At 34.9% G+C, this 72089-nt stretch overlaps 1 protein-coding gene across 1 annotated transcript; it reads left to right on the top strand.

Moving 5' to 3' along the window:
* Positions 1-21983: 21983 nt before the first annotated feature.
* ZPLD1 (zona pellucida like domain containing 1) lies at positions 21984-65466 on the top strand. Its single transcript, XM_004606738.2, has 10 exons — positions 21984-22089; positions 43187-43407; positions 46812-46993; positions 49149-49221; positions 54257-54354; positions 56181-56261; positions 58952-59123; positions 60396-60501; positions 64449-64478; positions 65291-65466. Exons 1-10 carry the CDS (start codon positions 21984-21986, stop codon positions 65464-65466), a joined length of 1245 nt encoding a protein of 414 aa, XP_004606795.1.
* The last annotated feature ends 6623 nt before the right edge of the window (positions 65467-72089 follow it).

Below are 72089 nucleotides of genomic sequence, written 5' to 3'. Positions count from 1 at the left end.
GTTGTTGCAGTATAGCCATAAACAGTCGATGGAGTAATATAAATCTAAACTATATGCTTTAGCCTTCTTTACAGTGATGTGTAAAGACAGCAACATCTAAAGTTTTACTATGGTCAAGGCATCTCAAAAAGCCTTTCCTGTGGGCCTAAATCCCAGATTTCTACTTTTCCTTCCATGGATGAATGATAATATCTATTGGGGTGAAATGTTTAGATGATGTTCAAGCTGGTCGAAGGCTCCAAAGGCTGGTGAGATGAGAGTTGTTTCTAGGCCCCTAAACAAAAGCAAAGATTCTAAAGCAGATTCAGTATCTAGCTCATTCTTCACAATTGGGTCCTGTGGGATTTTTTTTTTTAATTAATGGCCTCAGTCATTATTGTCCCAATCAAACCAGCTTTCACGATGATATCCATATCCCATTTTCATCACTATGTGAAACGCAGTATTGAAAAGCCCAGGTATCTTTCATAAAGTACAACAGGACATTGATAACGGTGCAGATTAACTCCTGATCCAATCTCAGTCCTTGTTTCTTACTTTATGGATTTTTTTGTAGAGCAGCAGGCTTTCGATCATCAGGCTGACGATGGTTTGCTTCACACATACCACTCACAACTTCTGTGCAGTATAAAATAGAAGATCAAAAGCAAGTAGGAAAAAAGGAGCAAGGGAATAAAATGAAGATTGAAAGACGTAGTTGGAAGAAAACAAGGGTCTATAAAAGATGAGTTCAAGTTTCATGTTGGTGATGATTAGCCTTGCAAAGCCTTCTGAAACCAGTGGAAGTGTTCGTCTTAAATCCAATTTTTTTAAGCCTTCTCATAATGAGCACTCCAATTCCCATTTGAAGGACAGAATCTTTTCTGGAAAAGTCTGGTAAGACCAGGCATTTGCTCACTCAGTCACATGCAGCTGCACCAGGCACATGGAGGACAGCTGACTCCACACAGCCAGGGGCTTGGGTAAGTGCCCGGCACAGAAGCCACCTAAAGCCGTGGCAAATACTGACTTTTGAATTAACACAGGAAACTCATTTTAATTTAACAATGTTTTTATGACACAGGGTGGCTCCCAGTAAAACTCTTCTAGTGGTATGGTTCCATCAGTGACTAAAGGTCAGGCTGGGAAGTGAACAACTTCTCATACTTGGTTGTAGAAAGGTAGGGGACAACATTTTATTTCATGAAATGTAACCTACACGGAGTACTTTTGTTGGATTTGGAGAAAGTGCTGACGCTTTGGGACGTTTCTACAATTATAGCTAGAGTTGAAAGTTATCTAGGATTTGCCACACTTTTCTACTATAGATTGAAGTCTCATTCATTCACTGTCTACTGCCATATGTTCAATTAACGAAAGCAGTGAAAGTTTACATTTGAAATTTTTTATCATGGTGTAATCATACCAGAAAAGTTGGCTGAAAAGGTAGCCTCATTTCTAATTATAAACATGAGATGATAATTGAAAGTAATTATAGTCTGATTTTCTCTATAAATGAAAATGTTTTAAATGGCCTAGTATTATTATAATTGATATGCAATCCACTTAATCTAAGAAATATCATATAACAGAAAACATAAAACATTGTGATTTATATTCTTGGGGAGATCTCTAAAGCTCCTTCTCTTCCAACATTGCCTTTGGGGAAACCAGTTAATTTTTGTGTTAAGAAAGTGATCTCATTTTTTAGCTTCCTATTTTTGAGATACTAACCTTTTTTTCCTTAGAAGTATTACATTATTTGTTTTGCTACTCTGAATTGACTTCTTATAATTTATTTTATGGGTCAAAGTTATACAGCTCTGAACTTTCAGCTGAAATAAATTTGTGGCTAAACTTAGTTTAAAAGTGAGTGTTTCTTTATAAATATAGAAAAATATCTCTATTAATTCATTTTTCTGTCACTAGCTTTTGGTTATGAGACACATATCAAAATTGTTATTTGAAGTATTATTTCTGAATGTATAGATATGTATGTTTTTTATCACACACAACAGTGCTCAGGGCTTACTCCTGGCTCTGTGCTTGGAAATCACTTCTGGCAGAGTTCAGTGGACTGAACAGAGTTCAGGGTTCATGCAGTGATGGAGTTGAACCTGAGTTGGCCATGCTAGAACAAGTGTCCTAATCACTGTATTAACACTCTGGCCTAAAATATGTTAAAGTTCCTAAATAACTCTTAGTTTTACTTCTATAGCTGTTATAATAACACTATGCTGTACTGAATCTACTTACATTTTAACTATTTTTTGGAACAGCTTAAAAATAATATAGAATCATTGTCGCTGCTAATAACTACAATGAAATTGTAACAGAATCATGTCAAACATTACAGCAAATTCAACTTTCCTTCAAGACATTTATAACTCCTCCTCTACCCCCACTTTAAAGAAAGTCTATATTAATGATTAAGATAACAAAAATTAAATATTTTGCTTTAAGGGCATCGATTAAACCATGAGCAGATGATCAGACTATAATCTATTTTGTTATGGCAACAGTGAATCATTGAAATTTATATCTTTATAGCATTTCTAATAGTTCAGGTAGAATTAAGTGAATTAGCAGAGAATGATATTTCGTATCACTTATACCACGTCAGTGATGTTTGCTTACAAAGAATTTAATTTTTCAATTAATTTACTAAACCTTAATTTTTCTGTATATAAATTGGAATGTAAACTGAATCAAGACTATAGATTAAGTTTAATCTGGTTTTCTGTGTTTTATATTCATTACAGAATAGTGTAGTGGGAAGCCAGACATAACAACTTTAACAAGATATAAACATTAGGCTGAATTTTACAGATTAGAGTCATTGCAGATTCTTTGTTATCAGACTCATAAATGATCTAAAGTAGGGAATTATTAAAATCCCAAACTCAAAGCTTCAATAATAAGGTAAAGAAAGTTACATACCAAAAAAATAAAATGAATTCTACAAGTTCATTAATTCCTCTATGAAAATTAAATGAGCATCACAGTATTTGATGATAATGACCAATGATTTTTTGTCTTTGACTTATAGAAAATATTTTAGTGAGAAAATGATACAATTTTTGCTGAAAGAATCCCCTTAGAAATGCACTTCCCTGAGATTTATGTGTTTACATGTGTGTTTGGTCATGTATTAATTATTTAAAACAATATCACAAACTTTTCTCTAAAGGTTCAAAGAGCAAATATTTTAACCTTCGTGGATTTCTATTTTTGACTATTCAAAATTTACACTGTAGCTCAAAAGAACTCATAGAAACTATAATCACACATAAGCATAGCTGTGTTCCAATGAAATTTCATTTACAATGATGTGAATTTTGCAAAAGTTTTATTTTTCATGAAAGGCCATATGTTTTGCTTTTCCTGACCATTGGAAAAATGTGAAAATTGCTTTTGCGCATGGTTCATATTATAATAGATGTTATGTAGAAATTAGAATGTGGGCTCTAGTTTATTGACCTCTGATTTAGAATCTCAATGTTTTAGAACTCACAGTGAGATATACTAACACTCCAAGAAATATTTTCAAAATATACATTGCTATTTATAGAGTTATTAAGTGACAAAATGGATTTTTTAAATAGTCCAGGCAAACCTTGAGATAAAAGTGAGTCACAAGACCAGAAAAGTTAGACAATATGACAGTTGTATTATTCCTGTGGCTATATGTGAAGTGCTGGAGCGATAGCACACCGGGTAGGGCATTTGCCTTACACGTGGCTGACCCGGGTTTGATTACCTTATCCCTCTCAGAGAGCTCAGCAAGCTACCATGAGTATCCCGCTCGCACGGAAGAGCCTGACAAGGTACCCGTGGTGTATTCGATATGCCAAAAACAGTAACAGCAAGTCTCACAATGGAGAAGTTACTGGTGCCCAATTGAGCAAGTTGATGAGCAATGGGATGACAGTGATACAGTGATGACAGTGATATGTATGAAAAATCTACATGCTAAATATACAAGGTAGTAAGGTAGTAGCAAATGGGATGTCAATCACTTGGTTAGTAAACTTAAAATTCTAAAAAAAATGTAGTTAACAGAACTTTTATTAACATTCTAGCTATTTAAATATGAAATTGCACCACCGAAAGAGTAAAAAAAGAATAGCACTCATTTTGTGTTTAGATTAAATGGCATATTTACATAACTATATTTATTTTATAAATGTCCAGATTTTAGATAACTAAACTATTACTCAATTGAACATACACCATTAAACTGCTGGAAACAAATTTAATGCATTACCTGAGCTGTACTTTCAAGTGAACCATTTTTTATTAGATGAGTTAGACACAAGAATTAAAAAAAAATCTCATGGATAACTCATATCTATTTCAATTATCATTTGTCATAATTCTAATATATGATTAGAAACAATGATCCAATTTATATAAAAATGAGGCTGCATGAGATTGTATTATTTAAATTTGATGCATTTTAGGCCATAGTGCACAACTGGTAGAGTGCTTGACTTGCTTGTGCCTAACCCGCGTTCAATCCCTGATACCCCAAATGGTCAATCAAGCCCACCATGAGTGATTCCTGAGAGCAGAGCCTGGAGTAACCCCTGAGCATCATTGGGTGTGGCTCAAAAGAAAAACAGAAAAGGTAGAACATCTTGAAAAAAGATTAATGCATTTTAGTTAATAAGCACCTTTAAGATTTAAACAGTTATCTACAGGGTGTATAAGAAGTAATTGAACATAATCTTTTTTGGAAGATAGGGCACATCCAACTGTGCTCAGGGATTACTCTTGGCTCTATGTTTAGGTATTACTCCTGGCATTGCTAACAGGAACCATACACAGGGCCAAGGATAGAACTGGGGTCAGCTGCATGCAAGGCAATGCCAGTATTTGAACACTTTAAAAGGTAAAACTATTTATTGGAGTTATTTAGTAGACAAAAAAATGAATATTTTTAAAAGAACAACAATTTACTGACTAAATTTAAGAAATTTTAATTCGAAACTTGCATATGTTGAAATAATTTCAAATCAAGATTTAAGACTCCAATTTCATTTTATTTTATATTAAAAGTATATGAAATCAATATAAATTATTTATAGTGATGGTGGGTTTATTTGAAGATTTTGATCACATTTATATTTAGATACAACCAAACATATTAATTTGATTAAGATAAAATTTTTTTTAAGTAAGTCATTTTACCTTGTAAGTGACCTTTGTTTAACTATCAATACCTTTGACCCACGTTTTGATAGCATAATAGCCCTTTTGTGACAAGATTATCATCTCTGTTGAATGAAGTGAATCTATAGTGCGCTTGGAATACTAATTCATCTTAAATTTAAAGTTGAATGTAATATTATACTCTTAGAAAGTTTGTGAATTTATTAGGAAAGAACAAAGATGAAGGCATTCATTTAAATCAGCTAGGGGTGATTTTGACCCTAGAGGATATTTGGCAGTGTTTGCAAGGGCAGGGGTGCTTTTGATATGCAATGATTGGAAAATACGTGTTCTGTTAATTATCCGGTGTGAAATATATTAATAGTTACTTGAGGACCAGGCCACAGAGAGTAGGGCACTTGTCCTGCACAAGATTGACCTGAGAACCATCCCCTGAGCCAACCAGGAGTGATTCTTGAGCACAGAGCTAGGAGAACTCCTGAACTCCGTTGAATGAGGCCTCAAAACCCAAAAAGGTGGGGGAGTATTGATTTGGATAAGTTTTGATACTGACTGGAGCGATAGCATAGCGGGTAGGGCGTTTGCCTTGCACACAGCCAACCCGGGTTTGATTCCTCTATGCCTCTCGGAGAGCTCGGCAAGCTACTGAGAGTATCCCGTCCTCATTACAGAGCCTGACAAGCTCCCTGTCGAGTATTCAATATGTCAATAAAGTAACAACAAGTCTCACAATGGAGACCTTACTGGTGCCCACTCGATGAACAACGGGATGGCAGTGCTACAGTGCTAACCTTGATATAATAAAAGTTTAGACCTACTTTAATAGAATGATGCACAGATTCTGTTGGTAACACCTTAATTTTTATTTGGTTTTGTCATGATTTATTTTCAATATAGCAAACATATCTTTATATTTACACTGAAAGTTAAAATGAATTTTATTTTTCTGATCATATGTTGTTTCAAAGGGTTGCTTCCTGTTAGTGTTATAAAGAGGAAACTTATCTATGATTTCTTACATAAAATCAGTTGATTAGATGAATCTTAGGTAAAGAGAAAGGACAAGAGATTTGAACATGCAGTTTTGAATACTGACTTCATACCTCATCAGGTTTTATTTTGTGCTACTCTGTTCTGTGACTTGTTAAAATGACTAGAAGGAATAACTGTGAAATTGTAGGGGTTTGATCTTTATTTTCTGGCAGATCATTCTTATCCTAGGTGGTTGCATAAAACACCTAGGTGGAGTATTTTTGCTAAAGAGCTATAGGAAACTGTAACACGCCAATGTGCTTGCAATATTAATTCATATCTGTAGAAAATAGCTAAAAACACCAGCCTTAGTCCTTTGTTTACACAACAAATGGTTATAAATTATCTTTTCTATGTAAGATGTTGACTTTATTTTCATCTACCAGGAAACAGAAAAGAAAATATGATTCAGTTTTCATTACCGTGGATTATTTATAACACTGTGTCAGTGGGCAAAAAAGAAAACACTAATTGTTATAAATTGTCTTCTTCCCTGCCTCTTTTCTTTCCATTTCTCTTTGTCAGGAAAGTGTTTCTTTGTGAAAAAAATTTTTTCGAGATATTAATTTCCTTCCTGACACTTTTCTTATTTTCTCCTTCAATTTTTAAGCTTCTTTAAACTATTCTTTATTATCACTGTGTCCTAAATATATATTCATAACAAATATCTTCCTAAGACATAAATATGTAAAATAAATTAGATTCTAAATACAAATTTGGTTGTTACAACACAATAATCATATTATCTTTTAATATTGTTCTTCCCAAGTATATGACTTTAGTGCTCTCTTCCTTTTGGTTATTTCTATGAGGCCAAATTAAAGATGTTTTTGTGTGTGGGGACTTTAGCACCGTGGAACTATTTTGTTCCAAACTGTGAGTTTTAAACTTTTGGAATATGACCCAGTAGATTTTTCACATTGAGATTAAACACAAACTCACTTAAGCATAAACAGCATACACATTTTACAAAGACAGTCCATTTCGTTGTATCTCATTCCATTCTGTTCTTTTCAGTTGCTAGTCTGATGTGATTCTATCTTGCTCTTGTTCTTTTTAACAAACTAATGATGACTTACTACACTAAAATCTTAGCAGAATGATTATTTCAAAGAATTCTTCAAAACTAATATTTTTAGTGGGGTCTATGGGTCCTAGTATTCTCCTAAGAAAATAAATAAAACTCTTCAAGGTGTGAGAAGATATTTTTGAAAAAAATTGTTCATGTTTTTGTTGTTTTGAGTTCTGTTCAGTGACAGAATTGATTTATTTAGAATTTCAAGTTGCACGTAGGATAAAATGGGATTATTTTGTTTTTCAAAAACTTAACTCCTATTCTTTAAGTGCTTTTTAACATTTTACCTTTTTCATGGAGTCATTCTATGAATAAACCAAACTAAACGTTCTTTGACATTCTTTTAGGTATGAATAATGTATCACTAGATAACATCTCTTAGCAATTAATTACATATTGCTGGATGAATTCTCCTGTGTAAATCTTTGCAGATCAAAACTTTTAAAAATATTTTATGGTACTATCCTTGATAGGCTACCAAAGTAGTTTGAAATGGAGGTAATGTCGAATGTCTCCATGTCTGTAAAGATTTACATAAAAAATTGTTAAAGTTCCTGTTTATTAGTTATAATGCTAAATTATTTACAAACTCACCCACAATATTATGTTCTTCTCACTCCTTCCCCTCTGCTTCCTTCCTTTCTCCTTGCCTTATATTTAAATACAATGCAAGGAGAATTTACCTTGTTCATTACGACCTGAAACGCTTTGAATTTTTCCATACTTCAGATCCCACAAGCCCTTTCATTTAAAAGATATAATCTAAAATGTAATGCAAATATATGATTTTGTCTTGTATCAAAAACTCTGGCTATTCCAGGTTTATAATTTTGTCATATTTATGTTTACCTCTCCTAAGACAACAAAGCTCAGATGCTGTTTTCTAGAGGAGTCACAAGAAGAAGATGGAAAATAGTAAGGAACAAGACTCAAGGGTCTCCTCTTGTACATTGGTGTCATAGAGGGGTGGTATATCCATATGTCCAAATATCAGACTCTACAGCACTGAAAGCCCGAGATCCAAACCACAGTAACTAAACTTAATATTGGGCTGGGGGGAGGGGGAACAAGTGGTGTGTGGAGGAGGAAAACTGGGGACACGTGTAGAGGAAGTTAACACTGGTGGTGAGACTGGGGCTGCAACATAGTATCCCTAAACTTCAACTATAAATAGCTTCGAAAATCACAGTGTCTTAATAAAAAATTAATAAAAATTTATTTCACAAAGAAATGTCAAGTTTATTTATTTTTATTTTTATTTTTATTTTTTTTTTGCTTTTTGGGTCACACCCGGTGATGCACAGGGGTTACTCCTGGTTCTGCACTCAGGAATTACTCCTGGAGGTACTCAGGAGACCATATGGGATGCTGGGAATCGAACCTGGGTTGGCCGCATGCAACACAAACGCCCTACCTGCTGTGCTATCACTCCAGCCCAAGAAATGTCAAGTTTAATATGTGAGAGAAAAAGCATATTCAAAAGCAGTAGAACCTGAGAATTGATCTACAGAATTGAACTTACCTTGGTGTGGAGGGGGGCATGGGTAAATTGAGGTGGAACTCTGTGACAATGATGGAGGGGAGCAGATATTATAGGGAAGGGTGTGATGTTGGAATGTTGTATGCCTGAGAAACCCCGTCTTTGATAGTACTGTAGCTTACTTAAGGTGACAAAATCAAAAACAAAAACAAAAAGTGTTAAGTTTCTTCCCTCAGTATTCCCCTTCTCATTGATACCACTGATTTAATCCCATAAATGAGTTTGGCTGATTTTACCCATTTCCCTTTATTAGGTAAAGAAAGAAATACCATTCTTCAAAGTTTCTGACACCTAGCTACAGTTACAGTCATTCAGAGCAGTTTTTCTCAACCTTTTCCCAAACCTGGTACCCTTTGAATTTTGTTTCCTTTCTGTGGCCACCCTTCACCCTGGTCTCCTGCCATGAACCCACCACCCTTACTGTGATTTTTTTTTCACCCATCACTTCCATGAAATATCATGGGGTCATGTATCTCAAGTTTAGAAATAGATTTAGGTTACATGAGCTCCTATTTTGTAGGTAACAGAGTCTAAGAGAAGAGTTATTCAAGGTACATAATAAGAAGTTATAGGTCATTTGAGTCTGATTTTTAAAATTTGATAGTTTGAATATAAAATAAATTCAAATAACAATGCAAGCATTAATGCTTTACTATGTTTCCTACATTTCCTACACACAAACATACATACATACATACATTTTGATGGAGTCATTTTAAAATGGGAATACTGCTACTTAACAGAAAAATTAGTGCTAAATTTTTTCTCTTTAATTATTGATTTTTAGCAGAATAAGTTAATATAATCACCTCTAGATAGCTATGGTCTTCTAATTCACATAGAAACAATGTGGCTTTAGCTAAAACATTTAAATATAAATATTTAAACTTTAATATTGATTCTTAAGTAAAGGAGTTTATATATATATACATATATAATATGCTAGTTGATACAACTGGCTAAAGCATTTGTAGATCTCATTTAATTATACCTCAAAGAATCATATTCTATTGATTTATCTTTATTTTTAGCAAATAGCTAAGCTAGAGATATTAGAAATTATTATTTCAGAGGCTATTTTTAGTTGTTTTCCATTATGTTATTAAGTATACATTTCCTAGGAAAAACATTTGTGCATTTGGCTTGAATTCCACATATATAGTACAAAAGTTATTGTGTTTATTTTAATACATTCTCTGAGTGATATCACATAGATTATTATTAAATCCCCTCAAACAGCTCAACAAATAATTTTAAAAATTATGAACATTAATGAGAACAGGAGTGAAAATATATTTGAGACCAGACAAAGTGCTTTTACAAATGATTAACAGTTTTGTTTTGTGATTATTGCTTATTTTTGAACTTTAAGAAACAAAAATGCAGGCCTAAGCAAAGTCAAGATATTTTAAATATATCTAATATAACAAAATTTTGCATTTTGTCATATTCTGTAGAATATATACTTATTATAGAAATGTAATAATATTAAGCACCTTGATTCTTCTCTATTATAAGAGATTAAAGGGATAGACTGGCCCACATCCCCAAAAACAAAAGCAACCGGTGTTGGCATGGATGTGGGGAGAAAGGGACTCTCCTTCACTGCTGGTGGGAATGCTGACTGGTTCAGCCCTTTTGGAAAACAATATGGACGATTCTCAAAAAGTTAGAAATTGAGCTCCCATTTGACCCAGCAATACCACTCCTGGGAATATATCCCGGAGAGGCAAAAAGGTATAGTAGAGATGACATCTGCATTTCTATGTTCATTGCCGCTCTGTTCACAATAGCCACAATATGGAAAAAACCAGAGTGCCCGAAAACAGATGATTGGCTAAAGAAACTCTGGTATATTTACACAATGGAATACTATGTAGCTGTCAGAAAACATGAAGTCATGAAATTTGCATATAAATTGATCAACATGGAAAGTATCATGCTGAGTGAAATGAGTCAGAAAGAAAGAGACAGACATAGAAAGATCGCACTCATATGTGGAATATAAAGTAGCTGAAAGGTACAGGCTTACAATGTTGTGATTCCTGGCAGACATTTCACTAGACTTAGTTACTAAAATACAGAAATCCAAAACTATGCTGCTGCTAGTGCGGCCTCCGGACCTCATATCTCTTTATTCTCAGCAATGGAAAACAAATTACCAAATGCTTTCTTTTCAGCAGATCGACTTTACGGGGGAGAAACTCCAAATCAATAATAGTGAAATTTTTTTTATTGAAATATTGAATGTAATCAAAGTAAAGTGAAAGTAAAGTGAAATTTACCAGTTACACATGCGGGGTGGGGGGCTGGGGAGGTGGGGGGAAGGGGGGAGGTATATTATGATTCTTGGTGGTGGAATATGTGCACTGGTGAAGGGACGGGTGTTTGAGCATTGTATGACTGAGACTTAAACCTGAAAGCTTTGTAACTTTCCACATGGTGAACTAATAAAATAAAAAAAATAAAAAATTTTAAAAAATAACCTAAATGCAATACATACTTCTCTTAATTTAAATGGATTAGTTCCTTGACACTATTTTGGGTTATAGACTGTGGCAAAAATATCAAGTACAAAATAAATTTTTCTTGAATTGATAAAAATTAAAATTTACATTATACTATTATAAATCAATTATAGTTTTCTTGATTTAGTTAAGATGTTGTGGTTACATCTGAAAGTTCCTTTTGTTCTACCCATGAGATGTATGATGAAATATTAAACTTGAAAATGCCTAAAACTTAATACCAATGATTAAACAATTAATGTTATCACTACCATAGCTAAATGGATCTATGGTAAAGTAAAAGAAAAATATGAGAAATAGTTGCTCAACTAGAAATTTCACATTCAAATCTTTGTTAGATTCTGTTGTAGCTTTATCTTCTGAGAAGGTATCTTTGATAATACAATCTCATTTCCAAAGATAGTAACCTATTTTATTATGAGAAGAAATACCAGCTATGAAGAGTTCTTGGATAAATATGTGACTCTGCACAGGGTTTTGAAAATTAGTGTATATCCTCAATACAACCAATCACAGATTTTGTTATTTCTCATTGAATGAGCTAACATTATACAAATTACCACCTTTTGACCTAGGCAGGAATCCTCTATTCTTGTCGTTTCAAGATAATTCTGATGTTAAATTTAGTCACTCCTGGTTTAAAAGTTAATTTCTTTGCCTTACCTCTATAGTCATGGTCAATGTTCTCTCCATTCTCCTTTTCCTAGTCTTATGTTTTATGTGATAAAAGTGTGGGTAGAATAATAGTAAAGTATGCATTTAATAGCATGGACCCTGGGGATTTGAGTTCAAATGTCATCTCTAGGACTTCTTAGGTGAGTGAATTTAAGCAAGCTCCTTCACTTCTCTGAGCTTTAGCTGTCTCACCTGAGAAATAGGGACAATTACAGTATGTATCTCATAAGATTCCAGTGTGAACTAAAAGGCCCATTTGTCAATTGGCTTTAATGGAGAAATGTCATCTCTTTGGTCATTAGGTGTCACCACTTCTTTGCTATATCTACCATGGGAATTTAGACTCATCCCATGTCTCCTAGCTTGGGGTCATCCTTGTCCCACCTATACAGCAGCTACTACACTAAACAAGGTACAATACATCTCAATTTTCAATTACCTTCTTTGTCTCTCTTAGGGGGTTGTGGAAGTTTTTAAAATGATAACTCCAGGTGAGAGGAAAGAGTTTATGGAAAGCAATCTCAGGACTTCCATCTATCTTCGTTTGTCCTACTGCCATTATCACTCAACTCTGACTTCTCTATATTGGTGGAGAATTCTGACAGTTATTTTCTCTCGGGTTAAAAATGAAAAGCCAGACATATGTCCCTATGCTTCTAGAAACCATGTAACTGCCTGAATAATTTTATCTGAAGCGGGAGCAAAAAAGAAAATGCTATCACAGAATCCAGGCATTCTTGTTGTTTCTACTCCTCTTGCTTCCTCTTGAGAGGCAAAGCGTTGCATTTATAACATATTGAAGCTCACCTTCTTCCTGTGAGTTTTAATTCAGAGTCTTAGCTCACTCCTTCAAATCTGTCTGTTAAAGTTAAAATTCTCATAGTGGATATCCCAAATCTCCTATGTGTCAAGCTATAGAAAAATGATAGAACTTAATAACTACTTTTTTTCTACTTTGAGTTTGAAGTGAGGATATTTTGGAAGTCTAAATTAGACAATAGTTTCCTTTTCGTATGATTCTGTCCTTGTCTTTCTCAAAGGTTGAAAAGTTGTGGGCAACAGAAATTATCAGGAGGAATTCATACAAATTGTTATTCTATGACTTATGATTTGTATTAAAATGGTCATACTCAATAAACTACAGGGAATGATTCTAAATATGAGTTATTAAGATAACAAGTTGTTTTGTTATTTATCACTTTTAAAGCTTAGAAACATTCTCACATTGAGGCTGAAGAGATACTGTAGCAGTTAGGATGTTTGCCTTGCACATAGCCAACCCATGTTTGATTCCAGCATTCCGTATGGTCCCCTGAACACCACCAGAAATTACCAGGAGTAATTTCTGAGTGCTAGTCAGGAGTTAACACTAAGCATTTCTGGGTGTAGCCCAAATCCTCAATGATAACCAACAAACTTGCTCTTGAATCAAATGAAATTACCATTCTGCCTTTTACTACTCTTTATTTCATTCTTAATTATACTTCATATTTTGAACAGAATGGTTACCAATGAATCTGATCCTTATATACCAATAAGTTTATACCTTTTGCATTCCTACTCCCATTCAATTAAAAAAATCTTTTATGTTTTATTTCTCATTTCAGTGTATACTATTATTGTTTATGTGGCTGACCAAGACAAATCTGAAAGATATAACTAATAAACTTTTCTCATCTTAAATCTCAGATTCAATAAAAAAGGCCTGATAGTTGATTTGATTTGATTTGATATTGGGGCCATGCCTGGTGAAGCTCAGGGTTTACTCCTGGTTTTGTGCTTAGAAATCAATCCTGGTGGTGCTTGGGGAACTAAATGTGGTGTTTGAGTATTGAACAGCCATCAGCTACATGCAAAGAGTGTTTTAGTGCCTATGCTGTACATATAGTTAAATACTATTTTGTTTTGTTCAAAATAATATTCAAATATTTTATTAGTCCTCTCCTGATATTACAATCCTAGCTAGTCCTTAATTTAGAGGTATTCAATGACATCCCATTCCAGTTAGGAAAATTGGTGCATCCCCAACTCTGCCTGAATCTTTAGACTTCAAACTGTGCATCATGGATCTTCTTTAAAATTTTACAAAATATTAACTAATATTTACTAAATTTGACTTGTTTTTATTTGGTGAGTTCCCCCTGTATTGTTATTTTCCAACCTTGTTTGACTAACTCAATAGATCCTTCGATGCTTATAAATTATGGAACTAATCAAAATTTTATTTTCTTTCTAATTCCTACCACATTAGGTTTTCCTGTAATACTTCTTGAAGCATCAATTCTTTTCTTTTCATATGTTTTTTCAAATATACTTTGTAAATATATATGCATGTTTACAACCGTTAGTTTAATGACTATTTTTTTCTAGTCTATAAATTCCTTGAGAGAAAAGGCAATGTTTATTTTTCCATAACAGGATTTTCAGTATCTTGAGATTGACACTTAGAAATCAAGAAATGAAAATATGTTAAATAATTAAAATATGAAAGGAGTAAGAGGGTGTTCCAGCAATGGAGTAGTAATAAAGGTGTTTCTTTACTCTCAGGCAAGAGTTGACAAAGGCATGAACTATTTTTCTATTATTATTGAAAACCATATAAATTCCTTTAATTTTTTGGTAATGTATTTGTTGGAAACCAAAATATATCAACATGATATTTCTTCTGACTCCAGTGTTGTACTTCTCATACGTACACTGTGTATCAGCTCTATTGAGAAAGAAATACATTCATTCTGAAGAAATTGTGCTTATAATCAATTGTTTAATTAGAGGAAAATAGGCATTTAAGATAGTTAAATTATCACTTGGTACTTTTTATCATTATATTTCATAAAAGTAAGATGAACCTGTCATTAAACTTACTTCACTACATATATTAAGAACCTGTCTTTAAAGTCCCATCAGCAGAACAATATGTACAAGATTCTTGAAAAAGAACTGGCAAATTACTCAGAGAAAGCATCTGTAATGGGTTAGCTCAGTTTCTCAGTATCCTAAAAACAAAAGTGCTAAAATAAATGTTCTAAACTAAATACTGTGAGACATTTACATGCTATATATTACTTGAGAAAACCTTCAACAGAAAGACAAATATGAAAGTTGAGGAAAGGGAAATAAATGAACACTCATGTTGTGTCAGAGAAAATTGGAGTATGTTTTTCTGTTAGGAACAGCCTTTGGCATTCATATTTTCTTAAGGTATACCTCAGAGTCTTATGGTATACATCAGAAATTTTAGAGCCATAAAATTTCTGAATGTCTTTTCAATGCTTAAGTGTATTTTCTCCATTGTTTGAGGCATTATTTTGAAAGTACACAGTGTGGTGTATTTTATTCTTTGTTTATCAAGGCAAGGACACTGCATTAAATAATACACATGAAGGCAATAACAACCATTTTTGATGAAAGCTTTATATTTTCATTTTCCTCTCCTCCAAAGATCCAAGTGTGACGTAGGAATAAAATATATAGAGCTCAAATCTAGACACCATCTGAAAACATGTTTCTTCATTAAATATTCCTGGCCTTTAAAAGTTTAAAACTGGTGATTCTGTGAGGCAAACTATTATGTCCCTTTTTTAAGAGGCAACGCCATGCAACGCCATGATTTAACTGAGCAGGATGGATGAAACCTTCCTGCCCAATGTCAGTGTCTCTTTGCTCCTGATCTTAGCTGGATTTGGTTGGTTACTTCAGAGGTTGGAATAGGGTTTATTCCTTTTATTTAAATTTTAATCTCTTTTAAAATGTGTATCTCCCTTTTTCTTACAATTTATTTCTAACCATTTAAACTTTAATGAACTATTTCTGGTCTTTTCCGAAAACCAGACTGGGTAGCTGATACAGAAACCTAGGGCTGTAATTCTGCTCCCTGTTGTAGACTTGAAGCTTGTACAGATAGTCTGGTGTCTAAAAGCAGAAATATCTTAAAAATGGTAAGAATGTGGTGATTGCTAATGTCAAAGGACCTATCTCATTGTTTTGAGAATCTAATCAAATGATCGTCTTTCATTTAGTAAAAAAATGTAAAAATACTAGATGAATAAACATGGAAACAGATGATGTTTAGCTTGAATTTTATATTTTTTCCATACAAAACAGTATTACCTAGATTGACCTATATGAAGGAAATAAAATTAAGTCAGTATGAAACTTTGATAAGTTGTTGAGTCCATTTGTTTCTGTAAAAGGTATTTCTCAAGAGTAGACAAAGGCCATTTTGGACATGCTTATTTTTTTTTCAGGTCACAGAGGTGCTATTTAATAATGTAGTCTTCTTGGGAACTAAAATTCAACTTTATTCATTGAAAAAATTTGACAAGTTGTTAACAATGTCCAAGTTATTCCCAAGGAACAAGTTAAATAGTAATATAGTCTGTATTAGGGAAATGATGAAATAAAAAAGAAAAATGAAGGACAGTACAAAGTAAAACAAATTACATAGATAGGTGGATATTATGATTTATAGACAATTTATAAAATATCCATGACAATTTGACTATATTAATCAGATATCTTAGATCTATACTTCCTTTACTCATCCATGAAAGTTTCGATTTTTTTTCTATAGTATTTAAAAATATATTTTTGGCATCTTATATTTGCAAAGGACTGGAGCAATAGCACAGCTAGTAGGGCACTTGCCTAGCACACGGCTGACCCGGGTTCGAATCCTCCACCCCTCTTGGAGAGCCCAGCAAGCTACCGAGAGTATCCTGCCCGAGTGGCAGAGCCTGGCAAGCTACCCATGGTGTATTCAATATGCCAAAAACAGTAACAGCAAGTCTCATAATGGAGACATTACTGGTGCCCGCTCTAGCAAATGGATGAACAACAGGATCACAGTGCTACAGTGCTATTTGATTTAATATTATAATACTTTGTTTCTGAAGGGTATTGCTCCACCAAAGTTGAAGATGACTTCTGGAGTCACTGTGCTCTGGCATTGAATCTTGACTTTTACACTGCTCGTCTGCTTAACCTTGGCATGCTACTTACTGTTGCTGTGCTTTAGTTTTCTCATTAGAATAGAAGCAAATTACCTATTTCACGGTTAGAAATATGCACTTAAAAATTTCTGGTACATAGCCCTTTAAACTCACTAGTATTATTACTGTATTCATTTATGAAAAAATAATATTCCTTATGCACTCATTGCCTCAGTGAAATAATCATGACAATTGTGTAGCTATTAAAAATATCATACTTCAATTATCTGAAACATTAAGTTCAAAGCATATTTTAAGCATATATTATCAATATAATTTACTTTTTGAAAATTAGCAAGTCAATAATTTTATTTATTTGACAAACCCCAATTAAGTCAAACAGTGTAGCATAATAGCATAATTCCAAAGGTCAAGCTTGATTTTGAATTCTGCTCTGGCATTTACTGGGTCTGTGACCCTGGGAAAGTCAATTAAAAGCTTTAGGTTTCAGTTTCCACATTTGTAACATGGATGAAAATTAAATCTGCATTAGGATATGAATATTAAACATAGCACAGTGCCTGACACATAACAGACCTAAATAAAAGGAAGGTGCAAAAAGCATTGTCAAATTTGTCAAATCTAGAGAATGATGTTTTTGAAAAAAAAAGATATTAATTTATGCAAAGCGGAGCTAGTTTTGAATATAAAATTGTTCTTTTTGGTTCTAAGTTCTATTCTAAATAAACAAATTAGAAATTAAAAGTTGAAGACATTATTGCTTATAAAGAAACATTAATGTGTGAAGATTAATGTACTCTATAGCAAATCTCTCAGTATAGCACTTTCTTGTATTGTGATAAAACGCAGAATCCCTTGCACAAGCTGAAGAGATTGAAGGATCTCCTATTTAAATCAGTACTTCTGAATTCCTTAAACTTTAGTGTAGGACAAATACTTCTATTCTCTCCATAAATTTGTTTGTGTAGTTACTAAGTTAAGATCCAGTTCATAAACCTTGTGTACAAATAAATGTATTCAAGGTTATTATCACTTAGGGCTGCTACTAATAGCCTATGATACTGTTGGCTAGGCAATCTTGTATGACACTGTTAGCACCAATGGATAGAAACTGTTTGTTTGTTTGTTTTTGCATTCAGTTAAAGTGGATAATGGGAAATTTTTAAGCCTGTATTTTTGAATCTGAATTCCCTGAAGTAACAGTAAAGCAGTAAGGACCTTAGATCATCCCTCCCTGCAAAAATCATAGAACTCTCAGGCTCAACCTTCGACACAAAGCTCAGATAAGAGGGTTTTTTTTTTTGCCTTTTGGGTCACACCCAGCAATGCTCAGGGGTTACTCCTGGCTCTGCACTCAGGAATTACTCCTGACGGTTCTCAGGGGACTGTATGTGCTGCTGGAAATTGAACCAGTGTCGGCTTCATGCAAGGCAAACTCCCTACCCCACTGTGTTATGCTCCAGCCCTCAGATAAGAATTTTTGACCTGTAATCCAACATACCTAGGATTACTCTGGAGTTGAGGGGCCTTAATAGGGACTCAATAGACTTTATAAATTGCAAGCAATGCCACTTCAGAAAATAACTTGAAGAACTGGGACAGGCATCTTCTCTAAGATTGTTTCTTTAAGGTGGTCTGATTTTTCTATGTGCAAGGAAAGGACAGGAACAGGATTAGGGAGGAGAGTTTGAAAATGAAGTTTATCACTCTGTTTTAACTTGCAAGTGAAATATAAAATTAGCCTCCCAAGGTCTTGCAAATGCCATAAGCACTGCCAATACCATAGGGATCAAAAGGTGAAAACTTTCTATTAAGTAATGTGAACACTTTTTAAATTAAAAGCTTCAACTTAGAACCGGAGTGATATTACAGTACATAGGTTGCTAGTCTTGCATGTGGTTGACCTGGGTTCAGTCAACAGCACACCACATGGTTGGTCGCCTGATCAATATGAGGAATGCAACAGAATTAGGCGTTAGCCCTGAGCACTGCAAGACGTGACCCCCTCAAAAATAAAAGACCTACATAGAAATCAATCCCTTCACAATAGTTTTAAAATGTAAAGCACATACTAATATAAGTATTACAAATACATTAAAAGTATTAAATCAATTTTTTTAGGGTCACTATAAACCCATGGCATACACACCTGTCTGTGGAGCAATCTAGCCCAGGAACATAAAACTTAGTCAAAGTACCACAGGTCTGATGACTGTTCTTAGGATCAGGGCACAACTTCCCATTTTTGGACTCGGGTGTCTTCTGGACATTAAGCCTATGCTATGTTATTTATGCATTTTTAGTTTATAAGATCTTAAAATCATCTTCATTTTCAAATGGCAAATCTAGAGAATGACTCAGGGGAACTTAATTCATATCTGCTCTTTCAAAATCAATGTATTTTTGGTAAAGTAGGCTGTCTTCTTTTTCATTGCTTCTTTTCATCCAAAGTTGGTTTTTAAGTTTTTTTTATTCCCCTACACCTCTCCAGGAATCTCTGGTGGTAGAGGTGCCAGGATTGCTTTGGTACCTGTAGCAGAACTGGCTTTTAACCTTTCGACCTCACGCTAGCCAGGCAGCCACTTTAAGTCCCTGAGACTTCATCCAGTTTCCTGAAGGGTTTTATCTCCACAATACTGCTTAAAGTCCTGTCACAGTGCAGAGGAGAAAGATAGGCCTCTTTTGGACAATGTCATATCTGATTGAAAGTTTTAGAGTTAAGTCTTTACTGCTTCTCTCATCAGACTCTTTCAAGTAACTTGATTTTTCTCATGCTTTTCTGGGAAATACATGTCAGATCTGGGTTCTAGTAAAACTTCTCACTGTTTTGACAGTGAGAATCTTTTCCTTTATAAAAATAATTTTCTTCTTCAAGCAAATTTATTTGTCAATGTTAAAATGAAAAAATATGTCAGAGTGCATAATTTAATGAACAATAAGAATGATGATAAAGGGCAAACAAACCAAAAAAGCCTGGATTTATGTAATAACAATTATTTAGGTACCTTGTGAGCAAACTTTGTTATCAGAAAGATTTATTCTAGTTCATTCACTTGTCTTCCACATCACTTAAACTTTTTGAGATGTACTATTCTTTTTCCGTGAATGGGGAAAATAGTAATTCCAGTCCCATATGATTATTCTAAGAATTATGAATGAATAAGCAGAAATAAATGGTAACTTTATCAAGTGAAGTGGATTTAATTCTTTTATCCTTTGAGATAAAAGCCAGAAAACATTTCAGAGTAGTAAAAAAATAGTTTAACAATTCTAGTCCTGACGATAGATGTTTTCCACTCACAATGGTGAAGCCTTTGATGTCTGGAACTTTCTGGAAATTAATGGGGCACATCATGAGGAGAGAATGTCTGATGCATGTGAAGGAGAGCAGAGGGTGAAGTGGGGATCTGCTTATTAGAAGTAAGATTATCTCTTTCCTAAGAGTTTTCCTAAGACCACAAAAGAGCAGGACTGTCTCTTTCTTTAAAGTGTCTTAAGGACCTTGACAATGAAGTTGTGGTAGGTTTGGCCAAGAAAGCCTAAAGTCTGCTTATGTCATTTGTGTGAGCCTATTATTAATTTAAGGACTATCCTAGGAGACTGGAGGTAATGAGACATAAGGCTGTTCTATCAGTCATTATATTTGTTTGAGCAGTATACCATAAAAAGAAGAAAGCTTCTGTTGTATTTCTATTTGTCAATTTCTGAGAGTTAACTCATGCCTTCCTTTCCCACATCCTCACTGAAGTGACTTTGCCATAGACTTGTTATACTACCATGATGATTAAAAAAAATGTATTTCCTTCCATTTGCAAAGACTTAATCATCAAAGGGCAGGTCTTTAAGAACTGGTAAAATACCATTTCCCTCCCATACCCACGATTTTAAAATGCACTCAATTATTTGAGAACACTGTTAACAATTCTATTGTCTTTCTGCTTTTCATGTGAAAACCAAAACCGCCAACCAAAAAGATTCTTTTCAGCACACAAACTACATCCTGAAACTTCAGAGAACAAATTTAGCACTTCTGCAGCATGTTTCAAATTTATCTAGCTAATTACTGGGCCTCTAGGAACTAACATGAAACACCAGACTGGTATTTAAGAATCAAAGTCAATTTTTATTTATTTGTTCAGTTTGCATTGGTACCTTAAAAAAATCACCATTTATTACTCTCTCCTAAGAATTCAACAATATTCGTATAACTTTATCAATTCATGTTCCCCAACAATGAGCAGTTATTGGAGGAATCATGATATTTCACACTTAACATTTCCTGTGCTCCCTCCTACTTTATTTTGGTGCTTCAAGAAAATTATGCACAAATCATTGATTTGACCATGTGCTGTATCATGGAAGTTCTTTGTTGAGGAAATGTTTCATGACATTATCATATTGACTGTGATATTGAGAATTCTCTCAGAATCATGTGCTGAGTAAATACATCGGTCACTATTTTATATATTGAGTTTTGGTGTAGAGCTCACTGCTAGGGATGCCTGGTGGTGCTCAGAAGTCATCATGGCTATACCTGGGTGTGCTCTGGTGGCCATGTAGTGCCAGGAATTCAACTCAGGGCCCTGTGATTTGAACTATCTCTCTAGACTATGTATAATTTTTTAAGTGTTAGAGTTGGTTTGAAATTGTTTAATCTAACTGCTAAACAATTCTAATCTGACACATACTGCATTTGATTTCTTCCTCTGATAAATAAATATTTTTCTTTTTCAAATGTTATGACTTATTTCTTAAACTTACCAGTTACAAAAGTCTGACTTTGTCACCCTTAGCACATTGAGGTCAAAATAAACACAGTATTGAAATAGTCTTACAAAACTCTCTACCTTTGATGTTGATGATTATTTTAAATAATCTTTAGCCTATTAATAATGGGGGTAAATTACCCTTTAGTTTTGTGGATGTTGACTATCTACCTAACATTGAGTGGAGAGCAGACTTAGTTTGTATAGCAAGCAAGAGTAAAGGCCTTGATGTTTACATTCCAACTCTTTTTTAGGTTTGCAATGGAACAAATATGGTTGCTGCTGATTCTAACTATTAAAGTGCTTCCGGGGTCTGCTCAGTTCAATAGCTACAATTGTGATGCAAACCTTCACAGTAGATTTCCTGGTAAGTCTGAACCTAATATTTTTTTCTAATTGTATCTAGAAAGAGTAATTATGTTTGGCTAGTAAATCATTGAAATATATATGCAACATGGAAGAATATCCTTCCACATTAAATGGATATTAACAAATGGCAAATGACAAAGGCATTTTATTCCAGAACAATTTATATTCACATTAACATACACAGTGTTCATAGTTAACATTATTATAATGGCTACACACAGATGTAAAAAATATTGGCTGGTGGATGATAAAATTGTGAGTGACACTAATGTCATTCAAAATTAATTGAATGATGCCTAATTGATACCCCTTTCCCCCCCCCAAGATAATTTGGACTTTCAAAACTACTTATAAGCTAATAGGTTTATTTAGGAATAATGCTTAATAAAATGATTTTTAAAATATTATGAATTGCCCTAAAATATTATTTTTATGAAACATTGGTCATGACCAAAGTACAAAGAGACTATTTTTAGACTGCATTTTAGAACACATTTCATAGTAATAAGCCAATATTGTGACAGACATGATGTTTGATATATTGATGGACATGTCCAACTGGCTCCTGAAATCTGTACTCTGAGAAGTCAGTCAATGTTTCACTTAAGTGTTCATAATTCTAGATCAATGAAATAGAACCACAATGAAACATTCATGAAATAAAAATTAAACAATCTAAAACCACTTTCCCCAGTATGCCATGTCAACTGAAATACCTTCTGCTATGTTCTATATACCTCAAAACAAATAATACTCATACAGTTGGAGTATTGCAGGGCAAGTATCTGCCTGCAGAGAGCAATCATAGAGCAGCATATAGCAAAAGTTATGCAGTCAAATGTGATATTTTTAATTTATCTGAAGAGAGGTGATCTAACTTTTCCCAGAATAAAGGTCTGAGTGTGAAGCAATGTCTTAATGACCTGAGATTGTGTATCTAAGCAATTGGCAAATTTTGTAAAATATGATGTCAGAAATGTCTAAAAATCAGTCTAGAAAATATTCAGAGGCAGTATTATTAATGATCTTAAATAGAACAATGCAGGTTTTGAAAAATAGTTTATTAAAAAGTTTTCAAATATAAACAAGCAGAAAGATTCAAAAGAACACTCATGGTGATCATTTTTTCAATTTATAAAGTAGATGCAACTGTGAAATGTGTTTTCAAGATAAACAAAAGCTAGTCCACAAATAGAAGAACTTGACAAAAACATTTGTCAACTATAGTTTATTCTAAATTTACTTGGAAATTAGGGTTAGCATCAGTGTTAGTGTATTGACTTCATCTAGTGGAAAAATTAATGCATTTTATGAAAGGAGATACTATTGAAATTTATAGCAAGATTTTCTCTGATGTTAGGCCACCACTATCCACAGCCACTGAGAGACGGGATGCTATTTTCCTTCTGTTTATATTTAAACCAGATGGATTCCAGGTCTTTGAGAAAGACCCAAATCAGGAAGGTGAAGAAGAATCTCTCTAGTTTTCAAAGGAATTTACACATATTCTAAGGACAGGAAGATGTAATTGCATTTGCAAGGTTTATAATTTAAAAATGCACTGAGAAAACAGGAAAACAAGTTGTCTCTTATTTTCAAAGGGGAGAATTAAGTTTCTTATTTTTAATTAGTATTTCTTTGTTTACATGTTAGCATTCATAATATTGTCCAGTATAGGCAACAAATATCCAGATTTTATAATTTTGCATATGTGTGTGCACATACACAGAAACATTGATGGAATTAAGATGTACATTAAAATGTACATTAAATCTGCAATTCAGATACATTAGAAGTCTCAAGATACCCTTCAAGTTGATACGGGTTTTCAGCACATATTTGCAGGTTGTTAGCAGAAGGCACCAAGGGAGAAAATAAAGCCTAAAGGTTAATTGTTTACTACCCTCTTGACTTGAAGCTTCTCTTTGACATCAGAATCACCTTCATGTCATGAGGAATCCCAGGAACTGCTCAGAAACCAAGCAATGGGTTAGAATGAGAATGAGTCTGGCAAAAAGAGAGGGTCTATCTAAATGCAAAGCAATGTTAATAATGAGAAGAGTAATCATCTCACCCTATCTGACCTTCACTGCTTCCTGACATTACAACTATCTTTAAAAATTTTTATGACATTTATTCTTGAGCCAAGGGAATTACCATGGTCTAATTCATTTTAAATTTAAAGAGGTATTGCTTTATTTTAAAAATAGTTAACTCTTTTGTACTAAAGAAAATTGCTCAAAAAAGAGTTGTTCGTAAAAAGCTTATGCACCACAAAAGACACAGTGACCAGAATTCAAAAGCAATTTACAGAATGGGAAAGGATATTCACCCAATACCCATCAGATAAGGGGTTGATATCAAGGGTATATAAAGCACTGGTTGAACTCTACAAGAAGAAAACATCCAACCCCATCAGAAAATGGGCCAAAGAAATGAACAGAAAATTTTCTAAGGAAGAAATATGAATGGCCAAAAGGCACATGAAAAAATGCTCTGCATCACTAATCATCAGGGAGATGCAAATCAGAACAACCATGAGATACCGCCTCATACCACAGAGTATGGCACACATCCAAAAGAACAAAAGCAACCACTGTTGGAGAGGATGGGGGGAGAAGGGGACCCTTCTACACTGCTGGTGGGAATGCTGACTGGTCCAGCCCCTTTGGAAAACAATATGGACGATTCTCAAAAAATTAGAAATTGAGCTTCCATTTGATTTAGCAATACCACTTCTGGGAATATATCCTGGAGAAACAAAAAACTATAGTCAAAATGACATCTGCATTTATATGTTCATCACAGCACTGTTTACAATAGCCAGAATCTGGAAAAAACCTGAGTGCCTGAGAACAGATGACTGGTTAAAGAAACTTTGGTACATCTATACAATGGGATACTATGCAGCTGTTAGAAAGGATGAAGTCATGGAATTTGCATATATGTGGATCAACATGGAAAATATCATGCTAAGTGAAATGAGCCAGAAAGAGAGGGACAGACATAGAAAGATAACACTCATCTGTGAAATATAGAACAAGAGAGTAGGAGACTAATACCCAAGAATAGTAGTATATAATACCAGGAGGTTGGCTCAATAGCTTGGAAGCTGGCCTCACATGCTGGGGGAAAGTCATCCCAGATAGAGAGGAGAACACCAAGTAATATGCGATTGGAGATCCTGCGTGGGAGGGGAGATGTATGCTGAAAGTAGACTAGAGACTGAACAGGATGGCCACTCAATACCCTATTTGGAACCCCAACACCCAAAAGGAAAGAGAGATATCAAATTGGAATGCCCCGCTACTGAGGCGGGGTGGGGTGGGGGGGATGGGACTGGGGAGGGTGGGAGGGATACTGGGTTCATTGGTGGTGGACAATGGACACTGGTGGAGGGATGGGCTCTTAAACGTTGCATGAGGGAAAAACAAGCAAGAAAATGTGTGAATCTGTAACTGTACCCTCACTGTGACTCACTAATCAAAAATAAATAAATTTTAAAAAAGAGTTGTTTGAAAAAAAAAGAGTTGTTCAAATGGAAGGCACATTAATTTAGAGTGCCAAGGAATTGGTTAACCAGAGTGAAATATAGATAAATATTTTTGTTCCTGTAATTAAAGAATATCTTTTGAACTTAGCCCCTTTTGGAAGAGAAGATTAGAGCAAATAAGGGAGTAAATAAGCCTAAACATTTAGGCCCTTGAAAAGGTCCTTAATAAGAAATGCACGACTAAGGATAAATTTAATTTATGGCATTAAACATGTTGAGACTGACTCTTCCTTATGGTGAATTATGGTGTATGTGAGTCAGTGACTTAACTTGTCATCTTATATTTTCTGTAAAATAATACTAATAAAGAAGAGTAAAATAGGTTCTGTTAAGTGAAGTCTAGATACATTGCATAATTTTTTTGTTATTCCTACACAAAAAAAACCCTTACATCCATTTAATTCTCATTTAATGATGGAAAACTGTAGGATTGAAATGTTCCAATATTTCAAAGCTAGCAATTGTTAGATTACAAAACTAAGACTCTAACTATCGAACCATGGTTCCTTAAAATAAACTATGAATCCTAAGTTTAAAATGAAGTATAAATGTCAAATCACAGTGGAAAGTACTACATTAAAAGTCATGTAGTAAGGAAATATCATATGAAAATGACATTTATTTAGCCTTTTCAGGACTCGCTTGACTAAGGAAATACTTTCCTATACTGCCTATAAATATTTACGTGAACACAAGTGTTAATCAGGAAATTAGAAGATCCCTGATTTAATTACTAGAATTGGGTGAGTTAACCGAAATGAACTGTCTGTTCTTGTGTTAGGCTTTGGTCATCCTCTGTACTGACCTGTGTCCCATAACAATGAAGAGAACATGAAATAACTACCCCGGAGAATATATTATAGTCCAGTAAGTAATAGGAAAGGCCAGTTCTCCTAGCTTTCTGTATCATGCTACTGTTTTAGTCTCCAAGTTGTCAGAAGGATGCCTGCTTTCCGATTTGCACCTGTGACTGCAATTACTAAAACAGATGAGGCATAAGAACTGATCCAGGCAGTTGTGCTGATCACAGCCTGATTAATCTGCAGTGATAAAATGGAACAGCAAGAGGAGCAATTAGTCAGCAAATTTCAGTGACTGAGAAATTCAGGGTCCATGTCCTTGTATTTTGATATTTAAGTTCCTTGTTTCAGGACTTTATTTTTTTGTTTTAAATTTCCTCTGTTCTTGTAAACTCGGTTTGTCTGGTTTTTGTTGTGGTTGTTGTTTGTATTTGTTTGCTTGTGTTGCTTTTTTTTTTCTTTTTGGTTTTGGAAGTCACATCTGGCAGCACTCGGGGTTGTCATTCCTAGATATACTTAGAGGACTATGACATGATGGGACTCTAACCCAGGCTTCCACATGCTTCCTTGACTTTTACTTCCACTACTTGACCCCTAAAACTTTTTGTTTTCCTTTACTTGCTTCATAAAGATGACCAAACTTTTCTTGTTCTAAACAATGTGGTAACAAGAAGTATTACTATATAAGCGCAATGTTTGCCTCAGACTGCATATGGATTTGCTACAACATGAGAAACAACAGCTTGCCTTTGCTAACGAGAAACAGATGTGGAAAACTGAGGCCCCCCTCAGAACCTGTTCAGTACTGGAAAGAAGACCGCTCTCCTAATTCACTTTAAATTGCTCATCAGCTGCTGGAATTCTGTGAAGATGAAATATCAATACCCCTCTAGGACTTCTTGTTCTCATAGCACCCAAGCTCAGTATTGTATAAAAACTTGTTAAGAGGAAAAGTAACTTTTAAGAAAATGACTTAAAACAATAATGTAGCATCTGTTCTCTAAGCAAATTTCAGTTTATGGAGTATACTGAATACTACTGCATTCATTTTACAGAGATAGACATGGGAATGACATAAAATTACTCTTCTAATCTGCTAAAATTGCATAAATTAGTTTTAAAATATCTATAAGTGTCCAGGAAATAAGTTATTTTTAGCTGAGATTTCTTTGCCACTACAAAGTTATGTGCTCTTTAGTGTACAGAAATGGTCCCTCCTTTTGTGTTATTATTTTAAAACCAAAACCATTATTAAAATACAAGTGAACTCTTATTCTCAGGAATAACGCATCTGAACTGTAAGGATATCTCTCTGCTTAAAACACTCAAGTGTTCCCATCCCACAACACCAATGTTTTAGAGTGCCTCGGGCATAATATCACCTCTTGAGCCAAATGTCCACATCCTGCAGAGACTAAATGACCATCACCTCAGGCTGTGTTTCTCGAAGAGAATAGCACATTGAAATCCCATGAATTAAAAATACTGAAATCTGGATCCCACCTTCAGAGATTATTTTGGTATAATTGTCACAGCTGTGGCCTGGTTTTCAACTGTGTCATTGGGCATATTAGAAAGACACCAACCATTTAAAAGCCTATCTGGGTGGTTCAAATAAGAAAGAAAGTTGGAGGACAGGTGAGATTGTGCAATGATTATGGAACTTGCCTTGCACACTGCCAGCCCCTGTTGAATCTCTGGCACTGCATGATTCCCTCACCACTGTCAGGAGTGACTCCTGAGCACAGAGGCAATCATAATCTCTGAACACTGCATGGTGTGGCTACCAAACTGTTTAAATAAATAAATAAATAAATAAATAAATAAATAAATAAATAAATAAATAAATAAATAAAAAAGAAATGTTTGAGAACTTCTGATTTCAATCAGTGGTCGTCAATAGCTGGTTCATGAACCTGTGCTGGTCCACAGTGTAGAAAGGTTGAAAATCTCTGCTGTACCTCAGTGGTTATAACTACCTGGTCTGTGGACAGATATGCAGGGCATGAGTCAGTCTGATGGTGTAAAAACATGTGAGAATACTGGTTTAAATAATGAGTTCATCACTGAACTTAGTATAAGATCCAAAATATGAAATAACCAAACACCCAGCTATGGATATGGATGAATGGATTAAGAAGCTATGATGTATATATGTATGCAATGGAATACTATGCAGCACCACAAAAGAACAAAATCATGCAATTTTTGTAGCATGAATATAGCTAGAGAATATCATGCTGAGTGTCGTCAGAATAAAAGGGAAAGATACAAAGAATCTCTCTTATATGTGGCACTTAAAGATACACAGTGAGACAGCAACAAAGCTCTCAAGAAAACTTAATAGTGGGACTCATACACACAGTCGTTTTGAGGAGAAGGTGAGAGGGAGTGGAGAGGTAGACAAGGAAATTGGCGATGGCTGTGGGGTCAGAAATATGTTCATCAGAAACCAGTAAGAATACCTATTGTAAGCCAAAAGTAAAACAAGTGAACAAAATTTAAACAAAGAAAGGGGTGGGTATGTGGAGATAATTTTATTCCCAATTCTTGACAACTGAGCATAAAAGTACACTTCCTGGAGCCTGGTCTCCCAAAGCCATTCAGATAAGGAAGGGCATCAGACATTCCTCCCTTTTACAATTCTTTTGTATGTCTCTCTCTATCTCTGTCTCTCTGTCTCTTTCTTATATCTCTTATTTATTTATTTATTTGCTTTCTTTGGGGGGTCATACCCAGTGATGAACAGAGATTACTCCTGGCTCATGCACTCAAGAATTACTCCTAGTGGTGCTCAGGGGACCATATGGGATGCTGTGAATCGAACCTGGGTCAGCCACGTGCAAGGCAAACGTCCTACTTGCTGTGCTATTACTCCAGCCCCTATATCTCTTTTTTAAATCTAAAATTCTCACTCCTTCATAGTATGTCATATACATAAATATTTGGTGGAACTGCTTAATCCCACCAGAGGCAATTCATTTGGGGGCTCCCTTCCATCCTATGTCAGCATACATAGTTGATCTGATTATGCAGGTCAGTTTCATAAGAGACTTGAAACACAGGTATCACTTGGATACTTGTAAGAAATGCAAACCTCAGGCACTGTTTTAGAGCTATGGAATCTTAGTCTACTTTTTAATGGTAATATATTAGCATAGTATGTGTAAGAAGCACGAGATAGAGTCTGGAGTCATATTATCATGATTTCATAATAGAGGGTTTATGCCAACGCAGCAGAATGGCATTTGTTTGCAGCTCATGAGAACAATGTTTAGGAAATCTATCACTGTTAAAAGAAAATGATTAAAATTTTATTATTAATAATGAGGAAAGATATTTTTTGACAAGAATAATGCATTAAAGGTTAACTATGAAAACAAATAGCAAAAAAATCATTAATTTTATATTATTTAATGGGTTGTATTTTCTCAATTAGAATTTGGAAAATAACTGACATTAAGGACTTTAATGTTTGCCTGAAACTCTGAAAATAGTAATTATTATTTCCAGCAGTTAGCAGTAGCACTATAGCACTGTCGTCCTGTTAATCATTGATTTGCTTGAGTGGGCACCAGTAACATCTCCGTTGTGAGACTTGTTGTTACTGTTTTTGGCATATCGAATATGGCATGGATAGCTTGCCAGGCTCTGTCGTGCAGGCAGGATCCTCTCAGTAGCTTGCCAAGCTCTGCAAGAGGGATGGAGGACCCAGGTTGACCGAGTGCAAGGCAAACGCCTTACCCACTGTGTTATTGCTCCATCTTAGTATGAAACCTTACCAATTGTGTCCATATTGTTGATATAAAGAACTTGATATTTAAAGATTAGAAACAATTTTTGTGAAATGATTTAATTAAGTGTACGTTAACCAACATTTCCTGAGTGGAATTTTTGGCCCTATGGGAAAAATTAGAGTTTTTAAAGACTTTGTAATGTAATAGGAAGCAAATATCAACTTCCGCATACTAACTAAGCATTACAGTATTACAGTAGAATCCTTGAAGTTAAGGTGATGTGGGTTATAGTAGGAAAAAAAAGCCTGATTAAGCAACAACTTAGATATTCTTTTTTTTGTTCTCAGTGTATATCACTTTGTATTGCATTGCTCTCATGGGCTTCACATATATCAATATTTTTATAATTTGTTGCATATTTGCTTTTCAGAAAGCATGTTTTCCTCACTTCCAATTCTCTAAAGGTTAAAGCCATATTTCCAATTATGTGCTCTACATTTCTGCTTGAATACCCTTGTACTTGTACTTACGTCCTTTAAATATGGAGTAAATAATTTCCCTTTTTTTCTTTCTTCCAAACACCTCTACTCTGCCAAGACTGGTTGTATATACACTGTTGCATACAAAGTTTTATCATATAGGTACAAGCTGTATTGTTGTTTGCTGGTTTTCCTCTGTCTCTGCTGATCAGTCAGGAGCTTCTTGGACTAAAGGACTCTTGCAAATGTTTTGACCTTTAGAATCTAGCACAGAGACACATATACAATGATTAAATATCTTTTTTGAATATTTTGTTAATAAGAAGTTCTACAACGAGATGGCATATGTATTTCTATGTTCATTGCAGCACTGTTTACAATAGCCAGAATCTGGAAAAAACCAGAGTGCCCCAAAACAGATGACTGGCTAAAGAAACTCTGGTATATTTATACAGTGGAATACTATGTAGCTGTCAGAAAACATGAAGTCATGAAATTTGCATATAAGTGGATCAACATGGAAAGTATCATGTTGAGTGAAATGAATCAGAAAGAAAGAGACAGACATAGAAAGATTGCACTCATATGTGGAATATAATGTAACTGAGAAGTACAAGTTGGCAACGATACAACTTCTGGCAGATATCTCTCTGGACTTAGTTACTAAAATACTAAATTACAGAAACCCAAAACTGAGAGGCCGCTAAGTGTGGTCACTCAACCTCATACCTCTTCATCCTCAGCAATGGAAAACAAATTATCTAATGCTTCCTTTTCAGCAGGTCTGACTTTAGGGGAGAGACTCTCCAAACAATAATAGTGAGTTTTGTTGAAATATTGTATGCAATCAAAGTGAAAGTAAAGTGAAATTTATTAGTTACACAGGCGGGGGGGGAGCTTAGGGTGGGGGGGCTAGGAGCGTGGGGGGGTTAGGGGTGTGAGGGGGTGGGGTGGAGCTATACTGGGATTCTTGGTGGTGGAATATGAGCACTGGTGAAGGGATGGGTATTCGAGCATTGTATAACTGAGATTTAAACCTGAAAACTTTGTATCTTTCCACATGGTGACTCAATAAAAAATTAAAAAAAAAAAGAGGTTCTACAACGATCTTCAACTTGGAATGCTCTTATTGATTTTATTTGTTCAAATACTATGCCTCTCAATCTTCATTCACATTAAAACTGACCTCAAGAATTGCTCTTGTAATACAGATTTTCACTTTTTCCATCAATGGTAAAGGAATATTTTGAACTGCTATGTATGTAGGTCTGGAGCAATAGCACAGTGGGTAGGCATTTGACTTGCATGCGGCCAACCTGGATTCGATTCCTCCATCCCTCTCGGAGAGCCTGGCAAGCTACCGAGAGTATTCTGTCCGCATGGCAGAGCCTAGCAAGCTACCTGTGGCATATTCGATATGCCAAAAACAGTAACAACCAATCTTACAACGGAAACATTACTGGTGCCGGCTTGAGCATAACGATGAACAACCGGATGACAGTGCTACAGTGCTATGCTGAAATGCAGATACAAGTCCTTAGTACAGATTTTGGGAAATGCTATATTTGTTAATATTATGGAATGCGTGTGCAAATATTTTGAAGAATTACAATTTTACCATGATTATGAGAAATATTTTTATTTTTATTGATTTAGTGAATTAGGTAGTTTTTACTGAACAAACCATTGCTTAGAAAGATGTGAAGAGGAAATAAAAGAGAAAAATATATGCTCAAGAGAGAACATGGGCTTCACCAGAATTACAATAAAAGCAAGCAAAGACGCATGGAAACAAGCAAGTGAGTTGCATGTTCAGGGAACATGGACTTGAAGAGCAATCCAGGAAATAGTTTTCAAAATTCTTAGGCATAAGGGTCTTATGACAAGAAAAACATTCAAATTATCAAAATTGAGATATTTTCTACCTCAACTGGATTCTTTTCAATTTCATCAAGCTAAATGCAAACTCATTGAGAAAAAAAGAATATTAAGATATATACATGATAGATATGCGAATGACATAGTGCAGATATGCCAACAGAAGGTTAAGAGAGTTTTTAGTAACTTTAGTTTTGGTAAAAAGTAAAGTTTTTTGTTCATAAAAATGAATACACCTCCTTATTACTCCATTTACATAGTAACCATATTTTATCGAACCCCAAATCGGACATATTTTTGTACATGATGAGAAAGATGATTGACAGAGTCACAGATTATTTATTATTTGCATAATTTTAGAAAATACTAAACAGGAAATTCTAGAGCCTGGTAGAGGAGTGCAGAACATTTCTTCCTTGTTTCCTAAACCCTGAGCGGTTGGGCGTTTGCCTTTCAAGCGGCAGACCTGTGTTCGATTCCTCCGCCCCTCTCGGAGAGCCCGGCAAGCTACCGAGAGTATCGAGCCTACTCGGCAAAACTTGGCAAGCTAACTGTGCGTATTGGATTTGCCAAAAACCGTAACAATAAGTCTCTCAATGAGAGATGTTACTGCTGCCTGCTCAAACAAATCGATGAGCAAGGGGATGACAATGACCTGCTTGACAGGGACTATATTTTATTTTATTCCTTTGAAAAAGAAATTGAGAAAAATATTAATAGAAATTCGTATTTTGGTAATATTATTGCAAATAAACTTTGTAAGAAGATTCATTTAAAAATACTGTCTTTAAACATTAAACAAAACAATCAAGCATTTGGAGAAATTTGCTTCTTTTTTTTTTCTTGTCTTTAGCTGGTACATTTTTTGGGTTGTTTAATGCTACAGAGTATTGTTTAAAGTGATGCTGCAATTTGAGCCACAGATTAAACAATAATATACAAAAACTTAGTTGTTGAGAGCAAATATTTCATAACTCTGAAAATAAATCTCTATTTTTGGCAGAAACTGACCTTTGGCAACTCGCAGCATCATTTTCCCTCTCACAGTCTCACAAATGAAAATGTGCTAAATGGATGACTTTAGTATCTACAACCGGGAAAAATATATTCCTTGGAAGGGACAGTGAAGCATCTTTAGAAAACTAGGTTAAGATGTATTTGAACAGATCTCTTTTCTTATACTGCAAAAAGTCTTTAATTCGCTATTTCTTCAAGTGGGATGTTTGTAGCAAAATTCACCTCCACTGCAGAGGTTACAAGTCTTTATCTATAAAGCAAAAAGTAGAAAGAACAGAACTGCCATTGCCTTTGTTATGCTACTTGGAGCATGAATTAATTCCTTTCAAAAGATGAAGTTAAAGTCCTGCGTTGTTTTAAACCAAATAGAATAATCTTTCTCCATTGTGGCATGTTTATCAGTAAGTATTCTCTCCAATATATTTATGATATGTCAAGTAGTTCAATATGCAGGTGCTCTCTATTACACTGGGCATTATGCAAGTTTTTGCTGAACTCTCTAATACTAAGAACTTTATTTGGGATTAAAGTAGGTACTTTGTTATTCCCTGGGAGATTGTTTTGTGCTTAAATGTTTCCTGATCATGCCTGTGTCCTTGCCACTGTGCTTCACTCCCTGCCATATACTCTGAGTGAAAATTCTAATAGAAACAAACTATCCAACTGACCACCTGTCCACCACTTTGCACATTATGTCTTTATTCATGTTATCTTCTTTGTATTTTCACTTTGCCACTCTCTCGCTTGTTTGCTTTTGCTTTGTGTTCCATCTGATAGTGCTTAAGAGATGACTCCTGAGTGACATTTTTGGGGAGCATGAAGTTCCAGGGATAGGATTCAGGAGGCTCTCATATGCAAAGCATGTACTCCAACCCTTGAACAATCTCCCTTGCCAAATTTTTTGCACCCTTACGTTCCTACTGTTATATCAAAATCAGCTCAATACTTATCTACCCTAGAGAGCCCAGAATGCTGTTCCTTAGAGATAATTTGGGTGAGACTAGTTTTCTATTCCACTTCAATTCTCTCTTCCCAATATTCTGTCAATGTAGGTAACATCTGTCTTCTTTTTTTGACTACTGTGTACTTGAGAATAAGTAGCATTGTTTTGTGAATCTTTGATGTAATCACTGTATCACTGTCATCCTGTTGTTCATTGATTTACTCAAGCGGGCCCCAGTAACGTCTCCATTCGTCCGAGCCCTGAGATTTTAGCAGCCTCTCCTTACTCATCTTTCCCAATGATTGGAGGCTCTATCAGGGTCAGGGAAATGAGACCTGTTATTGTTACTGCTTTTGACATATAGAATACACCACAGGGAGCTTGCCAGGCTCTGCCATGCAGTTGGGGGAGATAAAAAAAATGATGTTTACAGTCAGTAAGTTAGCAGGATGGGCTTGAGAGAGAGAGCACAGGGGTTAAGGCACTTGCCTTGCCTATTGTCAACCCAGGTTCCATTCCAGCATCGCATAAGGCACCCTGGGTCCTGCCAGGGGCGATTGCTCAGGGCAGAGCCAGAAGAAAGCCCTCAGCAAACTGAGTGTTATGCCAAAATCAAATAAAAAAACAAACAATTTTTTCCCTAAACACAGTAGTACTGTCATCCCATTATTCATCAATTTGCTCGAGCGGGCACCAGTAACGTCTCCATTTTGAAACTTGTTACTGTTTTTGGTATTTTGATATTAGGTATTCAATTATTTGCTATAATATACTTAAATATTTTCTGTGATTAATTATGGATTAATTATCCCTTGGAATGTATTATTTAATATAAAAAGTCCCCTACTTTTCACTTTCAATTTATTATTTTATTTTATTTTTAAAATTTTTATTGAATCACCATGAAAAAGTTACAAAGCTTTCAGGTTTAAGTCTCAGTCATACACTGATTAAACACCCATCCCTTCACCAGGGCACATGTTCCATCACCAAGAACCCCAGTAGACCTCCCATCCTACCCGTTGCCACCCTCCGCCTGTGTGGCTGATGATTTTCACTTTAATTTGATTACATTCAATATTTCAACAAAAAACTCACTATTATTATTTGAAATTTCCCCCCAATAATCAGACCTGCCTAAAAGGCATCATTTGATCATTTGTTTTCCATTGATGAAGAAGAAGAGCATATGAGGTTTTGGATTTCTGTTATTTTAGTAATTAAGTCCAGGGAAAATTCTGCAAACTCATACCTCTGTTTAGTGGGCCTTATAATATGGTGGTTGCCTTGCCACCAGGGAAAGGAAGGGCCAAGAGAGAGAAACCTTTCCCCTCCTGGGATGGCATGGGGCCATAGCTTAGTTCATCCACTTTCAATTTATTTAGAGGACAGCTATGCAAATAAATATTTGATTCTAGGTAATAAAGCAGCATTTGATTGGGAATTGTTGGGAAAGGACAACAAAATGTGACCTGAAGGGAAGAGGAGTTAATTTGACAAGAACTGAAGGTAGAAGAAGCATTCCAAGTGAGAGAGAGGGCACTGATTAAAATCCTTGTATACACTGTATTGGACTTTCAAAGAAGTGAAGCAGATAGAGGCTGGCATAGCATGTTGGGGTAGCATGCTGGCCTTGCATTCAGTCAGTTAAGTTTGATTCTATCACCACTTATAGTCCCTGCAGTCTTGCTAGGCGTGATTTATGAGTCCAGAGGCAGGAGTAAGCCCTGAGTTCTGCTCAGTGTTGCCCAAAATAAAAAAAACTTTTTTATTTGAAGCAGATGTAGATTATACGAGTGGAAGGGAAAGAGAAATGAGGGTGCATAGACAAAGGAAGTGGCAGATCTCAGAGTTGTCAAGAACCTGGCTCAATAGCCAACTTGGATTTTATATTCCACAGATGAGTGCAATTCTTCTATGTCTGTATCTCTTTCTGACTCATTTCACTTAGCATGATACTTTCCATGTTGATCCATTTATATGCAAAGTTCATGAGTTCCTCTTTTCTGACAGCTGCATAGTATTCCATTGTGTAGATGTACCAAAGTTTCTTTAACCAGTCATCTGCTCTCAGGCTCTCGGGTTTTTTTCCAGATTTTGGCTATTGTAAACTGTGCTGCAATTAACATATAAGTGTAGATGTCATTTCAACTGTACCTTTTTGCCTCTCCGGGATATATTCCCAGCAGTGGTATTGCTGGGTCAGGAATATAAAACAACAGAATGGGAGACTAACACCCAAGAATAGTAGAAATAAGTACCATATTTGCTCCATGGCTTGGAAACCGGCCTCCTATGCTGGGGGGAAAAGGCAGTTCAGATAGAGAAGGGAACACCAAATAAAATGTGGTGGGAGGACCCGCTCAGGATGGGAGAGGCATGCTCAAAGCAGACTATAGATCGAACACGATGACCACCCAATGCCTCCATTGCTAAACACAACACGCAAAAAGAAAGAGAGAACAAAAGGGAATGCCCTGCTACAGATGTGGGGTGGGGTGGGGGCAGCGTGGGGGGGTGGGAGGGATGATGGGGTCATCAGTGGAGAACGGGAACTGGTGGAGGGATGGGTATTCAAGCTGTGTATGACTGATACACAAGCACAAGAATATGTAAATCTATATCTATACCGTCATGGTAATTCATCAATAAAAAGAAGAAAAAGCACCAAAAAATATATTTGGACTTTGGATCCATTTACAATAGGACTTGTATAGTAATGGAAGAAAGACAATGCCAAGAAAGTGTATCAGTTCTTTAACCCCCTTACTCTCAGTGTAGCGTTTAAGAGATTTGCATGAGACACAGAGCTACAACATGGGGTAAGGTCCATGGTCCCTGAGCACAGTCAGGTGTAATCTCTGAGAATTATCAAATGTGGCCTAAACTCCCTCAACCACCGCCCCCCACAAAAAAAAAAATTAAGAGATTTTCAACCTTAGTTTGCAAATGAACATTTCAGATGAAAAATCCACCTGGTGTCTGAACACGTGTGTGTTTTCAATGTGACTTTAGCTTCCGCCTTTGTAATTTAACATTGCCAGCCATGACTGGGTTGGGAAACCCTGAGGATTTTGTGAGCTGGACCGGTCAACGTGGTCTAACTTCGACCAGCTAAAGGCTCTCAGGTATCTCACAACTTGTATTTTCAGCTCCTCCATCTCCGGGCGAGGCAGAGCTAAGCACAGCTCCTCGAGGCTTCGCAGAGCACTTGTCCTCCAGAGTGTTTAATAGCATCTAGGAAGGCTACTACAGCCGTCCCTGCTCAGCTAAAAATACCAACCCTAGAAACAAAGAACTCCAGTTCAAACAGTTCTGGCTGTACATTATCCCCCTACCAACCAGGCAAGCCTCAAGCACAGTCAAATGTGCTTTATTCAGCATTTTTATGCAAAAGTTCACTGGATGGTTTAAGAATAGGATATAAAATTGCCTATTAATGATAAGAATGGTTCCAAACTACTTCTGATGTGTGTGTGTGTGTGTGTGTGTGTGTGTGTGTGTGTAAAATATTCTTTGGAGTACTGGATGGCTCAACCTATCTTCATGGTTGTATGTTGCCAAACTTTAGACAATATGTTGTTTGGATTCAGACTGAAAAATAATTTTCCTTTATGTAGCAATACATTATATGTGCAATGTATATAATGTTACTATTTCTGCGTTGAACTCAATATTGCACTAGAATTCAAACTTTATTATATATAATTTTATGTGCTAGATAATGTGAATTATTTAAAGTTTTACTATTTTCTCTCTTTTCTGGTTGTGTGCTTCTTCTTACAATTAGCCTGTAGTGACAATTTCTGAGAATGACAGGAATATGTTTGTAACACAGATGTAGACAGGAAGAATAATGATTTAAGGAAAGGAGCATATTTAAAATATAATACTAACATCATTCTTTTGCATGTTGTTGCCCAGTTTTGCCAGCACCATTTGTTAAAGAGGCTTTTCTTGCTCCACTTCACATTTCTTGCTCCCTTATCAAAGATTAGATGGTCATACATTTGGGATTGTGTGTAGGGATATTCCACCCTGTTCCATTGGTCTGCAGTTCTGCGTTTGTTCCAGTACCATGCTGTTTTAATTGTTACTGCTTTGTAGTAGGATTAAAGACCTCAACATCAGACCACAATCCTTAAGGTACATCAAACACAATGTTGGCAAAACCCTCCACAATATTGAAGCTAAAGGTATCTTCAAAGATGACACGCACAGTCAGGTGTAATCCCTGAGAATTATCAAATGTGGTTGATCAAAGATCAACCAAATGGAAACAGAGATAAACAAGGGACTATATTAAACTAAGAAACTTCTGCACCACAAAAGATAGTGACCAGAATACAAAGACAATCTACAGAATGGGAAAGGATATTTACCCAATACCCATCTGATAAAGGGTTGGTATCAAGGGTATATAAAGCACTGGTTGAACTCTACAAGAAGAAAACATTTAACCCCACCAGAAAATGGGGCGAAGAAATGAACAGAAACTTTCCCAAGGAAGAGATATGAATGGACAAAAGGCACATGAAAAAATGCTCTGCATCACTAATCATCAGGGAGACACAGATCAAAACAATCATGAGATACCACCACACACCACAGAGTATGGCACACATTCAAAAGAACAAAAGCGACCGCTGTTGGCTAGGATGTGGGGAGAAAGGGACCCTTCTACTCTGTTGGTGGGAATGTCGACTGGTTTAGCCTTTTGGAAAACAATATAGATGCTTCTCAAAAAATTAGAAATTGAGCTCCCATCTGACCCAGCAATACCACTGCTGGGAATATATCCTGGAGAAACAAAAAAGTATAGTTGAAATGACATCTACACTTATATGTTCATCGCAGCACTGTTTACAATAGCCAGAATCTGGAAAAAACCTGAATCCCCGAGAACAGATGACTGGTTAAAGAAACTTTGGTACATCTATACAATGGAATACTATGCAGCTCTTAGAAAAAATAAAGTCATGAACTTTGCATATAAGTGGATCAACATGGAAAGTATCATGCTAAGTGAAATGAGCCAGAAAGAGAGGGACAGACATAGAAAGATTGCACTCATCTGTGGAATATAAAATAACAGAGTAGGAGACTAACACCCAAGAATAGTAGAAATAAGTACCAGGAGGTTGGCTCTATGGCTTGGAAGCTGGTCTCACATGCTGGGGGAAAGGCAGCCTGGATAGTGAAGGAAACACCAAGTAAAATGTGGATGGAGATCCCGCTTGGGAAGAGAGATGTGTGCTGAAAGTAGACTACAGACTGAACAGGATGACCACTCAATACCCCTACTTGGAACCACAACACCCAAAAAAAGAGAGAGAACAAAATGGAATACCCTGCCACAGAGGCAGGGTGGGGGGGATGGAATTGGGGGGTGGGAAGGATACTGGGTTCATTGATGGTGGAGAATGGGCACTGATTGAGGGATGGGTTCTCGAACATTGTATGAGGGAAACACAAGCATGAAAATGTGTAAATCTGTAACTGTAACCTCACGGTGATTCACTAATTCAAAAATAAATAAAATTAAAAAAATATATATAATACTAACAATGGGTAAAGGCACTATCATGTATCTCATTATTTCACTGTGGATTCATTGTCTGGATGTTGCAATGTAGTGGGTTGTGGAGAGAGTCCAGCAGGTAGGATGCTTACCTTACACACAGCTTACCTGAGTTTAATCTCAAGCACCCCATTAGGTCACCCAAGCTCTGTCAGGATTATTCCTAAAAGCAGAGCCAGGAGTTAGCTCTGCCTACAACTGAGTGTGGTCCTCAAACTGAAAGAAAGTTAAAATTAAAAAACAAAAAACAAAGTAGTTTGTTATTTGGTAATTTCTACATAATATGTCAAGATCTATAAGAATAGCAGGGCATCAATAAAATGGTTAATTAAAAACAGACACTAAGCTCAGTGAAATGAATAATTATTGAAGAACTTAATGAGAAGGTGATATGGTTAGATTCATACATTAAAAGATTTATAACTAGAGGGAACCACAAGAGAAAATAAAGCAACCCCTTTGGAAGATAAGAAAATATTCTAGGAATAAAAATCATAGTAGCTTGAGTCAAGATCTACCATGTAGTTGGAGAAAAATAAATAGGTTTAATATATTTTTGAAAGTTGATATGTACTGAAAAACCATTTATCAAAATTAACTCTATTATTAAATAGAAGTTATCATTTTAAAGACATTGGTACTTTTGATACAGTGATAGTGTGCTAACATATTTTGAAGAGCTGTGAAATTGTTCCCCTCATCCATATACATAGTCTTATAAACAAATGTTACTGCATTAAAAATGTAACCTGCTTAAATTTTAAGAATAACAAAGATATGGTTGCATTTAAACAGCATTATTGAATGTAACGAAAGATAGTCTCCCAATTTTGAGTGGTTATTATTTTCTATGCTAGCAAATGTGCTTTATGATGGATCCATTTAAATTTTCCACTAAAAAGTGAATTTTTTGTTCTCTTTTTGTAATAAGTGTAAACTTATAACCAAATAGAAATTTCCATCCTGAATTATTTATTTTTATAACACTTTTTTAGTAAATAAAATATCATAATAGAGCAAAAATATTCCAACTACCTCAAATGCTGATTACTTTGCTCTTAGATTAAAATTGTGTTATTTAGAAAATTAAGTCTGTGTTGAACAACAGTAAATGACATGCATGAATTACTTAGGTGAATATCCTATTTGTTTACCAAAATACATTTATTTTGCTTTCATTGTCTTTTTTGAAAATGTCAGAATCCTTCCTCTAAATTGTTTAATAGATTTCTGTTTGTTCACACATTTTGAGATTGTTTCAGATTCTTTATTGAAGTATTTAACAGTGTGAAAATGCAGTAAGTTTCCTGGCTTAAATTTCTACACTGTGTAGCAAAGTACCATAAAATAAGGTAACTTGAAATGACAAAAATTGGTTCTGACAAAACTCTGAAGACCAGAAGTTCAAATGAAGGTGTCAGCAGGGCAAATTCCCCCCAAGAGTTGATACTCTGGGTAGAATTCCTCCCTGATCCTTCCTTGCTTTTAGTGCCTTGATGCCAATCTTTGGCATCTTGTGGCTTGTAGCTTCTTCATTCTATTCTCTCTGTAAACGGGGCATTCTTTTTAGCCCTTTTCCCTCACATGACATTCCTCTTACAAGGACATCAGTCATACTGGATTAGAGACCCATCCAAGTCTAGTATGACACCTAAACATTGTATTGCAATGACCCTACTTCTGAAAAAGGGTCCTGATCTAAGGCACTGAGGTTAGGATTTATTTATATTTCTATGGAGGGCGCAGAAAAGGATAATAACTCAAAATAATTCCTAAAACTAATAAAAGTAAAATGGTCTTGGGGTTGGAAAGATAGCAGAGCAGGAAAGGTACTACCTTTTCATGTAGTTTACCTGAGTTTAATCCCTGACACCCTATGTGGTCCCTTGAACACTGCCAAAAGTGATCCAGGAATAATCCCTGAGTCCTCAAGTACCTGTGTGTAGCCCAAAATTAAATAGAAAAATAATTCTTCAACTGGGAATATATTTATCTATCAAATTATTTATTTTCTACACATATTTATTTCTTTGCATGTAGGAAGATAACTCGAGACTTAGATAATTAGGGTGTGTTTGTGTGTGTGTATGTATACAAGTGGCACTGTGTTTATTTTGGCAAAGGTAACTTCATTTGTCACTCACAGAATGACTCATAGAATTCTGAAAAAAGCAATTTGTCCTTTGAAGTTTTATGCCTAGTCCATTAATTTGACTGAGTCCTAATGATAAGAAAAATTTTCTTAAATGTAGGCTATGCAGTTTTGCTTGTAAGATTTGCACACTAGCTTTTTCATTTTCTTTATCTATGATGTTATTTTATAAAGACAAAATGAAATGAAATTCATTCCACTGCATGATTTTGACTCTTTATTTGTGATAAAATGGATTATGAAATACTTAAGTGCTCTACAATATGGCTCAGGATGAATGTTTTTTGAAATAAAATAGATTTTATTTGGAGGTTTTGAAGAAAAGGAGGAAGAGAAAGTGGGAGAGAGTGGAGAGTAAGGTGCTCAAGAGAGAACCCAGGCTTCCCCCAGGGTGGATGGAGAGAGCCCTACACACATCCCAGCATTAGACATGAAAGCATAAAAGTACACATCTCAAGAGGGGTGATGTAGGAAATACATGTGCTTGGGTGTGCGCAAGCAGCACCTGGGCTAGGGTCGCATAAGCGCCAAGGTCAGAATGAATTTTAATAGTTTTTTTCTGTATACTTGGAAAAACAATCTTTGGTACAATTTTTACTATACTATACAAGTAATCTGAATAATTCAGTATCTCTAATTCAGTTTACTCAGTAAAATGATTTTTCCCGCTCAGCTTTCTAATCTTTGACAGTATACTCAACTACAATCTACTGCACATTGAAAGAAAACAGGCAAAAAAGTTAACAGAGATAAACTATAATCTTCCCAGTCTCCTAAGTAGCTACTTTCCCAGTGGCTTACACATGGATTATGGAGTATTCAACTAATGGAATGAGTACAATAGTTTCACTATTGATGAGGTCAATAAATACCTTAGAGGATGTTAACATTTCTTGTTCCCTTTATTGTGCTCTTTGACCTATTTTTTTAAAAAAAATATTTATTTTTATTTCAGCTGAAAGAGACATCAATGTCTACTGTGGGGTGCAGGCCATTACAATGAAGATTAATTTTTGCACAGTCCTTTTCTCTGGTTATTCTGAAACAGATCTAGCCCTGAATGGAAGGCATGGGGATTCCCACTGCAGGGGATTCATCAATAACAACACCTTTCCTGCAGTGGTCATTTTTATCATCAATCTCAGCACCTTGGAGGGCTGTGGAAACAACTTAGTGGTAAGATTAGTGTGAAACCGTGTGCTATGTTTGAGATCGTAACTAAGAAATCTCCCCATTCTCTGAAATAATATTAATCTATCTTTCAAGAAAGAAACCCAATAAAATGGAATAAGTCATTTGCCTTTGAATTCTTGGGGCTTATCTCACAACCAATAATTTTATTTTCCTATAATGTTCCTGTTTATTGTAGCCAGCAGTTAAGGGTCCTGAGATTGTCCATTCTTCACTAAATAACACTATTTTTGTATGCGTGACAGGAGTGAATATTGTTTTACAATGTATCATTACCTCCTTCTTGCTACTGTGGAGGTGTCTTGATACACATTTATTTTTTTCCCCAGTGAATTTGGCAATGGATTCTTGGACTATGACTTCTTAGTGACCTCATTTAGAAAGAAAAATGAAATAGACAATGGGAAATTCAAAACGTTCTAGATTTTGTGTCTACTCTGGAAGGATTCTCATTACTGTTCTGTAAAAAGGCTGTCAGCACTTCTGGTGTGAAATTCTTCACTGTGTGGAACTGTCTTTGAAATTCAAAATGCTTATTTTACCAGGTCTTATCTATGAAATCCCAGTAACATAGTCTCTCTAATCCCTGTGAATAGCAAAACTACTGTTTCAAATATTTCCATTTTTTGTGAGAACACCTGTCTACATTTACATATTTATTTATATATTACACATCCAAACTAGAATTGCAAAGAATTGACTGACCCTGGAATTAAAGTTAATCGAAATAAAGATGTTCTGATTTGGGGGATACTTATTACTTAAAATTCATCTGGTACTAGTTTTCATTTTACTCACTAAATAGAATCTTTCTGGTAAGTCCTAGAAAAGACAAAATGATATACAATGAGCATAATCACTAAGTCCAATGAGGAAGGAAAAATTGATGTTTGCACTTCATAAATTCATAGTTGGTGTTAGGGGAAGGCTTGGTTATAATAAAGGTGGAATATCTGAGACTTGGCGAGGAATGGGAGATAGGCTAAAGAGGTTTCTTTGAATATTCTTCCTTTTTTTCCCAGAGGGAAGTTAGAATATTATGTCTATGACCATTTCCAAGTCTGCACTTTGGGCTATTATTGACTCTTTTTATTAAGAACATTCATTCATATATCCAAGTTATGCATAGAGAAATTATGAATTGAACCTAAGGGAGACTGATGCAGGCTGATTATTATAAGTCTGTGTTTCCTTGGGAGGGGAATTCCTCATGGAGAATAGTAGAATCTCCTCTTTTTTCAGTATACACCTAAACATTTTTGAGAGGGAGCTTTATTCTCTAGATTTTCTACCTTCAACCACAGAAAAAAAAGGCAAAAAGCCGTAAAAGGCACCTCTGTGTATAAATGTCTACATGAATGCACACACATATACACTTTATACAAGTTTTAGAATTAAATTACTGTTATAAAAGATTATTTTATAAATCTAGTTAGAATAGGTAAGTACATATAGTTTTTATATATGTATATATAGTCAAAAAAGGTATGTTTATTGAGTCAATCAGGCAAGTATTGAGGAAAGAGGAAGATTTGCTTATTTTTCACTTTTGCTTTAGGTATTATCAATTTTGGATTATGCTTTAAGAAATCTTCATGAGAAGTGCTGGAGTGATAGCACAGCGGGTAGGGCATTTGCCTTGCACGCAGCCTACCCAGGTTTGATTCCCAGCATTCCATATGGTCCCCTAAGCACCGCCAGGTGTAATTCCTGAGTGCAGAGCCAGGAGTAACCCCTATGCATCACTGGGTGTGACCCAAAAACCCAAAAACAATTTTAAGAAAAAGAAATCTTCATGAGAAGAACATAAGATAACCAATGCATCAATGGATTGGAATAAAATGTTTTTTATTAGTAAATATTCTCACTCTGCTCATGAGTTCATTGGACTATTGTCTTAGCTTTCCCTATATATTTTTAAACTCATGCTTAGACTGAATTTTATTGTTGAAAATTTATCACAGGGCTGGAGAGATAGCTCATTGGGTTGGAAATTCATGCATTGATTTTATTCCCCTAAGCACAGCTAGGAGTAGATCCTGAGCAATGAGCTGAGAGTATCACTGCTAGGTGTGGCCCCTAACAAACAAAAATATTTTAGGTCTCCATTACATCTTATAGAAATATATACTGGGTCCTATATGATGGTTTCCAAGGTGTAAGAAGCCCCAAACATGGCATTATGAAAGTCAAGAGCATTATTTATTTCTTCTAAAATGTTGCTTCTTAAAATTTATGGATTGATGAATCCAACAAAAACTAGCTGAACTAAGGAAAGTAGATGTTTGAAAATATACATATATGTATATATATATAATGATAATTATAATTGCCTTTGGGGGGCCACATTTACTTTGCTTAAGGTTTACTCCTGTTCTGTGCTTACGAATGTCATCTGGCATGGCTCAGGCCCTTTATGTATGCAGGGCATCAAACCTGGGTCAGCCATATGCAAGGCGAGTACTTTACCAGCTAGATTATCTCTCTAGTCCTGAGAAATATTTTTACATAATGTTTTGGAATCCATAATTTCTTCTGAAACACATCTAAAAATATTATTATAGAATAGATTAAAATATATAAATATATTACAGGAGACTAAGGGAGGATTAACTTTAAACAAATAGGGAATTTTATTTTTCCAAAAGTTATGATGGGGGGTCTGAGATGTGCCTCTCGCTGTTCTATGCTAAAGCAGCAAAAGTGAGCAAGATTGAAAGAAATTCCCACACATAGAGAACTCTGACAGTGACTGAAGGAACTGTTAAGTAAAGAGATGATGCTATGAACCCTGCTATGATGTTGGGTATTACATATGAGAGAAATTCCTAGGGAGATGAGATCTAGATGGGCTGCAGGGTGTGCTATGATAACTTAATGAGAGAAAGAAGGTATAGGAAATACACAAAAAGACCTGAGAACAGTAAGGATACTGGAATTGGGCCGCACAAATGATCTCTTATTATTTATGTATATAAAATGTTGAAAAAATGGGGCTGGAGAGATAGCACAGTGGGTAGGGCATTTGCCTTGCACGCAGCCGACCCGGGTTTGATTTCCAGCATCCCATATGGTCCCCTGAGCACCACCAGGAGTGATTCCTGAGTGCAAAGCCAGGAGTAGCCCCTGAGCATCACCAGGTGTGACCCAAAAAGCGAAAAAACAAAAAACAAACAAACAAAATGTTGAAAAAGTACTTCTGATAAATATAAAGTTACATTTAGTTAAAAGGTATACCCAATCATTTATCAGTATTTTCAAAAGCATGCAGGTTATAGTGAGAAAAAATAGACCCTAGAAGTGATCTTGTCTAGTGTTATGTTATCTGTGAAATGCCTTTATTTATATATAGCCATTTAATCACTATATTTTATGTACCATTTTAACAGGTATCCACACTTCCTGGAGTAAGTGGCTATGGAAATACAACTTCAGTGCAAATAGGAAATATTTCAGGGTATATTGATACTCCAGACCCACCAACAATCATCAGCTATCTACCTGGGCTTCTTTACAAATTTAGTTGTAGCTATCCATTGGAGTACTTGGTTAATAATACCCAGCTTGCCTCGTAAGTTAACTTAAGTCCCCATTGTGTTCTTGTTTTCTCATATTATCTTATGTTTGAGCCACATTTTATCCTTAACGTACTTATAAAGATAACAGTATTTGTTGACAATATGCCAAATCAAATGCAATGGAAACTACATACTGTTAAGGCTAATATATCTATTTCTCTACCATCTACCAACTATTTGTCTATTATCTATAATTATTATGACTCATATCAACTTTCCAAGGGACTTAATTTTTCACTGAATTAAAAGTGACTCAAATTATTGAGGTGTCAGCCCTGGGTTCTCTTTACTCTCTTCCTAGTGTTTACGTACTTCAGGAAACACTGACTACTCTCTTCCTAGTGTTCACGTACTTCAGGAAACACTGACATCATTCTAGTTCACAAAGCATTAAGTCACTATACTGTTTGCTGTTGAGTTCTGTATAGCTTCAGTTTCCGTCACATGCTCTCATTATGGAATTCTGCTACTTCACAATCTGAACTCTCCAAGTCTCTCTGTTGCTGATTGTTACCCAAAAGTTAGCATCTCTGAGTCAGAAAGAGAGAGACAGACATAGAAAGATTGCACTCATCTATGGTATATAGAATAACAGAGTGGGAGACTATCACCCAAGAACTGTAGAAATAAGTACCAGGAGGTTGACTCCATGGCTTCGAGGCTGGCCTCACATTCCGGGGAAAGGTCAACTCAGAGAAGCGATCACCAACTACATTGTAGTCGAAGGCCATGTGGGGGAAGGGAGTTGCGGGCTGAATGAGGGCTAGAGACTGAGCACAGCGGCCACTCAACACCTTTATTGCAAACCACAACAGCTAATTAGAGAGAGAAAACAGAAGGGAATGCCTTGCCACAGTGGCAGGGTGGGGTGGGGGGGAGATGGGATTGGGGAGGGTGGGAGGGACGCCGGGTTTACGGGTGGTGGAGAATGGGCACTGGTGAAGGGATGGGTTCCCGAACTTTGTATGAGGGAAGTATAAGCACAAAAGTGTATAAATCTGTAACTGTACCCTCACGGTGATTCTCTAATTAAGAATAAATAAATTAAAAAAAAAAAGTTAGCATCTCCCAGAACTAAAAGGATTCCAACGGACTGAGGTTATAGTCATTGATTTATAATCACATGTATATACACTAATTATTTCCAAAGCACATCCTTCAAGACAGGATTATATCCACAAAGTCATTTGGATTTGTCAAACATGTTTGATAGTATTGCATCGTTAGCAATATCTTCTCTTTCCCACTTTAGGATCAGATATTAAGAAACTCTAGGGTTTTTTTTTTAATCGAAATCACAAGAGACCATAGAGATCACCTTTTACTTTAATGTGAAAAAATATCTAGTACCAATACTGATGGGTCTTACATGTGTGCAGCCCTGGCTCATTCCATGATATTTCATGCATTTTCATCTCAGCACAGCCACCTGTAGCCCTGGTTGTCTCTTGAGAAATCCTGACATAAGCACATGTGCCCTTTATCCTGCTACATAGAAGTAAAAGTCCTAGCTGTTATTATGGCACAATGATGAATACTACCTGGTCAAAAGCAATATTCTTGACATGGAAAAGAAGACCCTAAGAGGGAAAAATACATAGAGTACAATAGATTATCAGGTGTCACCATCTCTCACTGGTCCCTTCCCAGCTCCCCATTAGACACATTGCAGAGCCTTAGATTTTATGGAAATTCATTCATTTGTTCAAAAATGTTTAACATACTTCTATTATGTACTATAATATATTACAGCAATGAACAAAATAAAGTTATTGTATGAAACGTCTACTCTAATAGTATCTATGAAAATGCTTCAGCATCAGATACATTTCCTGAAATAAAACTTTCTTCAAATCTAATATATATGTGTGAGTGTGTGTATGTACATATAATATAAAATGGAAAAAAAGATGCCTATATAAATAAAAAAGGAGCTCTTTTTAAAAAATTTTCTTTACTTGGTTATCTTTTATTTTTCTGATTAGTATTCTGTTCATTGACTTAAACAATATGCCTACTTCCAATCTAGTCAAAAGTACCAGGGCTGCTCAAGAGTTTTAGTACCTCGTATCTAACATTAAGGTACAAAGAAAACTTTTCATTTAAAATCTCATCAGTGCTTTTTTTCCCCCTCTAAATCTATTTTAGATCTTCAGCTGCTATTTCTGTGAGAGAGAACAACGGTACATTTGTCAGCACTTTGAACTTGCTCCTTTATAATGTAAGTGATGGGTGAAGAATGTTATTTTCTCTTTTACTGTTCCTAAGAGTCATTTATGTGAATGGCCTTTGTATAAAAATCTAATAAAAACCACATCAGCCTCATACTTCGGTAACGTTTATCCATCTTTGCCACCATTTTCTAGTATCTTAGTGACATATTTGTACTAAAATGCCCTTGTTTTCTGAAATTTGATAAAAAATTTAGATTTTGTATTATAAACGTGATTCTGCATAACAATTGCAAATGTCTATCTGCATCTACATGTGTGCATATTTGTTTAGTTATACTCAGCATTAAGATAGTATAAACAATATTTTGTGATATATAGATATTTCCTTTAGAGGTATTCTGAGTGAAGAATGTGTTAGCATTCTCTATATGGTTTTAGCTGATGATAATTCTGTCACATCTAAAATAATTTGGGTTGTCTACACAGTATTGTCTAAACTTTTGTCATGTAAATATCGACAGTGGCAGCAAAATGTGAAAAATACATGGATTTCTATTTATAACTCTAACATTAATCCCCCAAATGATATTTTCATGTTGATTAAAATTTTTATTCATACATTTTAAATGCCTGATTTAAATATCAATTTTTCAATCTATCAACCAACATTTTGTAAATTATGAATCTGATTTTTGTATTATTATTCATGTCATCATGGCACTGAGTTATAATTCATGCAACTGATTTAAAAGTCAGTGCTTTATACTTTGAATATAATGAGCTATAAATATTGTAGTAGGACATTTTCCAAAGACATTAAAAAAAATCATGTTTATAAGTTTGTAGTCTGACACTGCAGAGTTCTAAACAACAAATTAATATGTGTTGAAATGAAGATTGCCTTTCTGTCATTTCTAAGCTTTCTTCTCCACAGAGCTGTTGCCAAGCTACTTGAGTCTCTAACACTCAACAATTACGTCCAATATTCCTTCCCAATTTGGTCAGATATTTATTATTGTTGTGAGCAATACATTTAAATGAGAAAATTTCTTTAAATTGATTTAAATCTGAAATCTCCATGCCGTAGAATAGAGGTGACAGGTTTGGATTCAATATTATTTGTCATAATTGATTGAAACAAAGATCAGAAACAATAGTTGATCCTTAAAAAAAAGTGTGAAATACACCCTAAGGCATTTAATGATCTTGTTATTTTCTGTGAAATTGAGAAAGCATTGAAGAAGCAGAAAATCAAGTTTCAGAAGTGAGGAGAAAGGCTGGAGTGATATAGTAGAACTGGTCAGGCGTTTGCCTTGTTTGTGGCTAACCAAGGATCAGCATTTATAACCTCAGCATCCCACACAGTTTCCTGAGCCCACCAAAAGTGATCCTGAAGCCAGGAGTAAGCCCTAAGCACCACAGGGTGTGACCCCAAAAGCAAACAAACAAACAAAAAAATAAGAAGTAAGAAGAGATTTGATCTGTCTTCTCTTTATCATTGGAAATAATATTCCAGATCTGTTGCTAGCTAGACATAATCCTTAAAAGCGTTTCTGGAATATTATTAGTAAATAATCTTATTTAGGTGATAATACTAATGATTTCAATTATGTAGCATGAACACAATCTGTTGTTTGATAACGGATTACTAATGAAATAAACAGTGTTAAAATACTTTTAAATTTGCAATCACAGTTTGCATGAATGTGAGATTAATGATTGAGTCTTAAAAGTTATTTATTTAGAAGTTAATTAATTTCCCTACAAATGAGTAGTTTTAGGTTAATAGACTTTATTTCTGGAATAACTTTAGATTTGCAATAAAATCAATCTAAAAGTACAATTTCTATGTACATCTTCTGCTGGCACAAACTTTTCTCCATTAATTACATCTGACATTATGCAGTATATGTTGCAAACGGCAAACTGAATTTTTAATGTATTACCTAAGGTTTATATTGAGTATAATTCTTCATGTTATATATTCTATGGATCTGACTAATGTGTTTTACATGCATCCATCACTAACTAATTACTAATTAATTACTATGTCATACAAAAGGGTTTCACTTTCCCAAACAAGTTTTAAGTATGGCACCATCATACTGTTTTGCCATACTTCATTCAGTTCATAGAAATTAACCTTTGAAGTAGAAAAATAATTTGGAATATTTATTCTAATTGATCCAAAACCACTTTTGTTGATTGTCTGGTATAATAATCCTTACCTAATGTAATTTTAATGAGACAAATCTAATTTTTATTTTACAACTATTAAAGTTCATGTCTTCCTATTTCACATACATATTTTTAAGAATTCCTAATCTTGAAGAATTATAAAATGCTATTTTTACCCACGACTCTTATTTTTTCATTAGTTATTCAGAGAAAATAAAAGTTTTACCAAATTTAGACTCAGTACAATTGTTTATTTCTATATTCTGGAATTCAGAGAAATTCTATTTATAAAAAAATAATTTTGGGAGCTGGATTGATAGCACAGCGGGTAGGGCATTTGCCTTGCACGCAGCCAACCCGGGTTTGATTTCCAGCATCCCATACGGTCCCCCGAGCACCGAGGAGTGATTCCTGAGTGCAGAGCCAGCAGTAACCTCTGAGCATTGCCGGATGTGACCCGAAAAGAAAATAACAATAATAACAATAATCACTGTGTCACTGTATCACTGTCATTCTGTTGTTTGTCAATTTACTCCAGTGAGCACCAGTAATATCTCTATTACATTCAGTCCTGAGGTTTTAGCAACATCTCCTTACTCGTCTTTCCCAATGATTGAAGGCTCTCTCAAGGTCAGGGGAATGAGACCTGTTGTTAGTTACAGTTTTTGACATATTGAATATGCCATGGGTAGCTTGCCAGGCTCTGCCGTGTGGGCGGGATACTCTCAGTAGCTTGCCAGGCTCTTTGAGAGTTTTATATATATATATATATATATATATATATATATATATATACATATATATGTTACTGTACTACTACTACTACTACTACTACTACTAATTTTGTTGACTTGATTTTTGTAAAAGTTAGTCATTTCAGGCTAAACAAAGGCCTTATTTTGATGTAATATAAATTTATAAATTTTCCTATCTGTGTAATTAAAAGGAGGATAAATTTGTAGATTTTAACTTGGCTCACATTAATATCACCAGAGTGCATTCAAAATGGTAAATCTGGTGTTGGTATGTGACAATTATTAATAGAATTTTTAAAACTTGAGTAAAAACCATAGCAAAAATATAATTTGCTGTAAGGAAAATATAATCTTTCAAAGAGTAAAGGAAACTATATAAAATAAAATCATAAAATTAACTTTTAGAAGCAATTTCAGGAGAAGAATGTGAGATTTCATGATTAAACCAAAACCAAATCATATATTATTTGCAAATGACTTAGCAGTGCAAAACTTATGAGAAAAAAAAGTAATCGTTCTTCTGGACAATTTTGATGCAAGTATAAGATGAAAGAGCTTCATAGTTAATGAAGTGTGGATTACTTGTAGAACTTGGAATAGGGAGCCAGAAAGATAATTAAAGAAAAATACTACCTATCAGAAATGGTTAGAAGAGCTATTATCATTTATCACATAGATATAGCAAATAAGTATTGCATATAACCTCTCATTTATCTGACTTTATTTGGGAATCAAATGTTCCACATGAAAGCAACTTTTTCAAAATGAGAGCATCCAAACTATTATTGCTTTTATTTCTAAAATTCATAATTTGTTTAGTGCTTCTCAGCCTTCTGAAAATATTCTCTGTATTTTGCCTTTGCCTGGTGACTTTGAGAGTTATAATGAACATTAATAACTTCTCTTTGATGCAATTTAGCAATATCTTCAGTTACTATATTTTGTGGAAATAATGTACTTCTACATTAAATGATTTTAAATTATGAAGAGATTTTCTTTTAAATGTTCTACATTGTTTTTCTCTATTATCAAATTACAGCTATGATTTTTCAATTGCTAAGCTACAGCTTTACCCAACTATGCAGAAGGCATATAAGCAAGTTATTGAGAACAAGTCTAAAATAACGGGAAAAAGGTAGAAGTTAAACCCAAAACAACTTGGTGGTTTAATAATATATTAAACTTATAAAGAAATTTGAAGGAAGAAGTTTATCTAATGCATTTTGGAAATTCAGGAAAATTGTATCTTTATTAAACATTTCAATAAATTTTGTTAATTTCAAATTGCCTGATAAGTTTTTTGGGTAAGAATAATTGTTGATGGTATTAAAAACCTTCAATTTTACTGGCAAATAGCTTAAACTAAAACAGACATAATTTGCATTGACTAATATTAGTCTCTGATATACTTTAAATGAAATATTAGTTTTGTAAACCAAATATTGGCAGTTGACTATTAAATTAACAATATTAACTGTTAACAGTTAACCATTATATATAAGTGAGGAGAAAACATAGTTTAAGGGGTACAGACCATGCTTAGCATGTATGAGAGATCCTGAGTTTAATTTCTGACACAGAATTGGCCCAGGAATACTATCCGCCTGAACACTACACTCTCAGGCCCCTGAGTATTACTAGAAGTGTCCTGAGCACCCCCTTTCCACCACTAGTACACATCCCCAAAAGTATATTTATATTGAATATCAATCACCTATGTGGTAATTATAGAAAAATGCCTAAGTATAAAAAAATTAATTTTTATGTGGATGTAGATACCACATTACATGGCTTAAGAACAATTTTGCAGTCTGAAGAGATAATACAGGGGTTGAGGTACTTACCCTTTGTCAAGGAAATCCCAGACTAAACCCTGGCAAGTGCCAACAAAAATGACCGCCAAGTATAGGGAGTATATTCTGAGTGTTGCTAGGTGTGGTCCCTTGGCTCCAAAACAAAACAGACAAACAATCCAAAAGGAACATTTCTGCCAAGAAATTAGAGAGTAAACAGGATCTTTTTTATACTTGTTTTTGTAGATGTAAATTTGCCTTCGCATTTTCTTCTAAGACATTCTTTTAAGAAGCAACTATACAGTTGTGCCTAAGCAATGATGAATTAATTGTTTATATATATATTTTATCAATAGGATTCGACCTACAGTCAGCAACTGATTATCCCAAGTATAGGATTACCTTTGAAAACCAAAGTATTTGCTGCTGTCCAAGCCACTAATCTGGATGGCAGGTATTTTCAAACTCCTATCTTCTATTGCTTAAAATATTTTGCCTACCTAAAATCTCATCAAGTTAGTTCATTACTCCAAATTTAAAGATACTCTCATTGCCTTACCATTTAGACAAGTTGATAGAAAAACATAGTAAATTAGAAAGATTAAGGGGTGACACTCTATTTATGTCATTAATTGGAAAACAGTATCTTCCCCTAAAGGAGAGACGTAACTGGAAGGGGGTGTGGGGAGACCTGGGATTCCAGATCTTCTATTTTTTTATCTGAAAGATTATTAATCAGATGTAGTCAGTTGGTGGTCACATGATTTCTGTACTTTTCCATTTGTATGTTACTATTTGTATTCAATTGAATTTGCAATAATTATTCAATTATCATGCTCAATAAAAATGTGCTGAAAAACAAAAACCCACTTTTATAATAAGATGAGCCAAAATTATATATTATCCTCAGAAAAAAATGTCACGAAATCAATTAAGTAAAGATTTTAGGGCCAGACTGATAGTCCAGCAGGTAGGGTGCTTGCCTTGCATGCAGCCTAACTTGGTTGATACCTGGCAGCACATAAGTTCCCCTGGAGACTGCACTTCAGTCACCTCTGAGCACAGAACTAAGAGTAAGCCCTGAGTACTGCCAGATGTGCTCCCAAACCTAACAAAAACAAAAAGGAAATTTAAATATTTCAATCACAACTGAAAATGATTTAAGTTTATCCAATTCTGCTTTGTAAATAGACTGTGCAGGTTTGAGATAGATCAATATGTAATCAAAGTGAAAGTAAAGTAAAGTGAAATTTATCAGTTACACAGTCGGGGTGGGGGGCTAGGGGTGTGGGGGGCTAGGGGCGTGGGGGGGCGGGGTGGAGCTATACTGTGATTCTTGGTGGTGGAATATGTACACTGGTGAAGGGATGGGTGTTCGAGCATTGTATAACTGAGGCTTAAACCTGAAAACTTTGTAACTTTCCACATGGTGACTCAATAAAAAAATAAATAAATAAATAAAAGAAAGAAAGAAAGAAAGAAAAAACTTGTGAATAACTGATAATGGGATTCTTTTGTATTATTATTTAAACTTTATTCTGAAGAGATAAGTAGTTTAGATATTTTGTTCTTTGCCTTATTGGTGTCTTTTTGGTATTTCTGTTTTTGGATATATATGGTCTTTAAAGTTGTCTTACTTAATGCAGTTGCTTTCATTTTCTTGGCATTCAGTTCTTACAAACTAGTGATTACCCTGACACAAGAGATGCAATGAAGTTAGACATAAATCTGTTCCTTGGAGGAAGACAATGGATTTGCCCCTGGGCTTTTATCTTCTAACACAGTGTCCATTATAATTCCTGTGTCTAATCTTACTGATTCTGGCATAATTTACTGTGTATATTTTATGCACCAAATTGCTTTTATGTAGATATTATATGACAGATATTATAATATTTGTCATCTTTTAGAGACGGTAACATTTGGAGACCAAAGAGCATTATTCACGATGATGGCATATATAACCACATTGCTCACATTTGTGTTTGCTTCTTCAGACTTGACCATTCAGTTGCCTTATTTACATCTGAGTTCTGGCTGACTGGCATTCTCATTGTGTGGTCTTAGTCTTAACCTCACTTGCTGCGTATGTTATTTTGTTGTAGATACTTAAACACCCGAGTAAGACAAAGTTTTAACAAATATGAAGCCTCTGCAAGTAACTAATAAAGAAACTAGAATCCAGGGAGCAAAAGATGGTTAATATTTATTTCTCTGTAATTAATAATTAACCCCCAAAAGAAGTTTCTGACTCTAATTTATGCTTGCTACTTTCTGTAGATGGAATGTCTTGATGGATTATTGCTACACAACCCCATCAGGGAATCCAAATGATGATATTCGGTATAATCTCTTCCTTAGGTAGGTGCCTTGTATTGATAGCAAAGGCCCAAGTACAGGTAAATCAAATAAAATATATTGATATAGACAAATTACGAGATGCTTATAGAATTCTAAATTTAAAGTTTTACACTTTGACTCTGAAGTTCTTATAAAGCTGAATATAAAAGTCAAGAGGTTTTCAACACAAAATGCTGATAAAGCTGTTGAATAAGAATTGTAAGTAAGTTAGGTCCATCAAAGATGTTTTATTCATGTTTAGAATATATGGGAATATTTTAGTGTCTTAGAAAAAGCGTGGTTAGGATTTTCTTGGCAATAAGACAAAGGCAGAAGGAGGGTGCTATTTATCTGCAGCTGGATGTTCTTACTGTATGTCAAAAGGAGAATAAAATTAAAGTAATGCTTTTGATAATTTAGACCCAAAAATGCTTACTTCATTTATCAGTGTTAAATATGAAAGTGTAATATGGCCTATCACTCCTTTTTTATCAGAGCTAATAATTTCAACTTCATTTCCCAATAGACAGTGATAGAGTGAATGTAATCTACATTTTGGAAAAGCGGACATTGATCATAAAAATATTCAATCATCCCAGCTCCCTTTCAGCATTTTTATCTGACAAAGAATAGACTTGATAGTCAAGCAATGGCTTCTAATCGTGTTTAAAAATTGCAGTTGGCTTAAATCACTGTTGCTTATTGACACATGATGAGAGTAATATGATGGTAAACCAAAAAAATATATTTTAATGGCTAAGGTTAAGATGATGTTCAGAGGGTGTGATGAAACTGACACTCTCATTTCTGTTTGCTGGAAATGTTTGGGGAACATTTTTGGGAAAAATGTAAGTATGCATAAAAAAACCCTTAAAAGCATCATCTTCTTTGGTTTTAAATCCATAAATAGTGGTATATATTATAAAATATTTATAATTTTTTAGTCTATCGGTTATATCTAAAAATAGTAAAATATAGGAGCAAACTGTTCAGCAGTAGAAAATGTCCAGGTACATAATGGTGGGAACTGTATACAGGTGAAAGGATGGGTATTGGAACATTGTATGACTGAAACACAATAATGAACAACTCTGTCACTGTGTATCTTATGGTAATTAAATAACCAAAAAAATGTACAGGTAAATTAAAATTATAGAGAATCAGGGTGAGGTATAAGGCTCAAGTGTTAGACAATATATCTTGCATATAGAGGCCTTCAGTTTGAGTCTGGACATTACAGAGTTCCCCAAACATAGACAGCTGTGATTCCCACAGCTAATGCCAACAAAATTATGTAGAACCCATAAATTAAATGTTTTAATGCACTATAATTATATATAATTATCTATAAAGTTAAAAAATGTTGACTCTATAATATCTCCTTCCATTCTGCCTTCCTGGAATTTTTATCCATACAAATATATATTTCTTCAAATTGTAAATGTCATTAAAATATTAAATAAAGAAGTCAGTATAGACAGTTGTGTGCCTAGGTCCTAATTTACATAACATATTCTAATAATTTACATAAGATATTCTAATTTAATAATACATTCTAGAAAATATTGCAAAAATACATGAAAAGGTTCACAGTCAGATTGTAATCATTTTGTCTTAAGATTTTTCTCATTTCCAAACTTTTCTATAGGGATCACATCTGATAATCTGAAATATACTAATTAGACTGTGGAGGCACTTTAATTCTGAACCTTTTAAGCTTTCTTATTAGAAACTTTAGAGTAAAGTGGGAAACTGAAAACAGCTCCCAGACTACTCCCAGTGAAGCTAGGAGGAAAAGAAAACCTAAATATTCCAAACTGCATAATAGGTTTCATAATAGCAATTGAGGGGCTGGAGCATAGAGCAGTGAGTAGGGTGTTTGCCCTACCAGGGTTCGATTCCTCCGTCCCTCTCAGAGAGCCCAACAAGCTACCGAGAGTATCTCGCCTGCACAGCAGAGCCTGGCAAGCTACCCATGGCATATTCGATATGCCAAAAACAGTGACACCAAGTCTCACAATGGAGACGTTACTGGTGCCCGCTCGAGCAAATGGATGAGCAACGGGATGACAGTGATACAGTGAATAGCAATTGAGAGAAAATAAAGATGATTCAAGAAGGGGATTACAAGAAAAAGTTTTTGGACAAGAAGCAAGAGACATAGAGTACAAAACCTAAATGTTGAACTTCCCCAGTTGTGCAGATCTTAGAGAAAGTAGAAATGCACCCCTGACAGAAGAGAACACGTTTCTGAGAGGGAGTTGCTAGCAATAGGGCTGATGCCCAGTTAAGCTACCGGGGTTATGAAACACCACAGAGAATGAATGTCTTGAGTGCAGAAGACGCAAGTCTAATATAGTGACAAAAAAGTACTAGTACCCCTTGTAAAGGCTGAGTTCACCCAGAGAGGCAAGATCCTACTCAGTGAAAGTACTGAAAATAGAAACCTCAGCACTTCTAAGTTCATGTGAAATTATAATTCCTCTAAAAATTGACAGAAATATTATAAGCAGAAACTGATTTTCTAAAATTATATGATCTAGGTCACTCTTCTCTTGAATTGCCTTATACTCTTATTATACGTCTATAACAAAGTGTGATTTTGTTATCACTTAGTTTAATTAGAAACAATACCATAAAAATAATTTGCAAGATTCAGTGCGCTGGGACTTTTCCACTAATACCCTGTTTTCATATTCCCTACAATGTAGCTGCGACAAAGATCCTCAGACCACCGTTATTGAAAACGGCAAAAGCCAGCACGGCCGATTTTCCTTTGAAGTGTTCCGATTTGTGAAACACAAGAACCAGAAAATGTCCACTGTCTTCTTACACTGTGTCACCAAACTTTGTAGAGCTGATGACTGCCCTTTCCTTATGCCAGTATGTTTTTAGCAGCATTAATCTAAATTGTTGACTTAATCTAAGCTGAAAGGTTATCAAGTGGTAGAAACTAATTTTAATAGAAAGTGGATTTGCATCTATTTAAATAGGATTTATTCAGTCACTGAGTAAAGATTGATTGACTGTGACAAGTGTTACACTAGGAACATAAAGACAAGGTGGCATGAATTCTAAATTCAATCAATCCTTTAGGAGGATGAGGTAGTCATAGAAGAAAACAAGACTGCAAAGTTGTGGTGCAAAGGCAGATGTGTATTGCAGTTTGTCATACAAAACAATTCTCATCATTGTGAGAAAGATGAAATAGGAGAGGTTAGGAGCATTGGTTGAAGAAATGAATCTCAAGTTATGACTTTGAAGATGGATCAATTCCAAAGAGAAAAACATTAGAAGTGTGAGATATGGCTAGCACATCCACATCAAAGGATGGACAAAGTTACAGGTACATACTACAGTAATTAAGGAACTCCAGAGTAGAACAGAGTAGAGGATGGTGTGAGATATCCATATAAAAGAATGGCCACAGTCACAGATACATAAAACAGAGTAATCAAGGAACCTTCAGAGTGGAACAGAGTAGAGGAAGGTGGAAAACCTTGGGAGAAGGCGGGGTTGATGTAAGAAAGGTGAATGGGGGCTATATGGACTTGAAATTCTTGGGATTAAAAGATAAAGTTTATGAAAAATATGGACCTGATTTCATACAGTCATCATTGTGATATAAAGTCATTCACTAGTGTATAAAAATTATTACAGTCTTCCTAGTATCACATCAATTAAATTTTTTGAAATTCACATTTAAAATATTGAAATAGTGTTGATGTATTTATGTTTCTTCACCATCATTGATTCCTTCATTTCAAATGAGCTATCTCAGAAGGAGTTAAATGGAAAGTCAACCACCCTTAACTTCGCACTGACCAAAAATTTAAAAGAAAGATTTATTAAAGGTTTGAGAGAAATAAAAGTAAAAAAGTTTGATAACATAACTCTTTTTCAGGAAAGCCACTAGGCTATGTAATTTAATGAGGCAGTGCACAATTACAACAGGAGGAAATAAGAAATATGGCCCCACATAGCCTAAGAACCTCTGTCACAGTTATATACAAAGTAATTAAGTAAATGCATAGAAGTAAATGGATAAAATTAAACATGTGATATCTTTTCCAAAAGAATCTGCTTTCTAAATGGCCCTAAAGAAGCCTTTTTGTCCTGGTGTGGAATTACATTTGTTTTCATTTAACACCTCAGAACTGTGGCAACCGAGAAAGGAGAGATGCAGGGAGAACAACATGGAACCCTCAGAGCACTTCTGGAAACGCCCTCTTATCTGCTGGTCCCATCATCACTCGGAGTGGTAAGACTGGCCCCTCTTTTGTGGAGCCGTAGATAGTTCCTTAAATGATTTTTTGTTACAACATATTGCTTTCTCCAGAGAACCTCAAAGTGACTCCTAAATTGCACTAATTAGCTGTGAAACAAGATAAACTGCTAAACAACTTTAATTTCACAGTAGTTTCCTGTTTTCTGTCGCCTTAGACACATAAAAGGCAATAATGTCTATACCGCATTTACCTTCACGCCGCCCATATATCAAATGGAACATGTTTTATTTGCCTTCCTAGAGTTTCTCTGTCCTCCTCTGCCCTGTGAGTTGGCCCATGTGAATTGCAGCTAGAAGTCATGTAGTTTGTGGTTGACATTAACCTATAGATAGTGTTGCTAGAGGATGAACATCCAGTCCACATTGCACCTATTGAATTCCATACATCTTTGTTAATGGTCTCATCAAATGCCCCTTGCATTGTCTAATTTCAATACCATTGTTTCCTCTCAGGATCATGAATATTACAAGCCACTATACGGTACACTACTTCATGCTCACAAAACATAATGGGCATATACATGTATATGCTTAAATGTATATTCTCGTTTTTACAAATGATTGTCTTTCTATCCCATCATCCCACACCCCAACTTCTCTGGACTATTATGTAAAGCAATCCAGAATGAGTATGAATAAAATCGACATGTGCAGTGTAAACAATACAAACCAAAGTCGGAAAACTTAGGGTTTTTTGTTGTTGTTATTGCTGTTTTTTTGGGTCACACCCAGCATTACTCAGGGGTTACTCCTGGCTCTGCACTCAGGAATTACTCCTGGCAGTGCTTGGGGAACTGGGATTTCCGGGAATCAAACCTGGGTCGGCCAAGTGCAAGGCAAACACCCTATCCGCTGTGCTATCGCTCCAGCACCAGAAAAGTTAGTTCTAATTCCAGCTTTATTCCTAATATGCTATGTGATTTGGAATTTTACTTCTTTTCTTTTCTCTGTAAGATGTTTCATTTTTTTTTTAATTAGGAGCATGAGAAAGTAGGCTTCAGAGATTTTTTCCCAACTTTATAGTTATAATTTTTTTAAAAAATGATTTCAGGTTTGAATCATATTCTAATAATTTTTCTCTATGTAATTTTAGCTTTAAGGCTATTATCATTGTTTCAACTTGATTAGCTTTACTTTTTCTCCCATGACTCCTATTCCACAGTGAAAAGAATATTTTGCTTAAGATAGATAGTTAAGTAAAAAATAATTTTGGCCTGAAAATTCAGAAATTGTTTTAATTATTCATTCCCCTTTGTTTGTGTAGGTACAGTATTATTTTAAAGCAAACTAGAAAGTTATTATAATAAAGCAGGAATTTATTGAATATACAATTTCAAATACTATATTCCCTGAGGGTTTTTTAGGTTTTGAAAATGATTGGTTTGTGGTTTGTAAAAGACCCAATTCTTATCTCTATATAGCTACTAGACATAGTTTATGAATTATATTACACTACATGGAAACTTAGCTCTCATTGCCAAAATTTAGGAATGCTTTTAGTAGGTATAATTTTTTTTTGTCCTCTATCTTGCACAGTTAGAATCAATTTACTTTAAATAAAAAAGTTTGAAAATGTCCACATTGAATAGACAGGCTTCCTCCATTAACTTTCTTGATTCCTCCTCCAAACTTAAATATTAAGCAGTTTAAATAATATTATAATGTAAGGTTAGTTTTAAAATATCAAAAGTCTTATATCCTCAAAATCTTCACAGATATACCAAGTAGACATTTCTAACTCTATCAAAACAAGTTAGCTTTTCTGGTTTGTAGGTTTCATGTTATTTCATGTTCCATCGCCTAAAGTATCTATGCCAAAACCTCTATTGGTCAGAATGCCTCTATAATGTCAGGCCTGGATCTCTTCCTTTTCAGTTTGATCTGTTTCCATTTCAAGAATGGCATTTATTCTTCATTGCACCATAGTTGTTTATTAGACATTTTGGTCCCTCCTGGTTAGGTCCCCAAAAGATCATGTTCAAATCTTCGAGATCTTCAAAATTTCTTCATACTTTGTGAAGTTATATTTGTGATTTTGATAAGTGCTGTAGAATAATCCACCTTTATTTTTGTGTGTAGGTAGTGGTGGTGTTCATCATGGCCTCCTGTGTGCAGGACAAGATATAGCAATTTATACATTAGAATCCAGTTTTTAAAAATTCCAAATAAGCATAGCACTCAGAAATCCCTCCAGGGGAATCCTATGTAAAGTTAATGTCCAGCTTAATGACAAAGGCCACCCTCTGTCTTTCCTTAGTTTCACTTTATTTCAACCTTAGTTCAGCTAGAATTTATCTCTTCAGGTCATGGGGCTATTATATAGACAAGTTCAATTTCAGGCATGGTTCAAAGCTCTCAGATACTTGAAATTTTTGCCCTGTTTACGCAATTAACAACTCCTTTCCTCTAGACATCTGGCTTGGGTCAAATTTAACAAATTGTTAAACTTAAGAACTCCTGTTCTGTGTTTTAAGGATATAAAATCCATTATGGTTATTTTTGTCCAACTTGAAAACTCATTTGTTTGTTGATTTAGAGAAATATTAACATTCTTAATATTTAAAACACTCAAAATTCCTGAAGTGTTCCTATTTAAAGTTCCCAAATACAAAAACTTTCTCACAGGGAAATGCTTATTATAGGGTACATTGCTAGAAATAAGAAGTTTCAATTATTGGAAAACTATAGTACCTAGTTGTTTTTGTTTTCATAAATTTCTATGGAAAGGACCAAATCAAATTACATTATTATAGTTGTATTCTGTGGCTAATTGATACTAATTGATAAATTACTTAGATCCTCTTGAAGAAACTATGCCCTGGACAGATAGTACAGTCTGTAGGATGTTTACCTTGCACTGTGTCTAACCCAGGTTTGATCCCGGCCCCAGAAAACCTGAGGAATGAGAACAGAAATTTTCTGGATAAACTGATCACTATTTTTAACTCACCTATCTCTATGAGAAGAAAATGTCTTTATAAAATGGAGTTGGTTAGAGTTATATTATCACAGAGACTGTGGCAGATGGCAGTTTCTTCATCTGTAAAATGGGGATAGCAATGATATTTAAACCATATGGCTACTATGAAGATTAATATCATACCATATAAACAATAATGAATTGCACAAGTATTCAGTATAATGATATTAATACTTCAGAATCAGTCAACTGCACATATTTATGGTTCAAATAACAAACACAGGCACACACTATGCACAAATACAAAATTATTTCATTGAAAAAGCTCTAAGTTTAATTGCTGAGTATAAAATAAGTAGCGAAAATTATGAACTGAAGTATACACACTTGTTTTTATTATAATATTTTTCAGGGAAAAGTGAAAAATAAACAACTTCAATTTCTTAATTAACAGATGCAAACAAAACAAGTCAAGTTTAAGAGTTGTGTTTTTCTTTCATTTACTTATTAAGTATGAATTAGGAACTCATCTTCTCTGATTTAAAATTTTTTTTTGCTGATTATAATGGGTAAACTGGCAATGCTTAAAATAGAGTGACACTAAATGGATAAATATTTCTCTACTAACATAATAACAAACGGCTAGTAATAGGCTATAAAAATTGAATAACTGTTAACAATTACTGCCCACACTATCTGACTAGTGACCTAATGATGAATTGAAGTTGGCAGGAAAGTATGTACCATGTTAAAGTTTATGATTATATTTATATGCCCAGGACAGTGCAGGGTGTGAGTTTGGAGAACAGAGAGTTAATGGCATCTAAGATGTGTGTAGCAGAAAATGGGAAATCAGATGGTTAGGAGGACTTTCATTATGACCATCCTCATGGAACCTGGACATTTAGTTAAGAGGGCATGTAGATATTAAATTATAAAAAAGACAGGAAAATACTTAAGAGACTAAGTCTTGCCTTTATCTTTCTTTGTTTACCCTCAGATGAGACTCCAACCAACAATTCACAGCTTGGTAAGAGAATTAACCTACATAAAAATAGAAGTTTAAAAATATCAACTGTTGGGGGCTGGAGCGATAGCACAGTGGGTAGGGCATTTGCCTCGCATGCAGCCAACCCAGGTTTAATTCCCAGCATCCCATATGGTCCCCCAAATACCACCAGGAGTAATTACTGAGTGTAGAGCCAGGAGTAACCCTTGTGCATTGCTGGGTGTGACCCAAAAAGCATTTTATATATATATATATATATATATATATATACATACATACATATATATATATATATCAACTGTCTTTGTTCTAAACTATAAGCAACTAAATATAATAAGATACAGTGTTACCCATTTTTATGTTTTAAATAACAGTTAACTGAAGTTTCCAGAATTCACATATGAGAAATTGGTAGATTTTTATAATATTTTCCCCTTTTGTCTCCTTTGGCACTTGGAGAAAAATAGAGTTCAAAACATAACTCATTAGGTATTTGGATTGAGTTATTGTCAAATAGATTGTAGCTTAATTCAATGTCATTATTTTAGTCTAAAAGATACGGTGACAGATAATTTTCAGGAATAAATTGTTGTAATGGGGCTACAGAGATAGTACAGTGGCTAGAGTGTTTACCTTAAAATCAACCAATTCAATTTCGGGACAGATCATATGTCACTTCTGAGCATTACCAGAAGTGATCCGTGAGCACAGAATCAGGAGTAATCCCTAAGAATAGTCAGATGTGGCCCCCAAACAAGCATACTCGTGGGTAAGGATAGATGCATTTGCTATTGAACTTTTCTACTTTATTTTTTCTGCTTTATTTTTTTCAGGTTCTCCAAGCGAGCATCCTTTCCAGCTGAATTCTATCACCAGTGCATTGATATCAGGAATGGTCATTTTGGGAGTCATGAGCTTTTCCCTTCTTCTGTGCTCATTGGCCCTTCTACACAGAAGGATGCCAACTAGTTTGGTCTTAAATGGGATAAGAAACCCAGTTTTTGATTGATTGTAACAAACCTCTATTCTTGTGAGAACTTTCACTGACTAAAACATGCGTGACTGCAGTCATTGTTCTATTTGAGTTAAATGCTGTCTTGCCAGCATTTGATATTTGTAGGTTCCATAGATTTCACAGTGTAATTTGTCAGTATGATGACACTGAAAGAGTTCTGATAATATTTTTTTCTTTGCTTATGTATGTGGTCACTTCCATTTATATTGCATCAAGAAGTATACTGATGGCCAGTAAAAAACATTCAGGTTCAAGATTATACAGAATCAATTATATTTTCTTTTGTAAAATGGAATATATTATATGTTCATCCCTAAGCATTAAAATCCATTGTGGTGCCATTTAGACTTGCATATTTGGTCTTTCAACAATTGAGTTTTTGCTTTATTCCATATAACTCCAGCTTGTGGAGAAGTTGTAATGGAACTGGCCAATTTTAATGAGGTTTCATTATTCATTTTTGATCTCCTGTACTTCTGGTTGATTTTATGTGTGATACATTTGTTTAAACAATTTTTATGGAGGACCAGCACTTACCTTTCATGCAGCTGATACCAATCCACAGAGGGTTCCCTGTACGCCACCAGTAGTGATCCCTGAAAAAGTCCTGTGCACAACTGGGTGTGGCTCACTCCACTTCTCTCCCAACCTCCCCCCAAATTCTTATGGAAATATACATTAACATGGAGTATTCATTTATGCAGCCACCAGGAAAAATAATTCTAATTTCCAGAGAGGCTACTAAGTGATCCTAAATCATTATTCATTTGGATACGACTGACTGGAATCAATTTTTTGCTCCCTGGTTCATGTGAGAACATCAGCACATGTTGACTCTCCTCACAGGTAAAGAACTCAGCTGCTGTAACATCTGTGCTTCCAGCAGTGAAGTGACTCCAAAGATTATTCCTGATTCAGAAACATTACATGGGAAAACGAACCACAGCCATGGGATGATGACATCACTCCTTTCAATCTAGCACAACATTCTTATTTTTCCTTTTAATTACATAGGTTACTTAATTCAACACCCTTCCTAAAAAAAGGAAGAAAAAGAAAAAAGTAAAAAGAAAAGAAAAGAAAAAACAAAAAAGAAACAAGTTAAGGGCAAATTGCAAAACTTTGTTGAAGTATCCTTGGACAAATGTTTCCTTACTAAATATAATATATTGCTTGCAAATCACTGAGCAATTTTAGGTTCGTGTCAAATGATGTGTTGATGTCCCAGTTAATAGATAAAACATTCATTAAATTTAAAAACTCCACCTTTTTGCCAATTTACCTACATAGTTCACAAGATAGTGTTTCTATAATCACCTCAACTTTCTATTTCAAGGTGTAGTTACAGTCAGAGGGAAATGGAAATTGATAAGTCTGAATATTTTCTCCCACAAAAAAAAGATTCTACCACCTAAAAACTAAACTCTTAAGAACTTTGAAGTGGCTATCCTGAACTTCATCATACAAATTTATTTTAAAATTTAAAGATAAAATTTCTGGGGCTGGAGCAATAGCACAGCAGGTAGGGCATTTGCCTTGCACGCGGCTGACCCGGGTTTGATGCCCAGCATCTCATATGGTCCCCTGAGCACTGCCAGGGATAGTTCCTGAGTGCATGAGCCAGGAGTAACCCCTGTGCATTGCTGGGTGTGAGCCGAAAAATAAAATACTTTTAAAAAAAAAACCATTTTACTTAGGTAGTGATGTTTGTGAGAAGTAATGAAAGCTCTCACTAAATCTGTCACAGATCCTTAAATGCATTATTTTTTATTAAATCCCATGAGTAAGATAATTATTTTACAAAAACCAATTTGTCATTTTGATTTTTGTATTTTGAGATGACTGCTTGTGTTTTGAAATGACTGTTTTAGCTGTTGGCCTTTAAATTCTTTACATTATTTTATAACACCGGATAATGGACCTATCATTCTCTTAAACAAGTTCTTATCATATGATTTTTTTTTGCCACCCTTTGATCATAAATTGCAGATTTGGAGCAATGAGGAAGTAAACCAGGCTTGTTTTCTATAGCTTAAATTCTAAAGACTTGCATTGTATAGTTTTTAGTTGTACTGAATATTCCAGTTACCATAGCTTGGAACCCTTATGAAATATGTGCCCATGTTCTTTCAGTTTTTATACCTCAAACTGTTGTGTTTTTCTGTGTTTTTTTTTTTTTTTTTTTGCATTTCAGGGTAAGTTCTGATGACATGTAAAAAATGATTGTTTAATAAAGTAATTGTAAATGAATACCTTTAAATTAGTGATTTTGTTTTAATTTTTAAGAAATAGTTATACTCCAAGGCCCAGAGTGATAGTACAGCCGGTAAGGTATTTGCCTTGCCTGCAGCCAACCCTGGTCTGATCTCCAGCATGGCATATGGTCCCTCGAGCACTGCCAGGATTGATTTCTGAGTGCGGGAATAATTCAGATATGTCCTCAAAACAAGCAAAACAAAAATCAGCAGCAACAAAAAAGAAGTTAGTTTTCTACTCTACTGCAACTCTGTTTTTTTACTTTTACAAATATTAAGGAAAATAAATAAAAATGAGTGTGTCCTACAACAGAGAAAGGCAGTAACCTCTGGAGCTGGGTGAACCTTCTCTTTCATGTGCTTTTGGGGTCAGGTCTCACCTAGGGAGCTGTGCCTGTGAGATCAGCTGAAGATATTTTACATTGATTTTGAGCTCTGACTAAAATTGTGTCAGATAGGAAAGATAGGAACTCAGTTTTTATCTGGAGTTAAAGACTCTTGTGACAGTTCCATCAAAATCCAGCTGTTATTCCTTGTTTTGAGTTGTGACATAGAGTTGAGGAGACATCCTTTTCCTGATACAGGGATAATTCAGTCTTTCAGAAATGACTGCAACTGGCTGCAAGGAATGATAAAATCATGTAATTTGCTGTGACTTGGATGAAACTTTAGGATATCATGTTAAGAAAAATAAGTCAGAAGGATAAATATCAGGTGATCTCAGTTGTCTGAAATTTACCTCTTGGAGACCCTGGCAAGCTACTGAGAGTACCCCGCCCACACAGCAGAGCCTGGTAAGCTACCTGTGGCGCATTCAATATGCCAAAAAACAGTAACAAGTCTTATAATGGAGACGTTACTGGTGCCTGCTCGAGCAAATCGATGAGCAAACGGATGACAGTGATACAGTGATATAATATAATTCTATAAATATATTAGATGTAAATATATAACTATTTAAATATATTATATATATGCATATATATCTTGTGTATGTGTGTGTGAGTGTGTGTGTGTCCATGCATGGGTGTGTGTGAATAATGGGAGGAAGGAACACATGGTACTAAAGGGAGATACCCAAATTCCCTTTGATCCTTTATTATAGAAATGACAAGGACAAGGAAAGAAAGAATCTGGTGGGAGTTGGGGAGTGAAAGAGATGGACAAGAGGTAACATGGGTAGAAAGCAAGGGTCCAAAACACATCGGTGGTGTAGGGGTGGATATATGTATGTATAAAAACTGCAACACTGAAAATACCATAAGCATGGAATCCAAACTACTTCAACCAAACTTAAACGTACCTGTCAAGGAGGCAGACTGTGGAGTGAGAGAAACCTGAAGACAAGGGTGAAGGGAAGTCAACACCAGTAGTGGAATTGGTGCTGGAACATGGTACTCCTAAAGCTCAACTATGAATGACCACATAAATCACAGTGTCTTAATGTCTAATTAAAGTTTCAGAAAAATAAATAATTTGTATCCTTAGGGGGATAAAAAGAAATGGCAACTATTCTGGGTCATCCAAAATTACTGGTCAGCTTTGGGAGCATCACAAACTTGAGTTCATGAGGGGAGTTGCTAGTGGAAAACATAAGGCAGCAAACCTCTGAAGTCAAAAAAGAGCAGAGAAATCCACTGAAACATTTGTTTAGTAATACATATGTGGTGTAGTTTAAGGGGTTTCTGAAGTACTTGGCAGGAGTGAATTCTAATAGAACAGAGAAGCTTCTGTAATAAGGGCAGGGTAACTGGAAAAGAAAATTTGTTTTCATTCCATACTCATAAGAACAGCAAGTTAACCATAGAGCAATTGTTTGTAGAACTCATTTCTTGAATTATTTACAAATGGGAAGGCATTCAAAACTCAATGAGGTGTCATCTCACACCAATGAGAATGGTATGTATCAAATAGACTGGAAGCAACCAGCATTGGTGAGGATGCTGTGAAAACAGGACTCTCATCCATTGTTGGTAGTAATGTCTGATTTTGCTTCTGTGAAAACGGGATGGTGATTCATCCAAAAAGTAATAAAGGAATTCCCGTGTGTTTCAGCATTTACACTTCTTAGCATATTTCCTTAAAACAAAAATTGGAAAAGATATATATGTACCTATGTTTACTGTTATTTTTAGTATAATAGCCAGGATATGGAAATAACCAAATGTCCAATAACAAATTAATGTATAAAGACATTAATGCATATACATAATGGAATATTTTGCAGTTACAAGAAAAAAGAAAATCCTGTAGTTTACTTAAACTGAAAACTGGAGGATTTACTTAACGTGTTAAATAAAATGTCAGGGAAAGAAGAACAAATAGCAGATGATTTCATTCATCTGGAATAGGCAAAACAAGGGACTACACAGTATTGAACAAGGACAAATTCTTGGCCTTGGATTTCAATATTTATAAACAAATATTCAGGGGTGGGAGGACGAAGATTAATTTAGAGCTGAGTTAAGGGAAATTGCTGAGGGTCGTGGTTCCAACTTTCATGGTGGTGGGCAGTAACTTTGCATATCTATACTTTATTTATTTATTTATTTATTTATTTTTGCTTTTTGGGTCACACCTGGCGATGCTCAAGGGTTAGTCCTGGCTCTGCACTCAGGAATTACTCCTGGCGGTGATCAGGGGATCAAATGGGATGCTGGAAATCGAACCCAGGTCAGCCGCAAGCAAGGCAAATGCCCTACCTGCCGTGCTATCACTCCAGCCCCGCATATCGATACTTTAAATTATAATATGGTGGTAACCATATTACCTATACTATGCCAAAATTAATATAAGAAAATAAATAAAATATAATGGTGCACTTTGAAATTTAGAAAAAATACATTGTAAGATAGAAAAAATAAACATCAGAGTTATCTGGTATAACAGGATCACCAGTGAGAAAGAACTCATAGAATTTATGTATATAAAAAACTTATTTTAAGTTCTCTGTCAAGAGACAAAATTTGAATCACTGGTAAGTCTTGCCTAAATTCTTCACCTATATTCTCCTGAGACTCAAAGGAAATGAAAAGTGAATAAACATAACTCATATTTTTACATTTATGAGAATATGTTGATCATTGCTTCTGATTAAACATAAGCAATGTCTGCAAATTGGAATACTGCAGGAAAATAGAATCTTGATCAGTGCTACCGTTAGCTGAGATACTAAGAAAAAAATGTTTTCTGGTGTGTCAACTCATGGGACACTAGACATACTATTTAGAAATTTCTACTTAGTAAATTTCAGTAGTAAGAAACTAATCTTGGCAGAGCAGAATTGAGAGTTTAGGTTATATTTGAATAGTTCAAAACTCTAATTTTCTTTGCTTCAGTGATCTGGATATATATATATATATATACACACATACATATACCACATATATACGTACATATGCATATATATTTAATTTAAATTGCCAGCGTCCTTACCTTACCTTTCCCCTTCATTTTCTGTATTGAAACATGAAGGACAATAATTATATGGGAGTTTAGTCAAAAGCAATATGACCCAAATTTTAACTTTAGTTTTTATTAGGAATTTGGTCTATTAGTATTGTCGAAAGTGGAATCCTTTACTTAATGATACGATTGCTTGGTTAATATATATTGGATGAGCCTAGAAAATTGGGACTTGATCATTTTTGGCAACTCTAATTCAAACTTATACAGTTCCTGAAGCTATTTCTTAAATGTGGTTTTGTAACTTTTTTTGTATGTTCGTGAGCAATCAGCTAAAATGAAAAATTGCCCTAGAGGATATATACTATGTTTTAGAAATTATTTACTACTTGGGAATTGGAACTGATTTATTTTTTAAAAGCTATTGTTTTGCTAACATATATTATGTTGTTGATAAAATGCCATGGCAAAAAATGATGCAGCATGCCCATTGAGAGAGAAATTGAATCCAATAATACTTCTTAAATCCAATAATGTTAAATCATAGATTTTTTCATCACTTTCACCCACAAAAACCAATATGAAACAAAGGTAATTCACTATCTTCCATTAAAAGATTTATGAAAACATTAAAGTTTTCTTTCCATTTATCAATGGCAGATTATGAGAATTTCTCTTATTTCACAAATTATTCACCAACATGGATGATTTATGCCTCTATAACTTGACCAGGAGCTCTTTTTAATTTTACCATATATTTTATGATTAAATCAATAGAAAAAACATGAGTCTTAAATAAGCAAACAACTAAATACATAGGCTAAGGAAGTATGTATACACTATACCTTGTGTGTATAAATGTATTTTAGACTGTTGAGAGTATAAAGTATTTTACCTAGTTATCATAATTGTGCTTTCCAAACTCATCTGAGTTATTCTTCTAGCACAATTTTTATT

The sequence above is a fragment of the Sorex araneus genome, chromosome 2 (genome assembly GCF_027595985.1).
Source record: "Sorex araneus isolate mSorAra2 chromosome 2, mSorAra2.pri, whole genome shotgun sequence".
In the NCBI taxonomy this organism is placed as follows: domain Eukaryota; kingdom Metazoa; phylum Chordata; class Mammalia; order Eulipotyphla; family Soricidae; genus Sorex; species Sorex araneus.
Note: the sequence above shows the minus strand (reverse complement) of the source record. Positions and strands in the feature narration are given on the sequence as shown.

Excerpts from the sequence above, each read along its gene's own strand:
- ZPLD1 (XM_004606738.2), top strand. The coding sequence starts at position 21,984 with ATGGAACAAATATGGTTGCTGCTGATTCTAACTATTAAAGTGCTTCCG. Across the intron at positions 56,262-58,951 it reads CGGTATAATCTCTTCCTTAG|CTGCGACAAAGATCCTCAGA; the intron begins GTAGGTGCCTTG and ends CCTACAATGTAG. Across the intron at positions 59,124-60,395 it reads ACTGCCCTTTCCTTATGCCA|AACTGTGGCAACCGAGAAAG; the intron begins GTATGTTTTTAG and ends TTAACACCTCAG.